This window comes from Pseudophryne corroboree, chromosome 6, assembly GCF_028390025.1.
Source record: "Pseudophryne corroboree isolate aPseCor3 chromosome 6, aPseCor3.hap2, whole genome shotgun sequence".
In the NCBI taxonomy this organism is placed as follows: Eukaryota; Metazoa; Chordata; class Amphibia; order Anura; family Myobatrachidae; genus Pseudophryne; species Pseudophryne corroboree.
The window spans coordinates 15,672,152-15,744,240 of NC_086449.1; the positions used below are offsets into that span (position 1 = coordinate 15,672,152).

Genomic DNA, 72,089 nt, shown 5'->3' on the forward strand with positions numbered 1-72,089 from the left:
AATGGAAGGGGGAGATAAAACAGAAGACATAAGGAGTGAGCCAATGTAAGCAGAGCTAAGGTTAGGAAGAAGGAGTGGGAAAATTGGAGGGTGAAGGAGGGTGAAGTAGACTATGTGGTAACATGGTTATGTGGTGTAGAGACACACTTTTGTGTACCGTTGAGTATTCAGGATGGCGGAGAGTGTATATGAAGATAAGGTTGGAGATGTAGGGAGTTGGAGAGGGCCTTGTACTTGATAATAAGGAATTTGCAGAAGATTCTGTAGGGGATAAGGACCCAGTGAGGGGCTAGGCAGTGAAGGGTGGCAGATGTGGAGCAGTTGGAAAGGAAGCTAAGTCTAGCTGCAGTGTAAGTACAGTTTAGAGAAGCGCAAGATGGGAGCTTTGGGGAGTATAGTGAGGAGTAGGTTACACTAGTCGAGTTGAGAGGCCATCAGTGGACAATGGTTTTGGTCGCATCCTGGGAGTTGAAGGGTATGATGGGAGTGATGTTGCAAAGCTAAACACCAAAAGGACAGTGTTATATCTTTACTGCTTACTCTGAGTAGAGGACCACTGCATTTGTAGCACACATTGTTGCACTCTCAGCTTACATACAGTATCACTACTATGTACTCCACAGCCATGATGAGTGGACAGCAGGATAAGAAGGCACATGCTCTAACTATGTGCACACCCTGCTGCAAGGTCCATAAGTTCCAGTTACTTCCATAAGTTCCAGTTACTTCCATAAGTTCCAGTTACTTAGTTGGAAGTCGGAGGTAGCGTGCACATTTTCAGAATATTACACAGAAAAGCTCCTGTGTACTGTATGCCATCCTGCTTTGATGCCATCACAGGAGTTGTGGTAATACCAGTGTAATCCCTGAGGATCCACAGTTTTGACAGCTGCTCTTACACTAAATTAACTAGGTGCATGCAAGATTGTAATTTACACATTGCTGCCTAATTCCTTTTCATTCACTTGATTGTCCAATGCCCAGACCAGTCTAATAACTGGCTTTCATATAGGTTATTCCTATGGACATGGACAAAGACATGAGTTATCACTGATGGCAACATGAAGTTGTGCATCCACATACTTTTACTGTACCTGCTATACTCTCTGTTCTTTCCACGCTTTCCTTGCTTCTCTCTTTTATGTGCTTGCTTTCTCTGTCATGCTCACTAGCTCTATCTATATACTGTTCATGTAGTCAAATATACACAGAGAGGAACAATCGATTATGCACTAACTCTTATTATGTCTATGCAAACTACAGCATGTTTGCACAGCAGGGTGGTCAACAGACATTTGAAGGCCTGGTACATTGAAGACATTGGGCTGTTTAAGTAGAAAAAAGTCCAGCATCATTGAAGCAGAGTAATAGGTGAGTGGGGCTGGGATGCTCAGGTTTACCACCTGACAGAGTCCATCATAGCTGCGCTGGTGACCATGTTCTTGAGTGTTTACTTACCTTTGGGATGTATCTTGATCAGACACATGCAGCATAGGGAAGCGTGACAGGCTGACTAGTAATAGATGATAAGACCCCGATGTGTGACATGAAGATTCATCATTTACAATTCTCTAGCATGGTGGTCCATACTTTTTCACTTTATGTCAGCCTTGACTAAGAGGATGACAACTTACTTCAACAGCTACTTAACATCTCATCTAGTAGAGCTCTTGTATGTTCACTTTATTGAAATATGCGTGTGACTTAGGGATAAGTGGGAATTAAATCCACAAACACAATGCTATAAATCTATTTTTTTGTCTTTGTAACAGTGGTAAGAAAATGGGTTTAAAACAAACAAACCAAATAATTGATTGTGGGGCTGGACAACAGATTTGGCTTTGCCCTGTAATTTTGGTCCATGGTAGGGAGGCATGGCTAAATTATGTAAACTTACATCATTTAGCCCCATCTCCTCAAGACAGCACTGCAATTCCCTGAATGATCTCCTCATCCTGCCCACTTCTCTAGGAAGTGGGCGGGATGTGGGGGATCTGACTACTCTTCCATGGTTGTGGTGGACTTCTCAAAAGATTGTGAGTCTCACAGTACTTGCGGGAAAGTAGGTAAGTATGATTTACATGTCATTATAAAGAGCCATACATATAGATCTGAAATGGAATGAGTGTAATGAAGGCTTATTTGACCATCTAAAGGACATTCAAGGTGGTATTTTCTAACTGAGACAGGGAGGGTTAGAAGAAAAGCTTCACATATTTTTGAAGAAATTATTTAACAACATCAGAGAGAGGTTTCCGACAATCACAGCAGATATAATTTAGAAAAGTAGAATATAGCAATCTAATAAAAGGTGCTGATCTTTTTACCCATCAGTTAAAAAATAAGTTTCTTCACTAAAGTAAAAATAAGTATGAGTATGGGTAGCAAATTACCAATATTGGCAAGTTCTTTCCAAGTCTCATAGTAAGCAGGCAACAATGGAACCAGGAAAAAGGGTAAATTAAAGTTAAACGTTTGGTTAATAAAGGAAATAACTTAATGCAAAGATATTGAAAAATTTAGCAAAACCACAAAGCATAATTTTAATTGCATCATTGTGATATCTGGCATCTGCAGTTGCTGCTGGGCTCTTGAACACTGTGGAAATTGGCCATTGTTTTAGGGAAGAAAATGGGAGGCAGGAGTACCCTAGCAGGAACCTTTGCTTCCGAGACCCACCAGGCAAATTTGCGGGCTTTGCAGTGGGTGTTGGGGAAAAGCTACTGAGAGCCTGAGAGGGTGCTGCAGGAGGCTTAAAAGGCAGGCAAGCTGATACTGACAGGTGTCATGTGGAGCTGACTAGTTTCTGCTCTGAGGGAGAACAGGGCCACCACTAAGCTTGGGAAACCCGACGGTGTAGGCAGAGAATCAAGATGCTGCTGATAACCAGAGTGCACAGCAACTAGAGAGTCATGATTACACAGAAATAGAGATGCCAATGAGTGGCTGCAGATAGGCTGGTGCTGAGCTAACAGAAGAATCTGGCACCAGAATCACACTGAATGGCAGATCAACATTTAATATGTCTGTGTATCTAACCCTCATGTGTATCCAGCGTGAACTGCCACTTTAAAAAAGTATACACTGAGCTAACAGCAAGGACACAGCTTAATTTATACCACTGTCCACTCTGTAGTCAAGGGACTGTTTAATATAGTGAAGACATTTATCCAGCCTTCTTTGTCTGTAGTAAAGTTGTCCCAGAGATCACTATGCTTTCAAGTTGTAAAACATGTTTAATCCCCTACAATGCCTCAAAGTGTGTTTAAAGTGCACCATAGTGCCTATTGCAGTCTGGGTGTGTGACAGAAGGTACAGTATCCTTGTATATTATTTCAACAAAACGTTGTGTTAAGATGTATGTCAGCAGTATTGACAACCTACAGAGTTGCACAATTCCTCGACCTGTATTCCATACTTTGCTGCTATTCTGGAGCTACTGGACTGCCTATTACATCTATGTATATAGACACTCAGTACATTCTAAACTACTTTAATACTCAATTAATTTAATACTCAATTACTGCCATATTATGTGCACCGACTTAGAGCTGGCCAGTGAAGAGTCACAGGTTAACCCATTTTTTGCCAGGGCTCATTGTACCAAGGATAGATAACCAACCACATTTAAGCTGTTTTATTATTGAACTTGAACTACTGCATTATTAAGTATTTTATGTGGTTACACATGTTCAAGTTTTATGTATATTATCGCCACAATATGTGTTGGTGTATTGCCTTTCAGTTATGTGATAATTATTAGAAGTGACCAGTATCAATATTATTTATTCCTCCTGAAGTATTTTCAGTTGAACAACTTAAACTGCATAGTTTAATCAAAGTTTGGCTCAGTCATGTTGTTTGCAGAAATGAAAAGAGCATTTCATATTGCACCTGTTACTGATCCCTTTACATTTGAGCAGATTCATAGTGACATACTGGGGTAAATTTACTAAGGTGGGAGATTTTTAGAACTGGTGATGTTGCCCATAGCAACCAATCAAATTATATCTACTATCTGCTAGAAGCAGCTAGATAAATGGTAAGTAGAATATGATTGGTTGCCATGGGCAACATCACCAGTTCTAAAAATCACCCACCTTAGTAAATTTACCCCACTGTTCTAAATTAATAAACCAAACATCACTTTACTTTTTGGTAGCTTCAATTGGGAATTTGGGGATTCTATGGTCCTCTGCTGTGCAGTGGCAGGAAGAAGAGCCTTCAGATACAAGGTATGATCCACATGAAACATGAACACTCAACACTAGGGGTGTCACATTACTCATATGGCATTTTGGACAGTGGCCCACAGAGTCTGCAGTCTAATGTTTCCAGCAACCAGGGTGGACATAAGCACTATGTCTGAATTTGGTGTGAATCTCATGAATGTAGCAGAACGGATTGATTTCAGAATTGCCCCTATGTGAGAAATTACTAGCTGAAAGCCCTCAATTACAGGGAGGTCACATGACAAAGTCAACCACAACGTAGCAGGATCTGTCAATTAGAGATGTGGAAAAAGATACCTTATGTGATAAGGTACTGTCATGTGGTGTCTCTAAAATGTGTATAATAAATCAAGTGCATCTCGTGATGAGTGTATGTTACAATGTGCTATGGCTTAGTCATAGCAAAATGACGTACATAAAAAAATACTTAGATGGTAGATTACATTTTTCTCTTAATTGCTGAAATGATAATATACAGCGACCAGGGTTAAAAATATCCTGAATTTTATTAATGCATTAGCATTGCTATTCAATCAACCAAACATTGTACACTGATGGAGGTAATTGTGGTATACCACATATAGGATCCCTATAGACATCCCCACACAATCCCCTGCCTCTAAACTCATTAACCTCACATCTTCACAAGGTCTCTCTATGTGTACCTCCTCACCCTCCCATGTGAATGGGAGCTCACTGGATCTGGTCTTCACTCACCGCTGTGATATTTCTGATTTTTCCAACTCCAAATTTCCCCTCTCAGACCATCACCTGCTCTCCTTTAACCTATCTCTCTTGGCTTCCCCATCTCTACCTCCCAAGGATACCAGCACTAAGCGAAACATTGAGGCTATTGACACCACATTCCTTTCCTCCCTGTTTGACTCACTTCTCTCTCCCATTCTCTTTGTCTCATGCCCTGAACAACCCACTTCCATATACAATGCATCCCTTACTTCTGATTTTGAATCTGTTGCTCCACCAACCACTATTCACCCTCACAAATGAACACCTTAACCCTGGCACACCAAATGTATTTATTTATTAACCGTTTCTTATATAGCGCAGCAAATTCTGTTGCGCTTTACAATTTGAAATAACAATAACAAACTGGATGATAACAAACAGTCACAGAGGTAGGAAGGCCCTGCTCACAAGCTTACAATCTATAGGGAAATAGGCATGTGTAAACAAGGAAAGGTTCTATCTATTGCATAGAATGAAAAGACATGTGAGGATATGTGTGCACTATACAGAGTGGCTGCAATTTGATAGGAAGGTTTATGAAAGTTATGTGGGCGGTTCTGGAATTTGATATGCTTGCCTAAAGAGGTGAGTTTTCAGGGAACACTTGAAGGATTGGAGACTAGAGGAGAGTCTTATTGTGCGTGGTAGGGCATTCCACATAGAGAGTGCAGCCCGATGAAACTCCTACAATCCTGAGTGGGAGCGAGTAATGAGTGTGGATGAGAGACGCAGGTTTCGTAAAGAGCGAAGAGGTCGGGTTGGGAGATGTTTGAGATAAATTAAGTGATGTACGTTGGTGTAGTTTGGTTAATGGCCTTGTGTGTGAGTTATAGTATTTATATTGAATGCGATAGAGTACAGGTAACCAATGGAGGGACTGACAGAGTGGATCTGCAGACAATAAACGTCTAGCGAAGAAGATAAGCCTCGCCGCTGCATTCAGAATGGATTGTAGTGGTGAGAGTCTCATTTTGGGAAGACCAGTTAGGAGACTATTGCAATAACCAATGCGGGAGATAATGAGAGCGTGGATATGAGTTTTAGCAGTGTCTTGTGTAAGGTGTGGTCATATTTTGGAAATGTTTTTTAGATGCATGTAACATGATCTTGAGACAGATTGAATGTGGGGAACAAAGGACAGATCAGAATCAAGGATGACACCTAGGGAGTGAGCTTACATCAGATATCTGCAAAAATGCTCACATACTACTGAGCGACACTGGAGGAAATAACGCTCTAAGGCAGACTTCCTCCATTTCAAACTTATGCTCTCATCCTTCAGTGCTGCCCTTTCTCTTGCTAAACAGTCATACTTCAAGAACCTCATCTCCTGCCAGTCTTCCAACCCCCAGTGCCTCATTGCCACTCTCAACTCACTCCTCTGCCCACCACCCACCCTCTTAGGTGACTATACTGCAATATGAAACATGAGGTAAGCCCTATTTAAAACAACAAACCTCACACTGCCTAACTAACTAGGAGAGAGGAAAAAAAGACAGGGCGGAAGGGGAGGGGAACAGTTATATACTCAAAGTGGGAGGATCCCAAAAGAAAAAAAATCCTGTCTACACTAGAGAAATTGGTCATTAACCCACAGTAGGGCAACCATGAAGTAGGATTTTATATATATATATATATATATATATATATATATATATATATATATATTTATATATATATATATATTACTGTACACAACTTTTTTACAGGTGTGGAAGAATGCTGCAAAGTTAGAAAGCTATAGACAGATAGATAGATAGATAGATAGATAGATAGATAGATAGATAGATAGATAGATAGATAGATACATACAAAAAACCTTTATCACATGCTTCAGAAGCAGCACCCCACAGTAAAACCCCTCTTAGCAGGAACCAGGAAACACCCACTACAGCCATTGAAGGAGCAGGAGTTCTGCTGATGTATATGCCCACATAAGGACCTTGATGTGCTCGATGATACTCTAAAGTAAGTGATTTATCAGTAGTTCCTACTAGTGATTACCCCATCATTACCTATTAATAGGTGCAATTTGTGTTATGGGACCTATTGATCCATCTAAGAATGTTTTTGGCTGGTGAAGTTTATTATTGCCCACCCTTCTTTTTAAAATTGTGATTTTACCCCTGGAGATGTCCTGTGCAAAGGACAAAACGCTTAGGGTATTAGGCGATTTGATCCCATTGTCTACATTGGTACTCCCACCATTGAGCTCACGCTCTAGGATGGTTGGTGGCACTCTATGACATCTGTTCCTATGTAGCATTGGTTCTATGTTTACACCTTATCTACAACATAAAAATAAAAAAGGGAATCTCATGTTTTGGGGGCACTCGTTAGAAAAAATATTTTGACTTTTTAAAATGTAACTTTTATTCCTAAAATTAAATGAATTGACAAAACAAGACAATAATATGAACATGTAGACATGCAGTACATAAACCACACCCACATTTCCGCATGGAAAAGAACGCTAATATATTTAGAGGTTATGCAGTTTACTAAATATCAGTCCAAACAATTGGAACCAGTGTAGATGATTATATGTGTTAAAAACTCCGCTCCATATGGAGTTTTGTGATAAATTATCTCAGTTTGAAGTATTGGAAAATTTTACAAACATATTCGGTTTAAAATAACATTTTTATTTCTAGTTAAGTTGAGTTGATATTCAGAATTTTCAAGTTAATAATACATACAAATTCTGCAATGAAACAAGTATCACGTTTCCCAGTTTAAACTCCAGAATATCACATTAAATGTAAGTTAAATAATTGTTTACAAATACAGTTGAGATATGTGTAACAATTACTATAGCTTGGCTCACCATAGCCTCTTTCACATCTCTAATGCCAGATCCCACCCGGGAATTGGAAACTGGTCCTTCCCGGGTGGGATCTGGCATTGGACCGACCGGGCAATTTGCTGGCTCGGATGCCATAGAGGCAGGGGGCATACGCGACGCTGGGAGATGAGCTACTTCCCGTGCCCCCTATCCCTATGTAGTAAACGGGTCCTGGGTCTCATCGACCCGGGAACCTGTTTCCACTGACCCGGTATTCAACCTGGGAATAACCCTTCTTATAACCCGGGTTGAATTACCAGGTCAGGGGACCCAGGAATTGGACCATGGCCCTTTAACACCACATGCTGACCCATGTGGATCCGGCATTATGCTGGGTCGATACTTGGTTAATTTTGCAATGTGAAAAGGGGTATTATCGGTGTATTTCCTTAAACTATATTATATGCAATGCAAAATGAAAGTACTAAAATGTATTACAGAATATACATTTACAAGCAAAACAATATAAGTAACATTAACTGTACCACTGAGACTTTTAGGACCGGTCCTCGTGTACTAGTTGTTCACATGGGGCAAAGTACTGAAGAGTTCCAGTCCGGATATTTTTCCAAAATCACTTTGTTTCTTCAAATAAAGGGGTAAATGTATGTGTTGACTTTAGGTTTGATTTGGGGAATAGTCTCAATCGGGAACAGTGCACGCGATTCAATGGGTATATAAACAGGCACTTAGTCAAGTGATCCTAACTGAAACAATTTGCAGACTCCTTATTATGAACCTTTGGAGTAGGTATTTTCCATTAAAATGGAGATACTATTCAATTTGCTTCAGATCAAATCTGTACTGGTCATAGTAGTTTGATAACTCTTGCATCCTCAGTCTATAAAAAATGATGCGTAAGAAGGGGATCCAGTCAGGATCCAGGATTTCAGTATCCCAGCAGTCAGAATCCCAATGCCGGAATCCTGACATGGTCTGAAATGCTGGCACCGGGATCCCGAATGCTGGAATCCTGATTAAGGTTTGCCGACACTCTGCACTGGTAAGCCATGGGGAACGGAGGTTAGGTTTAGGCGGCTGGGGGAGGATTAAGGTTAGTCTGCAGGGGGAATGGTTAGGGTTAGGCTGTGGGGAGAGAGGGTTAGGTTTAGGCTGCGAGGAGGGGTAGTTAGGGTTCGGCACCTCTGGGGAGAGTTCAGGTCAGGCTGTGGGGGGGGTGTTTGGGTCAGACTCCAGGTAAGGAGAGTTAGGGTTAGGGGGTTGGGGATAAGAGCTAGTCTACTTACTACCTTGGTGTCAGGATCCTGAGCGTTGGGATGCTGTTGTCAGTATTTTGACTGTTGGCATACCAAGTGCGGGGATCCTGATACCATCCCATAAGAAGAGTACTGTACTTTCTATGCAGCAATTCTGTGAACTATAGGATTTAATTAGCAGGTCTCCCTGCACTTAATTGCAGGTGTTTCATGTTGGTAAAATAGGGACTCACTATGGCAGCAGGGGAAGAGGAAGACAAACAGTTTGCAGACCTCTCTCTTTGAGCTGCAGGCATGAACAGCTGGCTAAAGCAGGATTCATTGCAGGAGAGGAGGCAAAGCTACACCCTGCTTCTTCCAAAGGCTGCTACATTGTCAGTTACACTGGAACCACCCTCCTGACATCACAGAGTCTTCCTCAGGATTTTGGAAGAAGCTCCGGAGGCTCCACTTATGGTCAGATGGACACAGCAACAGGTGGGTCACACAGTCGTTCTTCTTTTTGCAGGAATGATGGTAAAGGAATTGTAGCTGGTGGAGGCAGAATCCATTATACGTGGACAGGGGAGAGCAGTGCAAGATAGGTAAGGGTACTTCCTGTACAACACTTGATCCCTCTCATGGTAAAGCCTGTCCTTCCCAGTCCCAGCAGTTAATGTTCCAACTGTATGCTCTAAACATCTACCTTATGTAACCTCCACTGTCAGTTGGTATGTCCTCCTGGTCAGTGTTGGGGGACATTGAATGGACCCACGAGCGGGCCTCATGCACTTTGTCTAAGTTAGCTCCCCCAAATAATGTCCCTCATAGTATATGGCAGAGTCCAGTGTGGTGACTACGAACCATCCCATTTGCCCCCCCATTCACCACATTGTTGGCCATTACAAATATGTAAAGATAAGAGATGAGCAGGTTCGGGTCTCAGAGAACCGAACCTTACCGAACTTTACGCTCTGAACCCGGTTCCGAGCCCGGAGTGAATTTTCCCGCCTGACTTGGAAACCTGAATGAGGCAAAACATCATCATCCCGCTGTCGGATTCTCGCAGGATTTGGATTCCATGACCATTTTCGCTCCAGTCTCTGAGATTTTAGTGAGAGGACGTGTCTCCATCCTCAGTGTCTGTGTGGGGGCGGGAAGGTGGGGTGGCGAGTCTTGTGCTGTGTTGTGCTGTTCAGTCCAGTCCACTATAGTCAGTGTATAGTGCTGCATCAGTCCAGCCAGTCACAGAGTTGGTGTCCTCTGCTGCTATAAGTCCCCAGTGCAGCTGGATAATGTATAAGTCCCTTGCATTTTTGCTGTGTTGTCTTGCATCAGACCAGGGGTAGTGTCTTGTGCAGAATCAGTCCAGTGACCAGTCACAGTGGTGGTGTCCTCTGCTGCCATATATCCAGTGTAGCTTTAAAAGTCCCTTTCAGAGGTGCTATGTTGTCCTGTATCAGACCTGTGATAGTGTCCTGGACATAAGTCATTCCAGTGACCAGGCAGTCACAGTGGTATACGCTGCTGCTATATGTCTACTGCTACATTATAATAATAATAATAATAACAAACACAAGTCCCTCACAGTGTTGCTGTGTTGTGCTGCATCAGACCAGTGGTAGTGTCCTGGCAATCAGTCATTCCAGTGACCAGGCAGTCACAGTGGTATACGCTACTGATATATGTCCATTGCTGATGTATAATAATAATAATAATAATAACAATGACAACAAGTCCCTTTACAGTGTTGCTGTGTTGTGTTGCATCAGACCAGTGGTAGTGTCCTGGCAATCAGTCATTACAGTAACCAGGCAGTCACAGTGGTATACGCTGCTTCTATATGTCCACTGCTACAGTGTAATAATAATAATAATAATAATAACTAAACACAAGTCCCTCACAGTGTTGCTGTGTTGTGCTGCATCAGACCAGTGGTGGTGGCTCCTTCCACCATTTGCATGCCCCCTGCAAGTGCTGGAAGGTGCCCCCACAGTCCAGTTCCTGATATTCAAATTGAAGATGTCACTGTTGAAGTACATCAGGATGAGGATATGGGTGTTGCTGGCCCTGAGGAGGAAGTTGACGATGAGGATTCTGATGGTGATGTGGTTTGTTTAAGTTAGGCACTGGAGAAGACACCTGTTGTCCGTGGGATGAAGAAGCCCATTGTGATGCCTGGGCAAACTACCAAAAAAGCCACCTCTTCAGTGTAGAATTATTTCTCCACAAATCATGACAACAGGTGTCAAGCCATCTGTTGCCTCTGTCCATCTGTAATAAGTAGGGGTAAGGATGTTAAGCACCTAGGAACATCCTCCCTTATACGTCACCTGCTGCGCATTCATCAGAAGTCAGTGTCAAGTTGTGAAACTTTGGGTAAGAGCGTAAGCATTCCACTGAAACCTAAATCACTTCTTCCTCTTGAACCCCAGCTCCTGCAAGCCACACCACCAACTCCCTCAACGTCAACTTCCTCCTCAGTCAGGAATGTCAGTAGTACTGCAGGCCATGTCACTGTCAAGACTGAGAAGTCCTCTCCTAACCGGGATTCCTCCAGAGGATTCTTTAGTGGTACACCTGCTTTTGCTGCCGCTGCTGTTGCTGCTGGGAGTCGATCATCATCCCATATGGGAAGTCGGAAGACCACTTGTGCTACTTCCAGTAAGACATTGACTGTCCAACAGTCCTTTGTGAGGAAGAGGAAATATGACAGCAGTCATCCTCTTGCAAAGCAGATAACTGAGGCCTTGACACTTATGTTGGTGGTAGATGTGCGTCCGGTATATACCATTAGTTCAGTGGGACTTAGAAAATTGAAGGAGATAGTGTGTCCTCAGTGTCAAATCCCATATAGGTTCCACTTTTCTAGGCAGGCGATACCGAGAATGTACAAAGACGTTAGAAAAAGAGTCACCAGTGTCCTACAAAATGTGGTTGTATCCATTGTCCACTTAACCACGGACATGTGGACAAGTGGAACAGGGCAGACTAAGGACTATATGACTGTGACAGCCCACTGGTTAGATGTATGGCCTCCCGCAGCAACAACAGCAGCGGCACCAGTAGCAGCATCTCGCAAATACCAACTCGTTCCTAGGCAGGCTACGCTATGTATCACAGCTTTCTGTAAGAGGCAAACAGCTGACAACTTCTTACGGAAACTGAGGGGCATCATCGCAGAATGGCTTACCCAAATTGGACTCTCCTGGGGATTTGTGATATCGGACAATGCCACCAATATTGTGCGTGCATTACATCTGGGCAAATTCCAGCACGTCCCATGTTTTGCACATACAATTAATTTGGTGGTGCAGAATTTTTTTTTAAATGACAGGGGCATACAGGAGATGCTGTCGGTGGCCCAAAAAATTGCGGGACACTTTCAACATTCTTCCACCACGTGCAAAAAACTGGAGCGACAACAAACACTCCTGAAACTGCCCTGCCATCAACTGAAGCAAGAGGTGGTAGCGAGGTGGATTTCAACCCTGTATATGCTTGAGAGGATAGAGGACCAGCAAAAGGCCATTAAAGCCTATACATCTACCTACAATATAATCAAAGGAGGGGGAATGCACCTGACTCAAGCGCAGAGGAGAATGATTTCCGTCTTGTGCAAGATTCTCCAACCTTTCTAACTTGCTACACGTGAAGTCAGTTCAGACACTGCCAGCTTGAGTCAGGTCATTTCCCTCATCAAGCTTTTGCAGAAGCAACTGGATAAATTGAAGGAGGAGCTAAGATGGAGCAATACTGCAAAGTATGTGGGACTTGTGGATGGAGCCCTTCATTTGCTTTGCCAGGATTCACGGGTGGTCAATCTGTTGAAATCAGAGCACTACATTTTGGCCACCGTGCTCGATCCTAGGTTTAAAGCCTACGTTGTGTCTCTCTTTCTGGCAGACACAAGTTTGCAGAGGTGTAAAGACCTGTTGGTTAGTAAATTGTCAACTCAAGCGGAACGTGACCCAACAACAGCTACTCCTTCAATTTCTCCCACCACTGGGGCTGCAAGGAAAAGTATAACATTTCCTAGCCAACCCGTTGGCGATGATGCAGTGCAGTCAGAAGCGAAAGCTGATATCTGGTCTGGATTGAAGGACCTGCCCTTGCACAAACTGGCTTTATTTTACCTAAGTTGCCCCCCCTCTAGTGTGTACTCTGAAAGAGTGTTTAGTGCAGCCGGTAACCTTGTCAGCGATCGGCATAGGAGGTTACTTCCACAAAATGTGGAGAAGATGATGTTCCTCAAAATGAATTATAAATTCATCCTGGAAGACCTTTACCAGCAATTGCCTCCAGACAGTACAGAGGGACCTGTGATGGTGTATTCAAGTGGGGACAAATTAATACTCTGTGAGGAGGAGGAGAATGTTCACAGTGAAAGGGGTGAGGAATCAGAGGATGAGGTCGACATCTTGCCTCTGAAGTGCCAGTTTCTGCAAGGAGAGATTGATTGCTTCTTTTTTGTTGGTGGGATTAATTGCTTCTTTTTTTGTGGGGGCCCAAAAAAAACCAATTTCAGCCACAGTCGTGTGGCAGACCCTGTCACTGAAATTATTGATTTGTTAAAGTGTGCATGTCCTGTTTATACAACATAAGGGAGGGTGGGAGGGCCCAAGGACAATTCCATCTTATCATCATGTGCTGTTTGGGGACTATTGTTTTTAAAGTGCCATCCTGTCTGACACTTCTGTATATGTCCAGTTGTTTTGCCATTTAATTTCAGTGATTTGGACGTATAATTCAAGTGATTTTGCCATTTAATTTCCGTGATTTGGATGTATAATTCCAGTGATTTGGACGTATAATTCCAGTGATTTTGCCATTTTATTCCAGTGATTTGGACGTATAATTCCAGTGATTTTGCCATTTTATTCCAGTGATTTGGACGTATAATTCCAGTGATTTGGACGTATAATTCCATTGGGAATTGTTTGTGTCACTTTATTATTATTATCCAATTACAGAGTACATAAATAATCAAACAGGAAAACAGCAACTTACAGTTGACAGTATAGGACAAGTACAGGGTAAATAAACAGTTACATCAGCAGATGACACTGGAATAAGTATCAGGTGACAAAAGACTGCTGGATGTGGTACAGTTGAAGATTATTAAGGTAAGACAAAGGATAAGCACATGAGGGAAGAGGGCCCTGCTCGTGAGAGCTTACAATCTTTACAATCACTTGGCTTAGTCATACAGCTACCTCATTGCACCTCTTCAATATCTTTACATGAGATGCAGTGCCACTCCTAGATGGGCCAGGTGTTTGTGCCACACACTTGTGTTTTGCTTGGTCATACAGCCACCTTGGTGCAACTTTTAGGCCTAAAAACAATATTGTGAGGTGTTCAGAATAGACTGGAAATGAGTGGAAATGAATGTTATTGATAGTAATAATACCGTAGGAGCAAAATTACCCCCAAATTCTGTGATTTTAGCTGTTTTTATGTTTTTTTCAAAAATCATCCAGATCCAAAACCAAAACACGAAAGTGGAATTAGAACCAAAACCAAAACACAAAACACGAAAAGTGGCTGCCGCACATCTCTAGCAAAGATACATTTGTTTCATTTGTACCTTGGATATTTATCACCATTTCTTGCAGAAATTAAAGTGTTTTATTTTATCAAAGGCTTTCTTAAAATCTTTGTTTCTGAAAGTATATATTATAGGATTTAGCAAAGGAGTTATCACAGTGTAAAACAGAGCCAGGATCTTGCTGATTATCCAGAAGCGCTTTGTTGGATACACATAAACAATGATTAGTGTTCCATAAAATATGGAAACCACCATCAGGTGAGAGCTGCAGGTGGAGAAGGCTTTTTGTCTTCCAGTAAATGACGGTATCTTTAGAATAGTAAACACAATATACACATATGACATCACAATGATTATGAAGGGTCCCATAATTGCTAAAATAACCATCACCAAAGTCTCAATATGAATTATGGTGGTATCAGAGCAGGAAAGCTGCAATATGGGTTCAAAGTCACAGTAGAAATGGTCAATAACATTTGGTCCACAGAAGTGCAAACTGCACATAGACTGCAAATCAATTATTATCATTATAAAACTCGTCATCCAAATTATAGTCATAGATTTCACACAAAACCTGTGATTTATTATATTATTATAGTGCAAAGGGTGACAGATGGCCAGATACCGATCATAGGACATCACAGACAGAAGAAGACATTCTGAAGACTCTGATGTAGCAAAGAAATTAAACTGAATGATGCATCCTATAAGTGACATAGTGCAACCGTCATACAGCACAATGTTCAGAAGGTTTGGGAGAATATCTGTAGTCAGCATGATGTCAAACAATGATAGCTGTGTAATGAAGAAGTACATGGGGGTCTGAAGGTGTTTGCTCAGTAGAAATAAAATCATGATTAGGAGGTTTCCAGAGATGGTCACAGAGTAGATGATGAACAGAAGTAAGAACAGGGGGATATTAAAGTATTGAAGATTTGGAAAACCCACAAGTATGACTGAGGTGATATTGTTCTTGTATGTTACCTGAGGGAGGAACACAAAGCTCCACATTTATCAGTGTTGTAGAAGAACACTAAGAACAATATCCTATTAGCTTTGATAAATTTGCCTGGGGCTATTCAATTAACCCAGATGCCAGCACTTATCATGGATTTTATTTCACCTGCCTCAGGCATGCAAAACAAAAATTTGCGATAAGCTTACATTTTTTATCCATTCGCGGCCAAGGAAACACATAGATCCGTGAAATTTTGTGGATCCTACAGTATGTATTTTTTTGCCCAAAAAAGGAAAATTTGTCAGACAGAACAAATAGAGGCTAATTATTATGAGTCTCTGCTGTGGCTCATTCCTGTTTGTATTTCTGTCTGTCTCCTAGCAACTAGGAAGCTGGCTGCTACATGCAGCAGCACACCTATTTGGAATGCCTCGTTGCCAAACTCCGGCATGATGAATCCTGTGATTGGGCTGTCTCCCTTTCATTAGGGATTCTGTTCAGTTATGCCCTGCTGGTGATATTTTTTAGTTCCTGAACCTAGTGAGCTCATCACATGGTCACTGTACCCTGTACAGTTTCCAGTCTGTCTGTCTGTTTGTTCCTGATTCCTGGTTCCCTGCCTCTGTGTACCTGCATTCCTGTATGCTGCCTCAGTTCTCTATATGTTGACCTTGCTAGCCCTGCACCAGTGACCTTTTTATTCTGCCCTGTATCTGCCATCCTGTGTCCATACCTGCTCCATGTCATTGTCTTGCCATGGCCTTCCAGTTACTCTCATGTCTGGTCCTGACCCACGTCCAGGCTCCTGCCAAGTCTCTGTGTTTATATCCTGCCATCTCTGGTTCTGAGTATATCTACTCCAGCGGTCTCCAAAACATCTGAACCTGTATTCCAGACATAGTCCACCCACTGAGTTTGCATCATGTCTGTTATTGCAGAATGTGGCCTATTCACACTATCCAGTCAGTTAGTCTCTCTCTCTGCAACTAGGTTTATGTTGCCAGTACTCTGCTTTCAATCAGTACACTTTAAGCACCTGTCCATTTCCCATCAGTTAACTATTGTTTGGCTAGGGTTCATCTGCAAACAAATCTAATCCCTTTATTTTTCATTTTCCATAAACAGTGCATATTTGGTCATGCAGTCTTCAGTTACCATACCTTGTCAAGCCTGCCTGCAGTTATCATTCCTGTATCCAATCTACCTGCAATTAACCCTTGGCTTGCCAGCTGCTACACTCTAGGTTTAATTCCTTGTGTCCTCCAGCCTATTGTGTGAGCTCCTACTGCTAGAGGTTTAAGACCAGGTGACATCTCAAGTGCAGGTGAGCGCATACAGCTTTATGGGAACAGGAGAGGTTGGTATTAACAGAACACCCTCTCACCGGCTAACACATACTGTAGTGCTAGAGTTCACTAACACTAATTGCAACCCCAAAATAAAATCAGTGCAAAAAAAGAAATAGTGGGAAAAAAAACAACTTATTTGACACCTGAAAAAGTTCCGGAACTAAATGGATACTCCCTTAAAGAGCTTTCTGTGGAATTGCAAATGTGATTTAAACAGAATTTTAATCTGCACCATAGTCTTTACTACAGAACAAACTCTTTGTCACCAAAACAATCCAAAAACAAACGATTAAAACATTATTGTGTAGGTAGATACTGTAGATAGAAATAACACGTACAGTATATACACAACTGAAGTATTACAAATAGTTATTTCATAGATAAATGTGGTTGGTTTTAAACAGACAGAACTTTACGTTACTGTACAAGTCTGCTTTATTTTTGTTTCAATTTTTATTACATTGTGGACAAAATGTATTTTACACATAAATGTATTTATACAGATACCTGTAGGTTGTTGTGTTGTTGTTGGGTTTTTTTTTTTTTACAATTTTCCTTGTAGCTATATTGGTTTTTACAAAAAAAGGGAATCTGTAGTTCCTGCTATGTGATTGGAATCAGAAAGTTATATAAAGGTCTGCAGTCACATCTTACTGTATATGCTGCAAGATCACACTTTTAGAATTTTACACTATCAATTTATTGGTTTTAATTAAAAATAGATTTAGGGACTTCCGGCCGCGCTCGTATGCTGTGAGGACGTCTCCCTGCACAGCTCCGGTAGACGCGCTGCCTCCCCGCTTTTAAAAGCCGATCCGCGGCTTCCAATAAGGCTCCAAGGTGTACAGGGATTGTCCCGCTGTCGGATGGACATATTCTTAGCTTCGGGCGCCTCCACAAAGCCCTCTTCACTCCCCCAGCCGTCACGGCAAGAGAAGAGACGCGCTGAAACTAACATGGCGCCGGGTATCAATACGCCTCCAGCATCGCCTGCAGCAAAGAAAACGGCTGTTAACCCGAGCACTCAGGCTGTCTCTCACGCTGTTTCCCAGGTCAGTCACCCTCCTGATACCCCCATTACTTATTCTGATCTTGTGGCTGCAATAAATAGTACTATGGGCCCCCTCCTCACCAAAGCTGTGGCAGATATCACCCAGCAGATTCAACACCTGTCGCATAAAGTATCACTCCATGATAACCAAATTGGATCTCTTAGCCATGATATGGCTATTGCACAGGGATCTATTATACGTTTACAGAAAGAAAACCATCATTTGTGGAATCGTCTTGAAGACGCAGAAAATCGCTCACGCAGAAATAATATACGTCTGGTGGGCCTCCCTGAAATTATAAAAGGACCTGATCTAGTTAAGTTTGTACAGACCACTCTGCCATCTCTTCTGGGCATTGCGGATGCTTGCACAGATTTAGTGATTGAGAGAGTACACAGAGTGGGCCCCCCCCACGTACCCCTGATGGTCGCCCTCGTGTCGTCCTCTTTCGTTGCCTGAATTATTTACATAAATTGGCGTTCTGGACTGCTTCGCGCAAACAACGTTTTGTGTTATGGGAAAAATCACGTTTACTTATATTTCAGGATTTTTCTGTGGAGCTCACGAAAGCCAGAAAGGCTTTTAACCCGATATGTGCTAAATTAGTTCAATCCAAACGTAAGTTCACTCTTATGTACCCTGCTAAACTCCGCATTTATGGTGACGGTGATCCAGTGGATTTCACATCTCCGGATGATGCCATGTCCTATATTCAGGAATTTGATGCTGAAGCGGCTGAAGATATATCTGATGCTCATGCGGACTCGGGACCTGCCGCCCCCTCTGCTACGACTTAAGTCCATGCCTTTTTCTTTGCCTTCCCACCTATTTTACATCCTGTCTGGGATCTATTTCTCTATATGACGTAATGTTTTCTGCATTCTAATTTCTGACCACACAGTGTTTTTCGTCTCTCAATTCCCCTGTTAATGGGGAATCCAAAAATTCTAACACTTCATTACAAATCCTGTATTGCATGCCTCTCTAGATAGCCTTTATTTTTATTTTATTTTTATTTTACTTTTATTTAATTGTTTTTTTTTTTTTTTTGGTACTCCCATTTGGCAGTTGTATCTACCGGAGAGCTGCACCGTTATTTTGATTGGTTTATATATGTTAATAACCTCTTTTTATTCACCGGATTTCAGGCTGTTTTACATGGCCATGCTGAATATTTTGTCTTATGTTATTGTTTACCATTTTTCCTATGTCCCTCCCCTTCCTCTCCCCATTTCACTTACTTTTGCCTATAATACATTGATTGTTAATTTCCTGCTGAGTAGTGTTGTTCTATATCATAAGAATAATTTTCTATGACCGAACTTAAAATAGGCTCTCTTAATGTTGGGGGCATAAACTCCCCTGCCAAGAGGCGTAAAATTATTCAATACTTATCCAAACATGATATTGATATTGTTTTTATTCAAGAATCCCACTTAACCCAATCAGAGTCTCTTAAGCTTCAGATGCTTCAGTGGTTCTTATTAGCTGCTGCTCCCTACAATTCCAAGGCGCGAGGTGTCGTCATTTTGGCCAAAAGACATATTCCCATTACTGTTATTCGAACTGACGCTGACCCCTCTGGTAGGTTTCTTCTGGTTGAGATTACTCTGTATAATATTTAATTTATTCTTTGTAATATTTATGCTCCCAATGTATATAACAAAGCTTTTTTCCAGTTGTTGATTTATAAATTATCCCCACATCTTCAGGATAATTTAATAATATGTGGTGATTTCAATCTTATTACCTCACCTGCCCTAGACCGGTCTAATGCCCACAATGGTGCAGTTCACCTACCTAAATTAGGTATTCCTCATTTTTCTACGTCTCTACAGGTTATTGACGTTTGGAGGGCTTTACACCCCACCGACAGAGATTACACTTGCCTTTCTGCTGCCCATAATACGCTTTCACGCATTGATTACACCTTCTTGTCACACCATTTATTTCCTAAAGTAACAGAAGCAGATATTGAATCGATAGCTATTTCAGATCACGCTTTAATTTGGTTCTCTTTTTTAGTTAAACCCGATTGTAAACCCCCCCTGCATTGGCGTTTCCCTTCTCATCTAGTCCATTCCCTGAAATTTTGTGATATGTTACATTCAGCCTGGGATCAATATGTTTTTTCCAATAATTTTCACGCGATTGCTGATCCTTCCCTATTTTGGCAGGCGTCCAAGACAGTACTGCGAGGTGAGATCCTTTCTTATACGTTCGCACTGAAACGACAATATGCTCTCTCTTATCTTACTGTACAGCAGGCCCTCACCGAATCCTTTCAACTCTATAAGTCTATTCCTACCCCGGCTAATAAACATTCTTATCAAACTCAAAAATTACACTTCGATGAATTCTTAAATGCCATGGGTGATAAGTACAAATTTAAAGTAGATTTTCGTTTCCATAAATTCGGCAACAAGACAGGCAAGATGCTGACAAATCTCTTAAAAGGGTCTCGTTCTTCTATGTTGGTGCACCCACTAAAGTCGAAAGATGGATCTTTGATTGTTGATCCTCAGCAGATTTCAAATACTATGAGATCCTTTTATGAAAATTTGTATTCTGATCCCCCCCTTTCACTTTCCCCTATGCCTGTAGAATATCCCACTCCTTCTTCCTGGGAATATCCGGCGCTTCCGCAATTTCCTGTTGATACTTCCCCCAATCTAAACTCCCCGATCACTTGTGAGGAAGTACGTGCTGCAGTTTCTCGATTGAAACCTTCTAAAGCACCGGGTCCGGATGGTTTAACGGGGGAATTTTATAAATGTTTACTTCCAAAAATTGATACACACCTAACAGCCTTATATAATCATATCTTAGAGACTAATACACTTCCACTTCACTTCAATTCTGCTATTATTAGAGTTTTACCGAAACAAGGACGTGATCTCTCTGACCCTGCTTCTTACCGCCCCATATCCCTTTTAAATATCGACTACAAAATTTTGACTAAAATAATTGCTGATCGTCTTAAACCCTCCCTACCTCACGTGATCCATCCCGATCAAACGGGATTTATTTATGGCCGTCATTCCGTTATAAATGTTAGACGAGTTCTTTCCGTTATCGCATACTTAACCTCTTCTTCCAAGTCCGTCTCTTCTCATAATGTGGTACTGTCTTTGGATGCCGAAAAGGCCTTTGACCTTATTACCTGGCCCCATCTCTTCCTTTCCTTCGAAAAATTTGGTTACCCCCCTTCATTTATTGCCTTCTTAAAAACCCTTTATACCTTCCCTAGATCACAACTCTTATGTAATGGACATTTATCGGACCCGTTCACTATCCAAAAAGGGACACGTCAAGGTTGTCCCCTTTCCCCACTTCTGTTTGCTCTAGCGATTGAGCCTTTAGCTGTCAGAATTCGTAACTCCCCATTAATCGAAGGAATTCAGATAGGCAATGTTGTCTTAAAGACAGCTCTCTTTGCAGATGACATGCTGCTATTTCTTTCGAACCCGAGGTCGTCATTATCTCAAGTGATGACTTTAATACATTCTTTTGGTTCGGTAGCAGGCTTTCGGATAAATGTTACTAAATCTGAATTACTTACTATTACTGCCCCACCTTTGGCACCATTACTTTCCCATTTCTCTACCACTGACAATATAAAATATTTAGGTATTCATATTCCCGCTGATTTATCCTCTTTATATAAAAGAAATTTTTCCCCAATCCTTTCCAAAATTGCTACTTTATATGACTCATGGATGTCTTTACCTTTATCCCTCTTAGGCCGTTTAGCTGTTGTGAAAAGCATCATCTTTCCAAAAATATTTTACGCTCTCCAGATGTTGCCTATCGGTCTTTCTACTTCAGATTATGCCCGATTTGATCGTCTTACTTCCAAATTCTTATGGCAACTCAAACGCCCCAAAATAGCGCTCAACAAACTCCAATCCCCACGCATTAAAGGTGGTATGAATTCTCCTAATCTTCATAGATACTTCCTCTCTATACAATTTAGATATATCTCTGATTGGTTGCTGAATACCTCCACATATACTGATTTTGCTCTTGACTGTGCTATTTTTTCCCCTTTCGCTCCCAGTGCACTTCTTCATTCAAAGAAAGCTGATATCCCTCTTTCAATTAGACAACACCTCTTATTTCAAGACCTTTATTTGGCCTGGCGAACTATCAATAGGAAGCTAACCAGAAATTTTCTATCTTCTCCTTTCGTTCCTCTATGGGGCAACCCTTCTTTCCCTCCTTCTTTGACGAATGTAGAATTCAACAACTGGAAATCTAAAGGGCTGATGTTGATCTCTCAAGTTTTTGATCCAGGGGGTTCCTTATTGTCTTTCTCAGACCTAACACAAACCTACCAGATTTCGAATCGTTCATTTTACATGTACCTACAATCTAGACATTTTGCGCAGTCGCTTGACCCTTCCACTAGATTCATTTTATCTAAAGACTCACTCAACACTCTCCTCAATTCTTTAAAATCATCCCAATACCATACAAGATTATTATATTCCCTCTTGACTCCTGATAACATTTCACTGGCCTGGTCTACCCTCCTAGTAGCCTGGCAGGGAGATATTTCATCTAATACTCCGATTACTGATTTAACCAAATATTTTGATAGGTCGCTGAGACATCTGAAGTCTTCCTATCTTCAAGAGGTACATTTGAAAGCAATGCACAGGGCATACATCTCTCCGGTTCAGAGGAAGCATATGTCCCCGGACTGTGATGGATCCTGTTTGAAGTGTCACGCTTCCAATGCTAATTTCTTCCACTGCATGTGGAATTGTGGTAAGATCAAAAGATTCTGGAGTAAGCTATTAAATTATATTAATATCATTTTTGGATTACGCCTTTCTCTAGATCCCATTGCGTGTCTACTAACTGATTTCACCAACTGGTCCCTTGGCAATGAGAAATTGACTATCATACCATTACTAACAATTATACTTACAGTAGCCAAAAAGGTGATTTTAATTCACTGGATTTCTCCGTCCTCTCCATCTATACAAGAAGTTAAGCACAAACTTCTCCAATTACTGTATTTTGATAGACGAGATACGCTTTCGGATCTCAATAAACATGTAGATAAATTCCACGTTAAATGGAAACCTTTTATTTCCTCCCTAGATTCTTGCACACAAAATAATATTATGAAAATTTATGAAAACACGGATTGGAATCTTCGCCGCACCATTTCTTGACCCTTATATTATTCATAATTGCCTGTAGATCGTTGTCTTCCTTTCTTTTTAGTCATACTATTTTCGAACACTATTCAGCATATCTTTTTCAGGTTGAATCTGTTTCTAGGTTTATATAGGCCCCCCCTCCCCCCTTCCATCTCCCCTCCCTTCTTTGAATTATTTTTTGTGCGATGTATTTTATTAGTATTGAAGGTTGTCAAATTATTGCCTCAATAATTCTATGGTTACTAACTCCACCTGCTGATTTATGATGTGCCTGTCCGTTTTTTTAACTACACCTTAGCATTATTCGAGGCAGATGATTTTTCTTCTTATTATGTTTTTTTTTTTTTTTTCTGTGATGTGGTATACGCTCATATATTTGTGCCTGAATTTGGCTCTCATTATGTTTTCATGTTTTCGCTACATCTGATGACATTCATGTTCTCTATACTTCGTGTGCCTTTTGTTCTGTTGCACAAAATTAATAAAAATTGTTGATTAAAAAAAAAAAAATAGATTTAGATAGAAACATACTTTAGATAGAACACACACAGTATAGAAAATCAGCATTATTTAAATAATTCAAAGACTACTTTATTTTGTTTTACATATTATGGCAAATTATGCTGATACTTGATTGTAAACTGCAAGTTTGTCTGCAGTCACATTAAAATAATTACATATTGTAATTTTAAAACATATTTACTGTTTGCTGATGAATCACATTCTCCATGAAAACCTATAGAAATTAGTTTTTATTTTGCAAAAAAAGTATTTAGGCTAAGCGCTTAATAAATGTCTCTGCTTTGCTTTTTCAGTACTCATTTTCTAGTGCTAGCTCCCTGAGTAAACCAACAAAATAATTAGGTACTGTACATATTGAGTGCCTCTGGATTATAGAGAGACAGCAAACAGACAGGCCATGTAACATAGTTGAAATTGAACAACAGTGGCATAAATCTCGTACTTCAATCAACTTCCTCACATATAACACTATCTACTACTCTTATAGTAATGCCCTGGACTCTGCCAAACAAACATATTTCAAACTTTGCATCTCTGCTCAAGCCTCTAACCCCAAATGATTTTTTAACACATACACTATAAATAATTTATCCACCCTCCCTCACCCAACCCACCAGCGGCTATTAATGCACAAGATCTTGCTTTTTACTTCAAGGACAAGATTGATAAAATCCGAGAAAAAATGGTATGCTCTTCCACAGTCAGTGACATGCTCAATTCCCTACCTGAACCCTCTGGCAACTTCTTTTCATTTGATCCCACAAATGAAGATGACATGTTAACAATCTTCTCATCCACCTATTCTACAAACTCTCTTCTTGATTCTATACCCTCACAAATTAACCATAAACTAAAATCTGTAATCTCAAACTAAAATCTGTAATCTCTCTCTCTACTGGTGTATTTCCTTCACTGTTCAAGCATGCCGTGATTACCCCCATTCTGAAAAAAACAAAACAAAAATTTAACCCCAAATTTTTCTCTGTCGTCCATCTCTCAGCTCCCATGCTCCTCCAAGCTACTTGAGAGACTTGCCTACTATCAAGTCACACACTTTCTTAAATCACACAATTTATTGGACCACCAATGGTTTCATGCCCAACACGCCACAGACTGCACTGACTAAAGTAGTGAATGATCTAGTCACTGCTAAATCTAAAGGCCATTACTCATTCTTATTCTTCTAGATCTCTTCTAGATCTCTCTGCTGCTTTTGACACTGTGGACAACTGTCTTCTCAAACAAGCACTACAATCCCTAAATCTTCAGGACACAGCCCTTTTGTGGTTCTCCTGCTACCTATACAATCGCCCTTTCCAACAATCAATAGTAGTTACCAACCTGACATCTCTACCACAGTTGAGAACTCAACAATCAACACTAGCCCATAAGCTCGCTGCCTAGGTGTCATCCTTGACTATGAACTGTCCTTTGTTCCCCACACTCAATTGGTCTCAAAATCATGTTACTCCCATATAAAAAAAACATATCCAAAATACTGCTAGGATTTTATTATACATTTAGCTATATTACCATGTTTGTGCTGACATGTTTGATATTACAGTATGTAGGTATTTTCTTTGTCTGCTGTGCTGCATATTGTTAGCACCAAATCCTGTGATAATGATGTGCTTACCTCGGCTGGAGATCCAAGTACATTAATATTGGTATGTTCTCTAATCATTGTAGGCTAAAAGATATCACACAGCTTTCTCCAGTACTGTATGTGTAGCAGAGAGATCATGATCTGAACATAGATCATTTTATAAAGAAGCATGGAGAGTTTCAGATCTGATCATTACAGAGTTACAGATCTGGTGATCCCATGGAGAATTCACTGAGTCTCTAATTTGTGCTTGTGTGATTAGTGTAATAATTACAGTAACTAATTTAAAGTTTTTAAAAAGTGATACTTTTGTTATTAATATGAGTAACACCAGTTTGAAGTTAACTTTTCATAGGAAGACAGCATGTGAAATCTTTACATTTATATGATTGATGTCAGTAACAAATATACTGTACTTATAGTGTATGTTTAGTTATATGGTGTGACAAATGTTATGTGGCATTGTGGCATAAATCATAAACAAGTTGGGCAGAACATCAACTTCAAAGGAATTTAGGGGTAGAGGTCAAATATATTATTATTATTATTATTATTATTACTTTTTTTTATATCTGGCATTGCAAGTGATCCATAACACAGTAAAGAGGGAAAATCAATAAGACAATATAAGGTAAAACAGTACAGTATGATACGATACGATACGATACGATACAATACAATACAGACAATTAACAAATACAGATGGAGCTTCATTATCTTTGCTCCGTGTGTGACTAGGTGCGCCCGTCTGGATGTACTTAGTCACTGTGAGCATCTCCGTCTGGACGGGTACGTGCGCCTGGACGGATACGCGCACCATTCACTTGAATGGAGAGCGCCTCCGTCCGCATGCTCAGACAGATACGCTCTGTATGGGGGCGTCTCTGTGCATTCCTGGCGTGACTAGGTGGATGGATCGCCTAGTCATGCTGGGAGTGCACGCCTGCGACTTGGCAGGCAAAGATAACGGAGGCTCCATCTGTAGCTACAAGTCTTAACAGAGCCACTGATTTAAGGTGTACAATAGAAAGATAAATAATAATTTGAATGGTGTTCCTATTAGGGCAGGCAGATTACAGGTCTAAGTCATCTGAAGAAACAAAGAACAACAAAGTAGTGGAGTCCCTGAGCAGAGAGGCCAAGGAGGAGGTGCATAGTGTAGCTGGTGTGCAAGAGAAGTAGGTAATGAGAACAGGAGGGAGGAGTGCCTTTTTCATGGAGCTTGCAGTCTAAAGGGGAGGGGGGTAGACAAATGGAAGAAATAATGAGTGACCCAATGTAATTGGAGCTAAGGGTAGGAAGCAGGAGTGGAGAAATTGGAGGGTGCAAGAGGGTGAGGTAGACTATGTGGTAACATGGGTATGTGGTGCACAGACACACATTTTAATGAACAGGTGAGTTTTCAGCACCTTCTTGAAGTGATGAAGACTGGGGGATAATCTAATGTAACTAGGAAGATTGTTCCAAGGTCAAGGGGCAGCATGGCAGAAATTTTGGATTTTGTGATAATCTGTGGTAACCAGAAGGGAGAAAAGACATTAGCTGCCCAGGGAGGATGGTAGAGAGTGTATATGGAGAGGAGGTTAGAGATGTAGGGAGTTGGGGAGGGCCTTGTACTTGATGATGTTGAATTTGGAAAAGGTCAGTTTGGTGCCGCACAGGACCCTAAAAAATTTTTCTTTGTAATGGGCTCTTATGAAATTTGTCCCTTATGAACCAACAGTGCATATACATACGAAATGCCTGTATAGGTCTTTAAGGAATTACTGTTGTTGGTGGTGCACCCAGAGTCAATAGTACATATCAAAGTTACAAAGAAAAAAGAGAGACTCTGTGTTGGGGCACGCTTGAAAAACTAAAACGTAACTTTTAATTATAGTATGATAAAATTATGGTACACAATTGAACACACATATAATATATAGTATTTAGGGAGAAAAAATATAATGATTCTCACTTGCAAATTAATAATTTAGGAGTAGCAGTTCTCCAAGTAATATTGCTATTTAAGGTGACAGTGACACCTAAGATGAAAAATTTTTTATTCATTGACCTTATGGTTACCTAGCAACCAGCAAAACACAAACACTACACATAGTTTACTTTTTTTCTCTTATCTACAATTATGGTTGCACGTAGCCTTTCCTGTTCTTTTCAGAACAGGAAGAGATTTAGCTAGTGCTCCGACGCCACTTCCGGTCACATAGTTTCTATTTCATATGCGGTTCCCGTTATCAGTTGCACACAGCCTTTCCTGCTCTTTTCATAACAGGAAGTGATGTAGCTAGTGCTCCGACGCCACTTCCGGTCACGTAGCTTCTACCTCTTATGCGGCCCCATTATCAGGGCCATCTAAATATATAAATTCGTATTCCTCTACTCCTCCGCAGGCCCTACCAGCTATCTCCAGTCTAAAATTACTTCTTAATCAGCCGCACATAAAATTAAAAGTGACGGCCTTTTTTCACCACTTCCGGCCCTCGTGACCGGAAGTCATGCGTCCATGTCCCGGTGCGCGCCCACAGTAGTCTGATTACTATGAATCGGGACATGCAGACAGGAAGTGATGCAACTAAGCACTTCCTGTAAGATGGTACACTGACGCCATCTCCGGTCACGGAGTTTCTTTACTCCGATCGTGGCCACACCATCCGAACCAATATGTACTTCTCTACTCCCATTTATGCTCATCCGCAGTTATCCTCAGCCCTACGTGTTCTTTTTCACTCAGCCCCACATAAACCTAGAATTACGGTCACGCACGCCACTTCCGGTCTTTTCAACCGGAAATGACGCTACGCTATTCAGGGACGCGTCCCTGACAACTCCAGTGACCTATGAACCCCCGGCTACGTAGTTAATATTTTGATCTTGTCCACAATAATTAACTTTAAATGTTATCTTCCCTATTTACTCACTGCATCTTAAGCTATATTATAAGCCCTATCTAACCCTAGATACGACTCTATGCATAATTAGAATAACCTTAACTTCCGGATTTTGAAACCGGAAGTGATGCGCAGGATGTCTCATTGACTTCCTCCTTCCTGTGATTGGTCTGAATTTTGAGACCACCCCCCTTTTTGCCTTAAATAGACTCTCTTCCACCATCACCTCACACAGTGAACAAGCCACCTACAGGTGAAACGGCCGTCTGTGACTAGTGGTGCTGAACAGTGCACGGTTCAGCCCACTCACCTCCTGGTATCGTATATTTGACAAAAAATATTTTATCTTTAAATTGTTTAATTTTTTTGTTTAATCTGCTACCTATTATCCACAATGTAAAGAAATTGAACGCTCCTTTGATGTCTCTTTTCTCTCACATACCGTAATTAGTGAGATAGAATTTCATACTAATACGTGTGTTTTGAGATATCTCAAATAGCTGGCTTCGGCCTTCTTTTGCAATATTCTAGGGGCATCGCCAAATAGCGAAAATTTCTTGCCCACTACTATTAGGATTAAGAATATGTAATTGAATCATGCACTATCATAAGAAACCTTAAGATATCTGTGTAATTTCACACCATTATTCAATAGGCCCTGATAACTCGCCTCTCTCATCCACTGTCCGCTATATTAAATTATATGACAGTGGACAGCAGAAGACGGGCTCTGAACCTATAATTTTCCTATATCTTACTTTTTCATTACTCTCTCATCCTGACGCCAGTTATATAACTCCCCTGCAATGCTAAAAGTAACAGGGAAACTGTGCGCAATAATGGACAGCAGAAGTACTCTGTCTGGTATATGCCAATAACCATACACTCTCTCATTCACAATCTATGGGATATTACTGCCACATCTCACTGGCTACGCCCAATCTCGCCTGATCTTGGAAGCTAAGCAGTGAATAGCCTGATTTGTACCTGGATAGGAGACTTCCAGGGAATATTAGGTGCAGTAACAAACACCTCTGTATTCATGTGAAAAGCAGAAGTATTGGAGCAACCTTTGACCATTACCTTTTTCATATCAAATTTTCCTTCTTCTCATGAAATTCTCTTCTTGATTATATACTCGTCTAGAGCCCTTTCACATATTGCAATTATTGATTAGAAAATTTTGAAATAGCAGATTAATCATTACCAGGACATACCATTATAAATAGGCATTGGAAGAATTTTCTGGTATGCTGAAATTAAATTCTCAATATTTTCATCTTAGGTGTCACTGTCACCTTAAATAGCAATATTACTTGGAGAACTGCTACTCCTAAATTATTAATTTGCAAGTGAGAATCATTATATTTTTTCTCCCTAAATACTATATATTATATGTGTGTTCAATTGTGTACCATAATTTTATCATACTATAATTAAAAGTTAAGTTTTAGTTTTTCAAGCGTGCCCCAACACAGAGTCTCTCTTTTTTCTTTGTAACTTTGATATGTACTATTGACTCTGGGTGCACCACCAACAACAGTAATTCCTTAAAGACCTATACAGGCATTTCGTATGTATATGCACTGTTGGTTCATAAGGGACAAATTTCATAAGAGCCCATTACAAAGAAAAAATTTTTAGGGTCCTGTGCGGCACCAAACTGACCTTTTCCTGATCATGTATGCTGATTGAATCTTCAGCTTCAGGTTCCAGCACGGACAGGACATTTATGTCCCTCTAAGCCGAATTCTGGCATATTATTGTTACGGTACACCCATTTATCACACATACCCTTATAAGAACGCATATTATTTATAAATTTATTACAACATTCCATTCCAAAAAATCATTACTCCTCTCAGTTTAATCTTTTTGACATTAAGTCAGCTATCCACTAATAGTTCCAGCATGGCTTCTTTTAGCCTTCGCAACGAACTAAGCAGTAGACACGTCTCATTACAAAGTGTGGAAGATATTTTCAATAGTGGAACAGATTTATCCTCAGGCAACCTAGGGTGGGACTCAGAACTTAACAAATTAAGATCTTGTCTGCAGAAAAGAATGCGCTCCTCATGGGATGTTAAAACTTTGGAAAGTTATGTTAAAAATAAAATTACACCTAGAGGTTTAAGACCTAAGATCTTTCCGACCTTTCAACTAACTACGGATAGTCTAACAACAGAATGGGAAGCTGTACTTCTGAAATGCTCCCAAGACCTCATGGCTGTCCTAATCAAACACAATCACTTAGTACTTAATGCATGTGAAAAAGAAATAGAAGACTTAGGCAAAAGCCTTGAAGAATGGGAAACCAACACTAAATTCCAACAAACTTTGGAAAAGATCAAGAAAGAACTGGAACCCTACGAACAAAAAATTATTGATAGAAAGAAAAGCAAATTTGCAAGAGACATGAGGGATTTCAAGACGGGCAACATATTTCGCTGGAGCAAAACACCCACATACAGAGACCACACACAGTCGCAAGACAGATACACTTCATCCGAGGCAGAATCATCAGGGGGAGAAGAATATTTGGACCCTTGTAATTCGGAAGGAGAAACATACAATTATAGGGACGATTTCACAAACCATACATCGACTCATTTTTTAGGATCAGACAGGAGGGGAGGAAGTCCAAGATTTCGACAAAGAGGAAGACGAGGAGGGGGAGCAAGAAATCAACGAGAACAAGCCAATTGGGAACCCAGATACCCAGTCAGAAACAACAGGAGGAAGTAACACAGGAGACGAATTTCAGAATTATTAATCTTTCAGACAAAACCCTCACTGATGACCACATCACTCTCTTATCCAAAGGATTATCCTTCTCGCCCACACAACCATTGAATCGCTTCCTTTGGGAGAAGGATTTACACCTCTTTGGGCGGAAACTACTTCTTAAAAAATTCTTTGTAACACGTCAAGAATCCCATTTGGAAAACGACACAGAACATAATCCAATAGATGAACCACTTACCACAGAAGAAATAGAGGCCTTAGCAGCATTAGAGGAACTCCACACTGGAGAATTGGATACAACAGATACGCCTACGAGACCTAAATGTAAGAAAAAATCAACCTTCTTTCCTCCTGAACATATTTCACCGGAAACCAGAGTATTTCAAGAATTAGTAGCTCGTGACCTAGATAAGATCTATACCAAGTCCAAATCCAAACCATTTCATGGCGACAATCTGAGCAAAATGGAAAGAAGAACTCTGCGTGAAATACAGTCCTGGTCGGATATAGTAATCAAGCCCTCTGATAAGGGGGGCAACATTGTCCTCTGGCCTAAAACAATGTACATTATTGAGGCAATGAGACAACTGGGGGATATACAATGTTATAAACAAATAACATTCGATCCAACTGACAACTTTAGGATCGCCCTTAATAGGATCTTAGATCGGGCATACTCCCAAGGCACGTTGACCAAGGAGGAAACTGAGTATCTAACAACCACCAAACCCAAAACACCCACATTATATCTTCTACCCAAGGTTCATAAAAACATTACCATACCACCAGGACGACCTATTGTATCAGGACAGGGTGGAATTCTGGAAAAACCGAGTACTTTCTTGGATTTACACTTACGGCAACACGTGTTGAATCTTCCTTCATATCTACGGGATACAACGGACATACTCCAAAAGCTACATGATGTCCAACTCGATGACAACCACCTATTGGTAACATTAGATGTAGAATCACTCTACACCAGCATCAAACATCAGATCGGTATAAAAGCAGTCAGATACTTTCTTGACATGGCCGGCAATAATGAGTTTCATGACCTACTAATTGAATTATTGGAGTTCATACTAACGAGCAACTACTTCACCTTTAACGACAAGTTTTATCTTCAAACTCGCGGGACAGCGATGGGCGCGGCCTGCGCACCAACGTACGCGAACCTGTACTTAGGTTGGTGGGAGAGGGAAATTGTGATGCATCCCAATAATGAGAAATATACACGACATGTAGTTGCATGGTGGCGCTACATCGATGATATCATCCTGATTTGGGAAGGTGATAGAAGTTTGTTACTAACATTCATTGAGGAATTGAACACCAATGACAACAATCTCAAACTCATACACCACATCAGCAAGGACTCAGTATGCTTCCTCGACCTTGTGATTTCAAAAGCACCTAATGGCCAGATAGAAACCGAACTATATCGCAAAGAAACATCTACAAATAGCCTTTTATACCAAACAAGTGCACATTTCCCCCCAACAGTGGAAAATATCCCTAAGGGTGAATTCTTACGTCTGAAAAGAAATTGCTCAGATTCTTCGACCTTTTTAGAGAAAAGCATGGAACTAACAACAAGATTACGTGAACGTGGCTACAGCCATAGGTCTATTAAAAAAGCCAAATGGCACACCAGCCAGACACCGAGGGACAAGTTGATCTTTCCACAGACTAAAACGCATAAATCACTGGAACAAGATAACAAGCTCAGATTCGTGGGCACCTTTTGTAGAGAATTGAGGGAGATACAAGAATCTATTAACAGGCACTGGCCAATCTTACTTCTAGACAAGGACCTAGCAGCAACAATAGGACAAAAACCCTCCATGAGTTGGAGAAGGTCTAAAAATCTCAAAGATAAACTTACCAGTAGTCATTTCACCAAAAATCCCAAAAACAACCAACCATCAAGGGCTCCTTCCCATGTGGAAATTGTAAAGCATGCCCACATATGGTCAAAACATCTTCCATTATTGATCGGTATGGAGAGGAGAAATTAATTAACCAATTCATCAACTGCAATGCAGTTGGAGTTGTATACTGCATATCGTGTAGTTGTGACATGAAATATGTGGGTATCACCACAAGAGCCCTAAAACAACGTATCCTGGAACACATAGGCTCTGTAAGAAATGCATCATCCGATATTAAAAAAATGAAAAAACTAACGTCAGTGGCGCGCCACTTTTTTAACTATCATCAGGGCAATCCCAAAGAACTCAAAGCCTTTGGACTGGAAAGAATCAATTTAGGAATACGCGGAGGAGATTTGATGCAAGAATTGCTCAAACATGAATCCGAATGGACCTTCAAACTTAACTGCCTTGCGCCTAAGGGCATGAACGAATACATAAATTATGGAGTTTTTATCTGATGTTCCATATGATTCCCTAACCCAATTCTTCCCTCTCCTTTTTCTTCATCTGTCCCCATCTAATTCACTTCTCTAATCAACAACTCCACTTATTCTCTCACATTTACATTATTCACTTTCCTATTTCTTCATTTGTTTCTATCCAACAATTCCACTCATTCTCTCACATTTATACCTATTCACATTCACACCCATAAGGCACTCCCTACACACTCATTTTCATTGACTCACCCCTCCATTCACATTCAAACCAATCGCCACACACTCATGATGCACCAACACAATACCAATATCCACTCACAACACAATCACCCAGATATCACATCAAATAAAATATAATCTATTAACTTCTTCCGCTCTACTATAGAAGCTGTATCAATTTCAATTTTCTCCTTTTCTCTTCTTTCAACAAACATAGTCGCAACCTTGCCTAATTCGATATCACAATACGTTATAACTTGATCATTATTTTAAACGAGCAAAAAATCATTATTATTTTGTTATAATTTATTTATTTATAATTTCATTTATTTTATCCTATTATATTATCATATTATCATAACATTATATTATTATTTCATTTATTATTTATTATTATTTTTATTATTATTATTTTTAGCTTCTTTACTCTTTTCTTTTATCCCCCCCCTTTTTATTTTTATTTTTATATATATAATTTTTATTTTATTCATTTTTATTTATTTTTAATCTTTTCTTCTCTCTCTCTCCTCACCCTTAATCACTAATTCATAAACACAAATCACAAAGGCATACTTTTAAATTTAACAATTTTTATTCATTGACCTTATGGTTACCTAGCAACCAGCAAAACACAAACACTACACATAGTTTACTTTTTTTCTCTTATCTACAATTATGGTTGCACGCAGCCTTTCCTGTTCTTTTCAGAACAGGAAGAGATTTAGCTAGTGCTCCGACGCCACTTCCGGTCACATAGTTTCTATTTCATATGCGGTTCCCGTTATCAGTTGCACACAGCCTTTCCTGCTCTTTTCATAACAGGAAGTGATATAGCTAGTGCTCCGACGCCACTTCCGGTCACGTAGCTTCTACCTCTTATGCGGCCCCATTATCAGGGCCATCTAAATATATAAATTCGTATTCCTCTACTCCTCCGCAGGCCCTACCAGCTATCTCCAGTCTAAAATTACTTCTTAATCAGCCGCACATAAAATTAAAAGTGACGGCCTTTTTTCACCACTTCCGGCCCTCGTGACCGGAAGTCATGCGTCCATGTCCCGGTGCGCGCCCACAGTAGTCTGATTACTATGAATCGGGACATGCAGACAGGAAGTGATGCAACTAAGCACTTCCTGTAAGATTGTACACTGACGCCATATCCGGTCACGGTGTTTCTTTACTCCGATCGTGGCCACACCATCCGAACCAATATGTACTTCTCTACTCCCATTTATGCTCATCCGCAGTTATCCTCAGCCCTACGTGTTCTTTTTCACTCAGCCCCACATAAACCTAGAATTACGGTCACGCACGCCACTTCCGGTCTTTTCAACCGGAAATGACGCTACGCTATTCAGGGACGCGTCCCTGACAACTCCAGTGACCTATGAACCCCCGGCTACGAGTTAATATTTCGATCTTGTCCACAATAATTAACTTTAAATGTTATCTTCCCTATTTACTCACTGCATCTTAAGCTATATTATAAGCCCTATCTAACCCTAGATACGACTCTATGCATAATTAGAATAACCTTAACTTCCGGATTTTGAAACCGGAAGTGATGCGCAGGATGTCTCATTGACTTCCTCCTTCCTGTGATTGGTCTGAATTTTGAGACCACCCCCCTTTTTGCCTTAAATAGACTCTCTTCCACCATCACCTCACACAGTGAACAAGCCACCTACAGGTGAAACGGCCGTCTGTGACTAGTGGTGCTGAACAGTGCACGGTTCAGCCCACTCACCTCCTGGTATCGTATATTTGACAAAAAATATTTTATCTTTAAATTGTTTAATTTTTTTGTTTAATCTGCTACCTATTATCCACAATGTAAAGAAATTGAACGCTCCTTTGATGTCTCTTTTCTCTCACATACCGTAATTAGTGAGATAGAATTTCATACTAATACGTGTGTTTTGAGATATCTCAAATAGCTGGCTTCGGCCTTCTTTTGCAATATTCTAGGGGCATCGCCAAATAGCGAAAATTTCTTGCCCACTACTATTAGGATTAAGAATATGTAATTGAATCATGCACTATCATAAGAAACCTTAAGATATCTGTGTAATTTCACACCATTATTCAATAGGCCCAGATAACCCGCCTCTCTCATCCACTGTCCGCTATATTAAATTATATGACAGTGGACAGCAGAAGACGGGCTCTGAACCTATAATTTTCCTATATCTTACTTTTTCAGTACTCTCTCATCCTGACGCCAGTTATATAACTCCCCTGCAATGCTAAAAGTAACAGGGAAACTGTGCGCAATAATGGACAGCAGAAGTACTCTATCTGGTATATGCCAATAACCATACACTCTCTCATTCACAATCTATGGGATATTACTGCCACATCTCACTGGCTACGCCCAATCTCGCCTGATCTTGGAAGCTAAGCAGTGAATAGCCTGATTAGTACCTGGATAGGAGACTTCCAGGGAATATTAGGTGCAGTAACAAACACCTCTGTATTCATGTGAAAAGCAGAAGTATTGGAGCAACCTTTGACCATTACCTTTTTCATATCAAATTTTCCTTCTTCTCATGAAATTCTCTTCTTGATTATATACTCGTCTAGAGCCCTTTCACATATTGCAATTATTGATTAGAAAATTTTGAAATAGCAGATTAATCATTACCAGGACATACCATTATAAATAGGCATTGGAAGAATTTTCTGGTATGCTGAAATTAAATTCTCAATATTTTCATCTTAGGTGTCACTGTCACCTTAAATAGCAATATTACTTGGAGAACTGCTACTCCTAAATTATTAATTTGCAAGTGAGAATCATTATATTTTTTCTCCCTAAATACTATATATTATATGTGTGTTCAATTGTGTACCATAATTTTATCATACTATAATTAAAAGTTAAGTTTTAGTTTTTCAAGCGTGCCCCAACACAGAGTCTCTCTTTTTTCTTTGTAACTTTGATATGTACTATTGACTCTGGGTGCACCACCAACAACAGTAATTCCTTAAAGACCTATACAGGCATTTCGTATGTATATGCACTGTTGGTTCATAAGGGACAAATTTCATAAGAGCCCATTACAAAGAAAAAAATTTTAGGGTCCTGTGCGGCACCAAACTGACCTTTTCCTGATCATGTATGCTGATTGAATCTTCAGCTTCAGGTTCCAGCACGGACAGGACATTTATGTCCCTCTAAGCCGAATTCTGGCATATTATTGTTACGGTACACCCATTTATCACACATACCCTTATAAGAACGCATATTATTTATAAATTTATTACAACATTCCATTCCAAAAAATCATTACTCCTCTCAGTTTAATCTTTTTGACATTAAGTCAGCTATCCACTAATAGTTCCAGCATGGCTTCTTTTAGCCTTCGCAACGAACTAAGCAGTAGACACGTCTCATTACAAAGTGTGGAAGATATTTTCAATAGTGGAACAGATTTATCCTCAGGCAACCTAGGGTGGGACTCAGAACTTAACAAATTAAGATCTTGTCTGCAGAAAAGAATGCGCTCCTCATGGGATGTTAAAACTTTGGAAAGTTATGTTAAAAATAAAATTACACCTAGAGGTTTAAGACCTAAGATCTTTCCGACCTTTCAACTAACTACGGATAGTCTAACAACAGAATGGGAAGCTGTACTTCTGAAATGCTCCCAAGACCTCATGGCTGTCCTAATCAAACACAATCACTTAGTACTTAATGCATGTGAAAAAGAAATAGAAGACTTAGGCAAAAGCCTTGAAGAATGGGAAACCAACACTAAATTCCAACAAACTTTGGAAAAGATCAAGAAAGAACTGGAACCCTACGAACAAAAAATTATTGATAGAAAGAAAAGCAAATTTGCAAGAGACATGAGGGATTTCAAGACGGGCAACATATTTCGCTGGAGCAAAACACCCACATACAGAGACCACACACAGTCGCAAGACAGATACACTTCATCCGAGGCAGAATCATCAGGGGGAGAAGAATATTTGGACCCTTGTAATTCGGAAGGAGAAACATACAATTATAGGGACGATTTCACAAACCATACATCGACTCATTTTTTAGGATCAGACAGGAGGGGAGGAAGTCCAAGATTTCGACAAAGAGGAAGACGAGGAGGGGGAGCAAGAAATCAACGAGAACAAGCCAATTGGGAACCCAGATACCCAGTCAGAAACAACAGGAGGAAGTAACACAGGAGACGAATTTCAGAATTATTAATCTTTCAGACAAAACCCTCACTGATGACCACATCACTCTCTTATCCAAAGGATTATCCTTCTCGCCCACACAACCATTGAATCGCTTCCTTTGGGAGAAGGATTTACACCTCTTTGGGCGGAAACTACTTCTTAAAAAATTCTTTGTAACACGTCAAGAATCCCATTTGGAAAACGACACAGAACATAATCCAATAGATGAACCACTTACCACAGAAGAAATAGAGGCCTTAGCAGCATTAGAGGAACTCCACACTGGAGAATTGGATACAACAGATACGCCTACGAGACCTAAATGTAAGAAAAAATCAACCTTCTTTCCTCCTGAACATATTTCACCGGAAACCAGAGTATTTCAAGAATTAGTAGCTCGTGACCTAGATAAGATCTATACCAAGTCCAAATCCAAACCATTTCATGGCGACAATCTGAGCAAAATGGAAAGAAGAACTCTGCGTGAAATACAGTCCTGGTCGGATATAGTAATCAAGCCCTCTGATAAGGGGGGCAACATTGTCCTCTGGCCTAAAACAATGTACATTATTGAGGCAATGAGACAACTGGGGGATATACAATGTTATAAACAAATAACATTCGATCCAACTGACAACTTTAGGATCGCCCTTAATAGGATCTTAGATCGGGCATACTCCCAAGGCACGTTGACCAAGGAGGAAACTGAGTATCTAACAACCACCAAACCCAAAACACCCACATTATATCTTCTACCCAAGGTTCATAAAAACATTACCATACCACCAGGACGACCTATTGTATCAGGACAGGGTGGAATTCTGGAAAAACCGAGTACTTTCTTGGATTTACACTTACGGCAACACGTGTTGAATCTTCCTTCATATCTACGGGATACAACGGACATACTCCAAAAGCTACATGATGTCCAACTCGATGACAACCACCTATTGGTAACATTAGATGTAGAATCACTCTACACCAGCATCAAACATCAGATCGGTATAAAAGCAGTCAGATACTTTCTTGACATGGCCGGCAATAATGAGTTTCATGACCTACTAATTGAATTATTGGAGTTCATACTAACGAGCAACTACTTCACCTTTAACGACAAGTTTTATCTTCAAACTCGCGGGACAGCGATGGGCGCGGCCTGCGCACCAACGTACGCGAACCTGTACTTAGGTTGGTGGGAGAGGGAAATTGTGATGCATCCCAATAATGAGAAATATACACGACATGTAGTTGCATGGTGGCGCTACATCGATGATATCATCCTGATTTGGGAAGGTGATAGAAGTTTGTTACTAACATTCATTGAGGAATTGAACACCAATGACAACAATCTCAAACTCATACACCACATCAGCAAGGACTCAGTATGCTTCCTCGACCTTGTGATTTCAAAAGCACCTAATGGCCAGATAGAAACCGAACTATATCGCAAAGAAACATCTACAAATAGCCTTTTATACCAAACAAGTGCACATTTCCCCCCAACAGTGGAAAATATCCCTAAGGGTGAATTCTTACGTCTGAAAAGAAATTGCTCAGATTCTTCGACCTTTTTAGAGAAAAGCATGGAACTAACAACAAGATTACGTGAACGTGGCTACAGCCATAGGTCTATTAAAAAAGCCAAATGGCACACCAGCCAGACACCGAGGGACAAGTTGATCTTTCCACAGACTAAAACGCATAAATCACTGGAACAAGATAACAAGCTCAGATTCGTGGGCACCTTTTGTAGAGAATTGAGGGAGATACAAGAATCTATTAACAGGCACTGGCCAATCTTACTTCTAGACAAGGACCTAGCAGCAACAATAGGACAAAAACCCTCCATGAGTTGGAGAAGGTCTAAAAATCTCAAAGATAAACTTACCAGTAGTCATTTCACCAAAAATCCCAAAAACAACCAACCATCAAGGGCTCCTTCCCATGTGGAAATTGTAAAGCATGCCCACATATGGTCAAAACATCTTCCATTATTGATCGGTATGGAGAGGAGAAATTAATTAACCAATTCATCAACTGCAATGCAGTTGGAGTTGTATACTGCATATCGTGTAGTTGTGACATGAAATATGTGGGTATCACCACAAGAGCCCTAAAACAACGTATCCTGGAACACATAGGCTCTGTAAGAAATGCATCATCCGATATTAAAAAAATGAAAAAACTAACGTCAGTGGCGCGCCACTTTTTTAACTATCATCAGGGCAATCCCAAAGAACTCAAAGCCTTTGGACTGGAAAGAATCAATTTAGGAATACGCGGAGGAGATTTGATGCAAGAATTGCTCAAACATGAATCCGAATGGACCTTCAAACTTAACTGCCTTGCGCCTAAGGGCATGAACGAATACATAAATTATGGAGTTTTTATCTGATGTTCCATATGATTCCCTAACCCAATTCTTCCCTCTCCTTTTTCTTCATCTGTCCCCATCTAATTCACTTCTCTAATCAACAACTCCACTTATTCTCTCACATTTACATTATTCACTTTCCTATTTCTTCATTTGTTTCTATCCAACAATTCCACTCATTCTCTCACATTTATACCTATTCACATTCACACCCATAAGGCACTCCCTACACACTCATTTTCATTGACTCACCCCTCCATTCACATTCAAACCAATCGCCACACACTCATGATGCACCAACACAATACCAATATCCACTCACAACACAATCACCCAGATATCACATCAAATAAAATATAATCTATTAACTTCTTCCGCTCTACTATAGAAGCTGTATCAATTTCAATTTTCTCCTTTTCTCTTCTTTCAACAAACATAGTCGCAACCTTGCCTAATTCGATATCACAATACGTTATAACTTGATCATTATTTTAAACGAGCAAAAAATCATTATTATTTTGTTATAATTTATTTATTTATAATTTCATTTATTTTATCCTATTATATTATCATATTATCATAACATTATATTATTATTTCATTTATTATTTATTATTATTTTTATTATTATTATTTTTAGCTTCTTTACTCTTTTCTTTTATCCCCCCCCTTTTTATTTTTATTTTTATATATATAATTTTTATTTTATTCATTTTTATTTATTTTTAATCTTTTCTTCTCTCTCTCTCCTCACCCTTAATCACTAATTCATAAACACAAATCACAAAGGCATACTTTTAAATTTAACAATTTTTATTCATTGACCTTATGGTTACCTAGCAACCAGCAAAACACAAACACTACACATAGTTTACTTTTTTTCTCTTATCTACAATTATGGTTGCACGCAGCCTTTCCTGTTCTTTTCAGAACAGGAAGAGATTTAGCTAGTGCTCCGACGCCACTTCCGGTCACATAGTTTCTATTTCATATGCGGTTCCCGTTATCAGTTGCACACAGCCTTTCCTGCTCTTTTCATAACAGGAAGTGATATAGCTAGTGCTCCGACGCCACTTCCGGTCACGTAGCTTCTACCTCTTATGCGGCCCCATTATCAGGGCCATCTAAATATATAAATTCGTATTCCTCTACTCCTCCGCAGGCCCTACCAGCTATCTCCAGTCTAAAATTACTTCTTAATCAGCCGCACATAAAATTAAAAGTGACGGCCTTTTTTCACCACTTCCGGCCCTCGTGACCGGAAGTCATGCGTCCATGTCCCGGTGCGCGCCCACAGTAGTCTGATTACTATGAATCGGGACATGCAGACAGGAAGTGATGCAACTAAGCACTTCCTGTAAGATTGTACACTGACGCCATCTCCGGTCACGGTGTTTCTTTACTCCGATCGTGGCCACACCATCCGAACCAATATGTACTTCTCTACTCCCATTTATGCTCATCCGCAGTTATCCTCAGCCCTACGTGTTCTTTTTCACTCAGCCCCACATAAACCTAGAATTACGGTCACGCACGCCACTTCCGGTCTTTTCAACCGGAAATGACGCTACGCTATTCAGGGACGCGTCCCTGACAACTCCAGTGACCTATGAACCCCCGGCTACGAGTTAATATTTCGATCTTGTCCACAATAATTAACTTTAAATGTTATCTTCCCTATTTACTCACTGCATCTTAAGCTATATTATAAGCCCTATCTAACCCTAGATACGACTCTATGCATAATTAGAATAACCTTAACTTCCGGATTTTGAAACCGGAAGTGATGCGCAGGATGTCTCATTGACTTCCTCCTTCCTGTGATTGGTCTGAATTTTGAGACCACCCCCCTTTTTGCCTTAAATAGACTCTCTTCCACCATCACCTCACACAGTGAACAAGCCACCTACAGGTGAAACGGCCGTCTGTGACTAGTGGTGCTGAACAGTGCACGGTTCAGCCCACTCACCTCCTGGTATCGTATATTTGACAAAAAATATTTTATCTTTAAATTGTTTAATTTTTTTGTTTAATCTGCTACCTATTATCCACAATGTAAAGAAATTGAACGCTCCTTTGATGTCTCTTTTCTCTCACATACCGTAATTAGTGAGATAGAATTTCATACTAATACGTGTGTTTTGAGATATCTCAAATAGCTGGCTTCGGCCTTCTTTTGCAATATTCTAGGGGCATCGCCAAATAGCGAAAATTTCTTGCCCACTACTATTAGGATTAAGAATATGTAATTGAATCATGCACTATCATAAGAAACCTTAAGATATCTGTGTAATTTCACACCATTATTCAATAGGCCCAGATAACCCGCCTCTCTCATCCACTGTCCGCTATATTAAATTATATGACAGTGGACAGCAGAAGACGGGCTCTGAACCTATAATTTTCCTATATCTTACTTTTTCAGTACTCTCTCATCCTGACGCCAGTTATATAACTCCCCTGCAATGCTAAAAGTAACAGGGAAACTGTGCGCAATAATGGACAGCAGAAGTACTCTATCTGGTATATGCCAATAACCATACACTCTCTCATTCACAATCTATGGGATATTACTGCCACATCTCACTGGCTACGCCCAATCTCGCCTGATCTTGGAAGCTAAGCAGTGAATAGCCTGATTAGTACCTGGATAGGAGACTTCCAGGGAATATTAGGTGCAGTAACAAACACCTCTGTATTCATGTGAAAAGCAGAAGTATTGGAGCAACCTTTGACCATTACCTTTTTCATATCAAATTTTCCTTCTTCTCATGAAATTCTCTTCTTGATTATATACTCGTCTAGAGCCCTTTCACATATTGCAATTATTGATTAGAAAATTTTGAAATAGCAGATTAATCATTACCAGGACATACCATTATAAATAGGCATTGGAAGAATTTTCTGGTATGCTGAAATTAAATTCTCAATATTTTCATCTTAGGTGTCACTGTCAGCTTAAATAGCAATATTACTTGGAGAACTGCTACTCCTAAATTATTAATTTGCAAGTGAGAATCATTATATTTTTTCTCCCTAAATACTATATATTATATGTGTGTTCAATTGTGTACCATAATTTTATCATACTATAATTAAAAGTTAAGTTTTAGTTTTTCAAGCGTGCCCCAACACAGAGTCTCTCTTTTTTCTTTGTAACTTTGATATGTACTATTGACTCTGGGTGCACCACCAACAACAGTAATTCCTTAAAGACCTATACAGGCATTTCGTATGTATATGCACTGTTGGTTCATAAGGGACAAATTTCATAAGAGCCCATTACAAAGAAAAAAATTTTAGGGTCCTGTGCGGCACCAAACTGACCTTTTCCTGATCATGTATGCTGATTGAATCTTCAGCTTCAGGTTCCAGCACGGACAGGACATTTATGTCCCTCTAAGCCGAATTCTGGCATATTATTGTTACGGTACACCCATTTATCACACATACCCTTATAAGAACGCATATTATTTATAAATTTATTACAACATTCCATTCCAAAAAATCATTACTCCTCTCAGTTTAATCTTTTTGACATTAAGTCAGCTATCCACTAATAGTTCCAGCATGGCTTCTTTTAGCCTTCGCAACGAACTAAGCAGTAGACACGTCTCATTACAAAGTGTGGAAGATATTTTCAATAGTGGAACAGATTTATCCTCAGGCAACCTAGGGTGGGACTCAGAACTTAACAAATTAAGATCTTGTCTGCAGAAAAGAATGCGCTCCTCATGGGATGTTAAAACTTTGGAAAGTTATGTTAAAAATAAAATTACACCTAGAGGTTTAAGACCTAAGATCTTTCCGACCTTTCAACTAACTACGGATAGTCTAACAACAGAATGGGAAGCTGTACTTCTGAAATGCTCCCAAGACCTCATGGCTGTCCTAATCAAACACAATCACTTAGTACTTAATGCATGTGAAAAAGAAATAGAAGACTTAGGCAAAAGCCTTGAAGAATGGGAAACCAACACTAAATTCCAACAAACTTTTGAAAAGATCAAGAAAGAACTGGAACCCTACGAACAAAAAATTATTGATAGAAAGAAAAGCAAATTTGCAAGAGACATGAGGGATTTCAAGACGGGCAACATATTTCGCTGGAGCAAAACACCCACATACAGAGACCACACACAGTCGCAAGACAGATACACTTCATCCGAGGCAGAATCATCAGGGGGAGAAGAATATTCGGACCCTTGTAATTCGGAAGGAGAAACATACAATTATAGGGACGATTTCACAAACCATACATCGACTCATTTTTTAGGATCAGACAGGAGGGGAGGAAGACCAAGATTTCGACAAAGAGGAAGACGAGGAGGGGGAGCAAGAAATCAACGAGAACAAGCCAATTGGGAACCCAGATACCCAGTCAGAAACAACAGGAGGAAGTAACACAGGAGACGAATTTCAGAATTATTAATCTTTCAGACAAAACCCTCACTGATGACCACATCACTCTCTTATCCAAAGGATTATCCTTCTCGCCCACACAACCATTGAATCGCTTCCTTTGGGAGAAGGATTTACACCTCTTTGGGCGGAAACTACTTCTTAAAAAATTCTTTGTAACACGTCAAGAATCCCATTTGGAAAACGACACAGAACATAATCCAATAGATGAACCACTTACCACAGAAGAAATAGAGGCCTTAGCAGCATTAGAGGAACTCCACACTGGAGAATTGGATACAACAGATACGCCTACGAGACCTAAATGTAAGAAAAAATCAACCTTCTTTCCTCCTGAACATATTTCACCGGAAACCAGAGTATTTCAAGAATTAGTAGCTCGTGACCTAGATAAGATCTATACCAAGTCCAAATCCAAACCATTTCATGGCGACAATCTGAGCAAAATGGAAAGAAGAACTCTGCGTGAAATACAGTCCTGGTCGGATATAGTAATCAAGCCCTCTGATAAGGGGGGCAACATTGTCCTCTGGCCTAAAACAATGTACATTATTGAGGCAATGAGACAACTGGGGGATATACAATGTTATAAACAAATAACATTCGATCCAACTGACAACTTTAGGATCGCCCTTAATAGGATCTTAGATCGGGCATACTCCCAAGGCACGTTGACCAAGGAGGAAACTGAGTATCTAACAACCACCAAACCCAAAACACCCACATTATATCTTCTACCCAAGGTTCATAAAAACATTACCATACCACCAGGACGACCTATTGTATCAGGACAGGGTGGAATTCTGGAAAAACTGAGTACTTTCTTGGATTTACACTTACGGCAACACGTGTTGAATCTTCCTTCATATCTACGGGATACAACGGACATACTCCAAAAGCTACATGATGTCCAACTCGATGACAACCACCTATTGGTAACATTAGATGTAGAATCACTCTACACCAGCATCAAACATCAGATCGGTATAAAAGCAGTCAGATACTTTCTTGACATGGCCGGCAATAATGAGTTTCATGACCTACTAATTGAATTATTGGAGTTCATACTAACGAGGAACTACTTCACCTTTAACGACAAGTTTTATCTTCAAACTCGCGGGACAGCGATGGGCGCGGCCTGCGCACCAACGTACGCGAACCTGTACTTAGGTTGGTGGGAGAGGGAAATTGTGATGCATCCCAATAATGAGAAATATACACGACATGTAGTTGCATGGTGGCGCTACATCGATGATATCATCCTGATTTGGGAAGGTGATAGAAGTTTGTTACTAACATTCATTGAGGAATTGAACACCAATGACAACAATCTCAAACTCATACACCACATCAGCAAGGACTCAGTATGCTTCCTCGACCTTGTGATTTCAAAAGCACCTAATGGCCAGATAGAAACCGAACTATATCGCAAAGAAACATCTACAAACAGCCTTTTATACCAAACAAGTGCACATTTCCCCCCAACAGTGGAAAATATCCCTAAGGGTGAATTCTTACGTCTGAAAAGAAATTGCTCAGATTCTTCGACCTTTTTAGAGAAAAGCATGGAACTAACAACAAGATTACGTGAACGTGGCTACAGCCATAGGTCTATTAAAAAAGCCAAATGGCACACCAGCCAGACACCGAGGGACAAGTTGATCTTTCCACAGACTAAAACTCATAAATCACTGGAACAAGATAACAAGCTCAGATTCGTGGGCACCTTTTGTAGAGAATGGAGGGAGATACAAGAATCTATTAACAGGCACTGGCCAATCTTACTTCTAGACAAGGACCTAGCAGCAACAATAGGACAAAACCCTCCATGAGTTGGAGAAGGTCTAAAAATCTCAAAGATAAACTTACCAGTAGTCATTTCACCAAAAATCCCAAAAAACAACCAACCATCAAGGGCTCCTTCCCATGTGGAAATTGTAAAGCATGCCCACATATGGTCAAAACATCTTCCATTATTGATCGGTATGGAGAGGAGAAATTAATTAACCAATTCATCAACTGCAATGCAGTTGGAGTTGTATACTGCATATCGTGTAGTTGTGACATGAAATATGTGGGTATCACCACAAGAGCCCTAAAACAACGTATCCTGGAACACATAGGCTCTGTAAGAAATGCATCATCCGATATTAAAAAAATGAAAAAACTAACGTCAGTGGCGCGCCACTTTTTTAACTATCATCAGGGCAATCCCAAAGAACTCAAAGCCTTTGGACTGGAAAGAATCAACTTAGGAATACGCGGAGGAGATTTGATGCAAGAATTGCTCAAACATGAATCCGAATGGACCTTCAAACTTAACTGCCTTGCGCCTAAGGGCATGAACGAATACATAAATTATGGAGTTTTTATCTGATGTTCCATATGATTCCCTAACCCAATTCTTCCCTCTCCTTTTTCTTCATCTGTCCCCATCTAATTCACTTCTCTAATCAACAACTCCACTTATTCTCTCACATTTACATTATTCACTTTCCTATTTCTTCATTTGTTTCTATCCAACAATTCCACTCATTCTCTCACATTTATACCTATTCACATTCACACCCATAAGGCACTCCCTACACACTCATTTTCATTGACTCACCCCTCCATTCACATTCAAACCAATCGCCACACACTCATGATGCACCAACACAATACCAATATCCACTCACAACACAATCACCCAGATATCACATCAAATAAAATATAATCTATTAACTTCTTCCGCTCTACTATAGAAGCTGTATCAATTTCAATTTTCTCCTTTTCTCTTCTTTCAACAAACATAGTCGCAACCTTGCCTAATTCGATATCACAATACGTTATAACTTGATCATTATTTTAAACGAGCAAAAAATCATTATTATTTTGTTATAATTTATTTATTTATTTATTCATTTATTGTATCCTGTTATATTATCATATTATCATAACATTATATTATTATTTCATTTATTATTTATTATTATTTTTATTATTATTATTTTTTCCTTCTTTACTCTTTTCTTTTATCCCCCCCTTTTTTATTTTTATTTTTATATATATAATTTTTATTTTATTCATTTTTATTTATTTTTAATCTTTTCTTCTCTCTCTCTCCTCACCCTTAATCACTAATTCATAAACACAAATCACAAAGGCATACTTTTAAATTTAACAATTTTTATTCATTGACCTTATGGTTACCTAGCAACCAGCAAAACACAAACACTACACATAGTTTACTTTTTTTCTCTTATCTACAATTATGGTTGCACGCAGCCTTTCCTGTTCTTTTCAGAACAGGAAGAGATTTAGCTAGTGCTCCGACGCCACTTCCGGTCACATAGTTTCTATTTCATATGCGGTTCCCGTTATCAGTTGCACACAGCCTTTCCTGCTCTTTTCATAACAGGAAGTGATGTAGCTAGTGCTCCGACGCCACTTCCGGTCACGTAGCTTCTACCTCTTATGCGGCCCCATTATCAGGGCCATCTAAATATATAAATTCGTATTCCTCTACTCCTCCGCAGGCCCTACCAGCTATCTCCAGTCTAAAATTACTTCTTAATCAGCCGCACATAAAATTAAAAGTGACGGCCTTTTTTCACCACTTCCGGCCCTCGTGACCGGAAGTCATGCGTCCATGTCCCGGTGCGCGCCCACAGTAGTCTGATTACTATGAATCGGGACATGAAGACAGGAAGTGATGCAACTAAGCACTTCCTGTAAGATGGTACACTGACGCCATCTCCGGTCACGGAGTTTCTTTACTCCGATCGTGGCCACACCATCCGAACCAATATGTACTTCTCTACTCCCATTTATGCTCATCCGCAGTTATCCTCAGCCCTACGTGTTCTTTTTCACTCAGCCCCACATAAACCTAGAATTACGGTCACGCACGCCACTTCCGGTCTTTTCAACCGGAAATGACGCTACGCTATTCAGGGACGCGTCCCTGACAACTCCAGTGACCTATGAACCCCCGGCTACGTAGTTAATATTTCGATCTTGTCCACAATAATTAACTTTAAATGTTATCTTCCCTATTTACTCACTGCATCTTAAGCTATATTATAAGCCCTATCTAACCCTAGATACGACTCTATGCATAATTAGAATAACCTTAACTTCCGGATTTTGAAACCGGAAGTGATGCGCAGGATGTCTCATTGACTTCCTCCTTCCTGTGATTGGTCTGAATTTTGAGACCACCCCCCTTTTTGCCTTAAATAGACTCTCTTCCACCATCACCTCACACAGTGAACAAGCCACCTACAGGTGAAACGGCCGTCTGTGACTAGTGGTGCTGAACAGTGCACGGTTCAGCCCACTCACCTCCTGGTATCGTATATTTGACAAAAAATATTTTATCTTTAAATTGTTTAATTTTTTTGTTTAATCTGCTACCTATTATCCACAATGTAAAGAAATTGAACGCTCCTTTGATGTCTCTTTTCTCTCACATACCGTAATTAGTGAGATAGAATTTCATACTAATACGTGTGTTTTGAGATATCTCAAATAGCTGGCTTCGGCCTTCTTTTGCAATATTCTAGGGGCATCGCCAAATAGCGAAAATTTCTTGCCCACTACTATTAGGATTAAGAATATGTAATTGAATCATGCACTATCATAAGAAACCTTAAGATATCTGTGTAATTTCACACCATTATTCAATAGGCCCAGATAACCCGCCTCTCTCATCCACTGTCCGCTATATTAAATTATATGACAGTGGACAGCAGAAGACGGGCTCTGAACCTATAATTTTCCTATATCTTACTTTTTCAGTACTCTCTCATCCTGACGCCAGTTATATATCTCCCCTGCAATGCTAGAAGTAACAGGGAAACTGTGCGCAATAATGGACAGCAGAAGTACTCTATCTGGTATATGCCAATAACCATACACTCTCTCATTCACAATCTATGGGATATTACTGCCACATCTCACTGGCTACGCCCAATCTCGCCTGATCTTGGAAGCTAAGCAGTGAATAGCCTGATTAGTACCTGGATAGGAGACTTCCAGGGAATATTAGGTGCAGTAACAAACACCTCTGTATTCATGTGAAAAGCAGAAGTATTGGAGCAACCTTTGACCATTACCTTTTTCATATCAAATTTTCCTTCTTCTCATGAAATTCTCTTCTTGATTATATACTCGTCTAGAGCCCTTTCACATATTGCAATTATTGATTAGAAAATTTTGAAATAGCAGATTAATCATTACCAGGACATACCATTATAAATAGGCATTGGAAGAATTTTCTGGTATGCTGAAATTAAATTCTCAATATTTTCATCTTAGGTGTCACTGTCACCTTAAATAGCAATATTACTTGGAGAACTGCTACTCCTAAATTATTAATTTGCAAGTGAGAATCATTATATTTTTTCTCCCTAAATACTATATATTATATGTGTGTTCAATTGTGTACCATAATTTTATCATACTATAATTAAAAGTTAAGTTTTAGTTTTTCAAGCGTGCCCCAACACAGAGTCTCTCTTTTTTCTTTGTAACTTTGATGTTGAATTTGCACAGGATTCAATAGGGGTTGAGGATCCAGTGAAGGGATAGGCAGTGAAGGGAGGCAGATGTGGAGCAGTGGGAGAGGAAGATAAGTCTAGCTGCAGTTTATGTACAGATTGGAGAAGTGCAAGATGAGAGCTATGGGGAGTCCAGTGAGGAGTAGGTTACTCTAGTTGAGGTGAGAGGTCATCAGTGGACAATGGTTTTGGTTGAATCCTGGGAGAGGAAGGTTATGTGGGAGTGTTGTTGCAGAGCTAAACACCAAAAGGATAGGGCTAGAGAGCATTATCTCTTTACTATATATATACTGAGTAGAAGACCACTGCATTTGTAGCACACATTGCTGCACTCTCAGCTTACATACAGTATCACTAATACTGTATGTACTCCACAGTCACTGATGATGAGTGGTCTGCAGGATAAGAAGGGACATGCTCAAACTGTGTGCACACCCTTCTGCAAGGTCCATAAGTTCCAGTTACTTATTTGGAAGTCAGAGGTAGCGTGCACATTTTCAGAATATTACTCAGAAAATTTCCTATGTACTGTATGCCACCCTGCTATGATGCCATCACAGGAGTTGCGGTAAGGCCCTGAGGTTCCACAGTTTTGAAAGCTGCTCTTACACTAAATTAACTATGTGCGTGCAAGATTGTAATTTACACATTGCTGCCTAACCCCTTTTCATCCACTTGATTGTTCAATGCCCAGAGCAGTCTAACAACTGGCTTTCATATAGGTAATTCCTATGAACATGGACGGTATCCGGACTCCAGGTCGACAACAAAAAGGTCGACACACCTTAGGTCGATGCCAATTGGTCGACACCTTAGGTCGACATGGACAAAAGGTCGACATGGACAAAAGGTTGATAGGAACAATGTCGACATGGAAAAAGTTCGACATTAGTTTTTATGTTTTTTTTTTTTTTTTGGAACCTTTTCATACTTAACGATCCACGTGGACTACGATTGGAACGGTAATCTGTGCCGAGCGAAGCGAAGGCACCATGCCTGAAGCATGGCGAGCAAAGCGAGCCATGCGAGGGTACGCGGTGCACTAATTGGGGTGCCCGGTCACTCTACGAAGAAAACGACACCAAAAAAACATAAAAAACTCATGTCGAACTGTTTCCATGTCGACCTTGTTCCTGTCGACCTTTTGTCCACGTCGACCTTTTGTCCATGTCGACCTAAGGTGTGTCTACCAATTGGTGTCGACCTAAGGTGTGACGACCTTTTTGATGTCGACCCCAAGTCCCAGACCCACATGGACAAAGACATGAGTTATCACTGATGGCAACATGAAGTTGTGCATCCACATACTTTTACTGTACCTGCTATACTCTCTGTTCTCTCCATGCTTTCCTTGCTTCTCTCTTTTATGTGCTTGCTTTCTCTGTCATACTCACTAGCTCTATCTACATACATGTAGTATACATACATGTACATACATGTAGTCAAATATACACAGAGAGGAACAATTGATCATGCACTAACTCTTATTATTTATATGCAAATTACAGCATGCCTGCAAAGCAGGGTGGTCAACAGAATTTTGAAGGCCTGGTACATTGAAGACATTGCGCTGTTTAAGTAGAAAAAAGTCCAGCATCATTGGAGCAGAGTATCAGGTGAGTTGGGCTGGGATGCTCAGGTTTACCACCTGACAGAGTCCATCATAGCTGCACTGGCAACCATGTTTTTGAGAGTTTGCTTACCTTTGGGATGTATCTTGATCAGACACATGCAGCGTAGGGAAGCATGACAGGCTGACTAGTAATAGATGCTAAGACCCCAATGTGTGACACGAAGATTCTTTATTTACAATTGTCTAGCATGGTGTTCCAGACTTTTTCAATTTATATCAGCCTTGACTTAGAGGATGACAACTTACTGTACTTCAACAGCTACTTAACATCTCATCTGGTAGCACTGTCGTATGTTCACTTTTTTGAAATATGTGTGTGACTTAGGGATACTCGGGAAGTAAATCCACAAACACAGTAAAAAATTTTGTCTTTGTAACAGTGGTAAGAAAATGGGTTTAAATCAAACAGACCAAATAATTGGTGTCGGGCTGGACAACAGATCTGGTTCTGCCCTAAAAATTTTGTGATTTGTGGGTCCATGGTAGGAAGGCAAGGCTAAATTATGTAAACTCACATAATTTAGCCCCACCTCCTCAATTCAGCATTGCAATTCCCTGGATGATCTCCTCATCCTGCCCACTTCACTAGGAAGTGGGCATGATGTGGAAGATCTGGCCACTCTGGACAGTTTAAGAGAATTAGATGGAACAGCTCAGAGAGTATAGTGTTCAAAGAACAGTCAAATAACCTGGAGAAGAAATTTCAAGAGTGTGGATATGAAGTTGAGCATGTGAGGGAAGTAAAAGAACAAACTTTGGGTTTAAAAAGAGAACTCCTGAAGAATAGGGAACGGGCAAGGGACGAACATAATCATTTAGAATATAAATGGAGAAGAAATGGCTGCGCAGTGTTTTAGGGCAATATAAATGAGAGCTGACGCGTAGATAATAAATTTTTTTATTGTACTAATAACATTAAATTTAACACATTAAAAATCAATAATCCGACTGATAAAGGTATTATTATAAAACCAGAGTTTTGATGCAGAAGCACCTTGATATTGTAGATGTATATACTGGAGGTTATAACTTTTGGTATTAATAAAGAAACAAGTCCAATGTCATCTCCATATAAAGGTCCACAGTCAGGTAAGCGGCTGATCAATGAATGTCTAATGTTAAATGCCGTAATAGAGATCTCAGTGCGGCAATAGAGAATACTGCTGTATAAGTGATTATATACCTCTCCGAGGGCTGGTCCCGACCGAGCGTCCTCGGCCGTGTGTTCCTGCGATGCCCAGTGCTTATTTGTGCGATGGAGGGAGGAACATGCTATCACCGGATTGATGTATGGAGTTTAACAGCGGCGTGCTGGTAGAAGTCACCGGCGGCAAATGAAGAAGCCGGGATGGGAGCCGAGATGTGGGTGGCTCAGTCAGCAGCTTGCTACCTGTGAAAGTGGTAGAGTCAAGGTGTGCAAGGAGGCGGGGTCCTGACGCGTTTCGTCACAAACCATGTGACTTTATCAAAGGTGTATCCCAGCCTCTGAGTCTATCAGTATTTAAAGTCCAAATGCTATACAAAACATGTGTGAATATTTAACTAATCAATTAAGAACAGGTTACACGTCAGCTCATGGTGGAATTTAATCACTAATAATCCACATCTAAAAATAATTCATTAGTAAATATGTGCAACTAGGACAATAATACAGCAAGAAATAAATATATATTAAATAATAAATCATAATGATAAAAAGTAAGCAGTTTAGCTGTATATACACATTAAGGGTTACAACCCGATGGTAACGATATGCAAATTTTACCACATAATATACAATCGGAATAAATAAGAAATAAATGTGTTTAACAGCTCCAAAAAGGAGAATATATAATAATAATAATAAACCGAATCATAGATAGAGCATATATAAACATATTGAGAGAGTGAGAGGCAACAAAGTAAAATGATGTTATAAAAAGTAACATACTAAGAATCGAACCCACAGTCAGGCCGGGGAATATTAGAGTCCACAATGAGAAGTTGGTCGTCCTACCCGTTACACCACAGGACTTGCTAGTAGATTACATAAAGAGTAAGAGCATCTATGACTAACAGAGAACTCGTGTATATCATAGATTTATAATTAATAAGGAACTCATGCATGTAACGGATATGCCCCTAATGGGAGCTAACAAAGAGTCTACACAGCTCAAACAGACATATATATATATATTTATTCTTTAATATAGAATAAGTAATAGATGAACCTCTAGCTTAAATGTATATTAATATATGGAGTGAGTAAGTTAGAACTGTCAGGTGTAATATTGACATAAAATTAAAAAGAAAATATAAAAAGGAATGGCAGTACCATATATAATATATTAGATGGTATTTATGAAAATGGATGAAAAATTTGATAGAAATGAAATCGTTAATCTAATTACGAGAAAATATGATTCATCAATAGAATGAGGGTTCATTCAAAAAATCTAGGTGTCAGGATAAAAATGCAGAGAAGAAAAAAGCCAAAATATATAGATATGCAGAGAGGGAGAGACTACAGAAACAGACTGGGTGTTAACATAAATCCATTTCGATAGATTCATTCAATCCCTCAGGGACAAGGGTTTTAAGTTTATGGAACAAATAGTTTTCCCTTAGACATAACCTTCTATATCTATCCCCGCCACGAGCGGTGGGTAGTATAGCCTCAATACCAATAAGTTTAATTTCCTCAGGATTTTTATGATGTATTTCTGAAAAGTGTCTTTAAACACTATGAAAAAGGAACCCCTTGAGGATATTCCGTCTGTGCTTCAGAAATCTAATGCATTTACCTTTCTTATCTGCTTACTTTGATGTCGATATGTCTGATATGTATGCGGTTCTTTTTTTTTCCTTATTTCTGTACCATGTTTTGGAGGTATTTAATAAACATATTTGGAAAAAAAAAAAAGAAATCTAATGCATAATTTACGTGTCGTTCTGCCTACATAAATGAGGTTACAACTACAAATTAATAAATAAATTACATAAGTGCTATTACAGTTGATAAAAGAACGTATGTCAAATTGTTGATTATTGGATGAAGAAAAGACCTTGGAGTTATTTTGAATATAAGAACAAGAAATACATTGTTTAGAACTGCATTTAAAGCAACCTATGGTTTTAGGAAGCCATTGTGACGTTTTGTCTACAATTGCAGAAGGTATAGAGATTCTTTTATCTATAAAGAAGCTGGGGGCGAGATGTTGCTGAAGATTATTCGACTTTTTAAAGATGACTGACGGAGTGTCACTTAATTCAGTTCTCAGAACATGATCCGTGAGGAGAATGGAATAATTATTGTCAATAATTTTCCTAATCCTTGAGGAGGAACTATTATACTGTGACATAAAGTGTGGTTGGTCATAATCAAATCTTGAATGTTTTTTCTTATTCTAGGTTAACAGATCTTTTCTATCTAGAGCATCGACTTTATCTCAAGCTGTTTTAATTAGAGAAACACTGGATATCCTCTGTTCTGAAAAGATATAGATAATTAATCTGCCTGTAGTATATAGTTGTCTACATTACTACAATTACGTTTGATACGCCTTAGTTGACCATAAGGAATGTAATTTATCCACGGTTTGTAAGGTGAGCTATCATAATGTAAGAAATTTAGAGTATCGACATCTTAAATGAACAGTTAAAAAAACTGTTCCTGCATTGGACTGAACTTAACCATCTTCCTTTTTCTTCTCATCCTCAGGTATGTTCAAATCTCACCATGTAATCTGCCTATTGCTATCTGCACCTATGCCAATCATCTATATTCCAAATGTATGTTCAAATCTCACCATGTAATCTGCCTATTGCTATCTGCACCTCTGCCAATCATCTATATTCCAAATGTATGTTCAAATCTCACCATGTAATCTGCCTATTGCTATCTGCACCTATGCAAATCATCTATATTCCAAATGTATGTTCAAATCTCACCATGTAATCTGCCTATTGCTATCTTCCAAATGTATGTTCAAATCATTTGTTAGACAGTTTTGTGATTTATGCTTTTGTTTGTAATTTAAAATACCTGTGTTTCAAAGCTTGGTCAGTGCCGCATATTTAATTAAGGCTGACTGGGCTGGTGTTTGTTTAGTCAAAAACTGTGTAATGTAACACCTTTGATAAGTGGGACATTTGCCTCAGCTGTAGTTGGGTCAATTTCCCAGAGTATATGTGTAACTTCAACCATGCACAGCTGTGCATGTCAGCTGTGCGTTCCAATACTCAAAGCGTTCCTTTCTCTAAGCATTTTGAAAATGAACAGTTAAAAAAACAGTTGAACAAACATTGAACAGCATCAAGAAAGAAATCTGGAACATTATGTGGCCTCTCCTCACCTCTGCCATGAGAACACCAGGACCAATGCCTACTACTTCTCTGTCCAAGAACATCATGTCTGCTCCTGGGACTACCCCTCAAGCTGATCAGGGAACTGAGGGACGTGCGCATCAGGACCAGACTTTGCTGGGTCAGTTCCATTGGACTGTGTGCACCCCACATTCTCACACCCACCCGCACTGCTCTCATGAGACCAGGACATTTATCTTTTTCACAAAATAATGTTAGTACAGTTTTCCTGCAAATGTGTCTTTCTCTTCTCTTTCTTCTTACACGGTACTTCCACCCCACTGTGTGCTATTCCCGTAATGTGTACCTCCATTGGTTGCACACCCTGCCAGCAGTAACCTATGCAATGTGCCCCACATGGCTGCCTCGGATGGTTCCATCGTGGGCGGGGTGTGCTTCATTTGGATCTTTCCATGCAGGGTATAGCATACTCCTACACCGTGTCAGTTCTCCCATACATGCATTTGGCCCCTGTATGGCTCATCTCCCACTGTGTAACCTTTGTAGTGCGTCCAACATGGCTGCCTTATCTGGTGCGCTTGTGGATGGGATGAAAAATGCGTGGACCTGATGTTTTTATTGGAACCCTACTCTGAACTTAAGGACTCTGCAATCTCCCCATTTTGTGTTCTCTTCTAGGGGTGGACTATTCCACCCTGGGTAATCCTACGCAGTGCGCCTAAGATGGCTGCCGCACCTGGTGCCTTGTGAGGGTGGAATACACAACCCCTGGAGGTTATTACCCAAAATGCCTACACCAATCATGCATTATTCTTTCTGTGTCTTTGTCTGTGTGGTTTATCTTTTGATGTAATACTTAAATCTTCTGTATTATGTGCATTGTGTGAGTTCTAGTTGGCGCCGCGGATGGCTGCCTCGGTGCTGCTCTGCCAAGCAGCCTTAGTTTTTAGTCTTAAATGTATAATATGTCTACTGTACAGTTGCATATGTGCAGTATGAACTCATATGTGTAATGTTTGTAATGTATGCTACGTTTTTCCTCCTTCATGTTGCTGCTTGGCGATGCATTGTACCACAAAGAATTCCTAGTGTACGTGAGTACACCTGGCCAATAAAGCTGATTCTGATTCTGAGTCCTGAAGGTTTTGGTAGAAATTTGACCGTCAATTATGGTCAGGGAGATATCCAGGAAGGAAAATCGAGAGTTTATCCATGGTGCTCGTGAAACACAGATTGAAAGCATTGTCATTAAGTACATTGGCAAAATTGGAAAATTGTGAGATACCCCCATCAAAAATAAAAAAGAGATCATCTATGTAACGGCAATAGTAGACGAGGTCCGCGCCAAAGTCCCGCCCCCACACATGTGCTTCCTCAAAGGCACCCATGTATAGGTTGGTGAAACTCGGCGCGAACCTCGTCCCAATGGCCGTTCCAAGTATCTGTAAATAATACTGCTTATCAAAAATAAAATAATTATGAGATAATATAAAAGAAATAGAGTCAAGAATAAATTGCTGTAATTCCATATTCATGGACTCTGATTTTGCAAGATAATCAGCAACAACAAGGTTGCCCTTCTGATGGGGAATATTTGAGTAGAGCGCCTGAATATAACAAGAAAAAGGAATATTTCCATTTAATATTTGAGATCACATTTAAAAAAGAGGTAGTGTCTTTAATATGTGAACAGAGTGAAGATGCTATCGGTTGTAAAAAGTGATCAATGAAATGTGATAAATTGGAAGTGAGGGACCCAACACCAGAAATAATTGGTCTCCCAGGGGGTGTGGTGAGTGATTTGTGGATCTTGTGTAAATGATAATAAGTGGGAGTGATGGGGTGAGTGGGTGATAAATATCTCGATTCCTGTTTGGATATGATTCCCTTAACAAGAGCATCATTAACCATAGTGGTTAATAATTTATGAAATTCTTGAGAGGGATTAGTGGGCAGCTTAACATAGGTTCTATTATCGCCAAGCTGCCTATAGGCCTCGTTTAAATAATCCTCCGTATCTTGAATAATAATGCCCCCGCCCTTGTCAGCTGGCTTGATGACAAGGGCTGGGTCATTAGCCAGCCTCTGAAGAGCAAGTCTTTCCTGAACAGATAAATTATGTCTGTATTTAAATGTTTTGCTTTCTTTCTGACAAAGAGTATTGAGATCATTAAGTGTTTTTTTTATAGAAAATATCAATCGGAGGACTTTTATGATGTAATGGAAAAAATTGGGACTTGTTTTTGAATTTGGACAAATGTTCACTATTATGTTCATGGCTATATATTGGAATAGTAGAATTGACTGTATTATTTTCAATAGAGAGTGACTCAAGGATATCTAAACCGATCCTATCAAAGTCATCCAGAACAATTGGTATACCATCTAATTTTCGTTGGGCCAATTTTTTTGTTGCAAAATACAGTATCTTTTGCGAGCTAAGGTATGGACATATCTGTTGAGTTCTACGAAAAGATTTAAAAAAGCTGGTGGTTTAGAAGGAGCAAATTTAAGACCTTTAGATACAAGTTGCATATCTAATTTACTAATTTGGGCTGAAGACAAATTATAAATGTTAGTCAGGTTTAGGGTCTCTGGTCTCGTTTTTTTTCCCTGTAACCTGCGGCCTCCTCTACATCCTCTATGCTTTCTTCTCTTGCTCTCTTTGGAGAGTCTATTCTCAGGGGTTCGTAACGGTTTTGGGAATGATAGGGGGGCCTGGGTCTGTATGTCATCTGATCCTTCTCTAAAAAATGAGTGGTAGTTAAAGTGCTATTAATTTGAGACCCATTAGTAGAGTGAGAATTCCCATAGGGACGATGTTTAGGTCTTACTGATACATCTAAATGGGAATGTCTAGTTGGAGAAAACAGTCTAGTATCAGTGTTACATTTTTTGGGGAACTAAATCTGGTGGTCGGTTGAGCCCTTTGTTCCTGCTTGGGGTGGGGGTCTATTCTTAGAATTATTATAAGCTCTATTACGTCTCCAATTAGACGTACTACGAGATCTACCTCTATTGTGTTGGTTACCTCTCTTATTAAAGCTGCGGACTCTATTTGAATTGTAATCATCTGTGTCTCTGAGGAACTTTTTGTTTTTACCTTCTATAACCTCTCTCTCATATTGTTCCAGTTTAAGATTGAGTTTAGAATCATTAGATTTAAATTGTGGATGATCAGAAAAAAACATTTAAGCATTTCTTAGTATCTTCTATTGCATTTTTTAACTGAATTGTTTTCTCTCTCCGGTTATTGATAAGGAGCTCCATTAATGAAAAAGAACAATTATATCTAATAGGAGATCCCATTTCTCTTTTAATAAGGGATCGTCAATGAAGGCCAATGTTTTGAAGATTCTGAGACCTCTGGGGATTTTTTTGATTTTAATGTATTTTTGTAAGGTGACCATATCCCACCAATGGCGGGTTTCTGCTTTCATGAGGTCTTTTAATTTATAAAATAAATTATTAAACTCCCTCTCGTTATCATTTGGAGTTACTGAGAAGGGAATGGTCTCAGAATCCTCATCAAAATTGGCCTCATTTAGAATATGCCTTTGTAACAAACTATAGTCTACAACACAAATCACTGGAATACTCAATTAGAAAACATTGGAACATTTTGAAAAAAAACCCAATACTAATGGAGGTCCTACCAGATAGACCAGTGTTTATTTACAAGTAGGCTCCAAACTTAAAAAATGTGTTTGGTTAGGAGTGATCTTCCTATCCTAAAGAAGGAGGGGCAAATTAACACTAAAGGATTTCATCGGTGTGGGTCTTGTGTAGGGTGCAAAGCATTTAGAACAGATAGTGGGAAGAAGCTAGAAAAGCTAGAAATAAATGGGCAAATACATCAGATATGTAATTTCATAACGTGCAATGTTAACAATGTTGTTTATGCAATAGAATGTTCATGTCACATGTTCTATATAGGCAGGACATCAAGGCCTTTAAAAATACATATAGGTGAACATCTTAGAAACGTAAAAAAGGGCCTTGAAACACACGCATTGGCCAGCAACTTCAAAAAACTTCATAACTGTGATGTTAGTAAAATCTTGAGATTTGTAGGACTGAAAAGGGTGGAAGCAAACCATCGTCAAAAGAATACCCGTAAGTTATTAGCTAAAATGGAAATGCAACTTATAGGGGGTGATTCCGAGTTGTTCGCTCTCCAGCTGCTTTTAGCAGCATTGCACACGCTAAGCCGCTGCCCTCTGGGAGTGTATCTTAGCTTAGCAGAATTGCGAACGAAAGATTAGCAGAATTGCGAATAGAAATTTCTTAGCAGTTTCTGAGTAGCTCCAGACCTACTCACAAATCGCGATCAGTTCAGTCAGTTTCGTTCCTGGTTTGACGTCACACACACGCCCAGCGTTCACCCAGCCACTCCCCCATTTCTCCAGACACTCCCGCGTTTTTCCCTGAAACACCTGCGTTTTTCCGCACACTTCCAGAAAACGGCCAGTTTCCGCCCAGAAACACCCACTTCCTGTCAATCACACTCCAATCAGCAGAACGATGAAACAACTTCGTTAGGCCGTGAGAAAATTACCAAACTTTTGTGCTAATTTACTTGGTGCAGGCGCACTGCGTACATTGCGCATGCGCAGTTTGTGACTAATCGCTCCGTAGCGAAAAAAATAACGAGCGAACAACTCGGAATGACCCCCATATACAAGTATAACACACTTATCCCTGGGGGGCTTAATTCAGACTTTGAGGTCAAATTGTTCATATGAAAATTGATTTGGATTATTTTATTTATGTCCTATATACCATCTGGTAATTTTTAAGTGAGTTTCTGCTCAGTCTAATATATGTTTGACCCACCTGAGATTAAATATGGGGTTTGTTTATAAATTATTACTTTTTGATTATTAGGCTATTACATGGAATCCTCAAACAGAAAACACCTCTGTAAGAACACACTACTGTTAATATGGACTTCCATAAATTAAAAGGGTAGAAAGACTGTACATGAAAGGGAAACCGGTATCCTAGCAATATGTACCAACAAAAGACGATATTGAGGGCGGAAATGACATCTCACGCATGACAACGGATCCTGGCGATTGTTTAGCAACCAGAAGATGCCGGAAATGACGTTTCATGGATGACAACGGATTGCGGGGCTAAAGGACGGTCACCTAGCAACCAGACTTTAATGCACTAATTTCATTAGCCCGTTTGAATGAACTTTAGGATATTAGTACCATACGGGGGGTATAAATGATGCCACCTAATAGACCCGCATTGGATTTAAATTACCATCTCTTGAAAAATTATGAGAACAGGTTGTGTGATTCTTGAACGGAAGTGGTGGTCATGACAATGGATGTACATTTATGGAAGGGGCCATGTTTGTTACAGATGTATATAATTTATTGTGATTAATGCTGTGATTGGATGTCTTAGGAATAAAAGCAGGTAGGATTTTATGGGGAGCACATCTGCCTTGAAAAAGGGCCTAGAAAGGCCTGAAACGCGTCAGCACAACACAGGGTTTTTCTTTGCTGTCTTTGAAGTGAAGGTTACCGTAAAACCCAGGAGGCCATTTCCAGGAAGGCTTCCTGGTGATTGTTAACATGCTGATTTGAGGATTTTCAAGTCCTCCAACTTTCCGGTAATTGCAACCTCTATATTCAGCATATCTATCACCGTTTGTGTTGTATTTGCTCCGTTAAGTTTTATGGATAGTTTTTATCTTGAAGAATTTGTTTTTATCATTTTATGAAATTGCTATGGAGAAATAAAACATGATTACACAATATATTCCCCATTTCATTGTTTTTATGATGAAACCCATTGAGACTCTGCGGAGGATATCTTCCTATATATGAAGATTTCAGAGAATCCTTTACATGCCGGAATGAAAACCTAACTAAGGAACGTACGCAAACAAACACTCAAAAAGTTTATATTGTGTTGTTATATACAGACATCTGTTGCAATTGTTATTCATTTTCAATTTAATTACCGCACAGCACTGTTCCCACCTACTTTCTATTATTATTGTCTTTTGGGGAGTGGGTTACGCAACTATTTGGTGTTTCACTGTTCAGGCAGCTATTTATGCGCATTGGAGAGGTGCTCCATCCTCCTTTTCACAACTGTCATGTTGTGTCTCTAAAATGTGTATAATAAATGAAAAGCATCTCGTGATGAGCGTATGTTACAATGTGCTATAGCTTAGTCATAGCAAAATGACGTACATAAAAAATACTTAGATGGTAGATTACATTTTTCTCTCAATTGCTGAAATGATAATATACAGCGACCAGGGTTAAAAATATCCTGAATTTCATTAATGCATTGGCATTGCTATTCAGTCAACCAAACATTATACAGTGATGGTGGTAACTGTGGGATACCACATATAGGATCCCTATTGACATCCCCACACAATCCCCTGCCTCTAAACTCCTTAACCTCACCTCTTCACTTGGTCTCTCCCAGTGGACCTCCTCACCCTCCCATGTGAATGGGAGCTCACTGGATCTGGTCTTCACTCACCGTTGTGATATTTCTGATTTTTCCAACTCCCCATTTCCCATCTCTGACCACCACCTGCTCTCTTTTAACCTATTTCTCTCGGCTTCCCCTTCTATACCTCCCAAGGCTACCATCACTAAGCGTAACTTTGAGGCTATTGACACCACATTCTTTTCCTCCCTGTTTGACTCACTTCCCTCTCCTATTCTCTCTCATGCCCTGAACAAGCCACTTCCATATACAATGCATCCCTTACTTCTGCTCTTGACTCTGTTGCTCCATCAACCACTATTCACCCTCGCAAATTATCACCTCAACCCTGGCACACCAAATGCACCAGATATCTGCAAAAATGCTCACGTTCTGCTGAGCGACACTGGAGGAAATCATGCTCTAAGGCAGACTTCCTCCATTTTAAACTTATTCTCTCATCCTTCAGTGCTGCCCATTCTCTTGCTTAACAGTCATACTTCAAGAACCTCATCTCCGCCCAGTCTTCCATACCCCGGTGCCTCTTTGCCACTCTCAACTCACTCCTCTGCCCACCTCCACCTCGTCTCCCTTCCTCACTCTTTGTTCTTGACTTTGCCAATTACTTCACATCCAAAATTGATTCCGTACATCAGGACATCACACCATACCATCAGTAACCAGCCTCCTCCCATTCCTTACCACCCCTCCCCATCCCTCCCACCAACTCTGACATCTTTCTCTCATGCCTCTGGAGAGGAAGTCATGGACCTCATTCATTCTTGTCCTCTCACCACTTCCCCAATTGACCCTGTCCCCTCCTGCCTCCTCCGCTACCTCTCTCCTTCTGCCTGTTCCCATCTTTCCCACCTTCTCAATCTCTCCCTCTCATCTGGCACTGTCCCCTCTGCCTTCAAGCATACTCTTGTCTCCCCAATTCTTAAAAAACATACCCTTGATCCAAACACTCTCTTCAACTACCGACCCATCTCTCTCCTCCCTTTTGCCTCCAAACTCCTTGAGAGTATTGTCTACAACCGCCTTACTTTCTTCCTTTCCTTACACTCACTGCTTGACCCATTCCAGTCTGGCTTCTATCCACTCCATTCCACTGAAACTGCCCTTACAAAAGTATGAAATGACCTCCATGCTGCTAAATCTAAGGGGCACTACTCTCTACTTATTCTACTTGATCTCTCTGCTGCTTTTGACACTGTGGACCATCCTCTCCTACTGCAAATCCTTCACTCCATTAGTCTGCGTGATGCTGCCCTCTCTTGGCTGTATTCCTACCTCTCTGACTGTTCATTATCTGTCTCCTCTCATGACTTCACCTTCTCCTCACTTCCACTAACTATAGGTGTACCCCAAGGTTCTGTCCTTGGTCCTCTTATTTTTTCTCTCTTTATGTCCTCACTAGGTAAGCTCATTAGTTCTTTTGGTTTCCAATATCTTCTCTATGCTGATGACACTAGAGATGAGCGGGTTTGGTTCCTCGGAATCCGAACCCGCCCGAACTTCAGGGTTTTTTACACGGGTCCGAGCGACTCGGATCTTCCCGCCTTGCTCGGTTAACCCGAGCGCACCCGAACGTCATCATCCCGCTGTCGGATTCTCGCGAGGCTCGGATTCTATCGCGAGACTCGGATTCTATATAAGGAGCCGCGCGTCGCCGCCATTTTCACACGTGCATTGAGATTGATAGGGAGAGGACGTGGCTAACATCCTCTCCGTTTATAGAGAGTGAGACTAGAGTAGAGAGAGACACAGTATTATATTTACTTTAGTAATTTTGGGGAGCATTAGGAGGAGTACTACTACTTGCTGAAGTGATAGTGTGACTGTATATCTGACTTGTGGGGGAGACAGTGGGGAGCAGTTAGAGTCTGAGAGCAGGAGTACATATTTTAACGTACAGTGCACACTTTTGCTGGCACTCTGCTGCCAGAGTGCCACACTGCCATTGTGACCACACTGACCACCAGTATATATTGTGATTGTCTGCTTAGGAGTACTACTTGCAAGTTGCTGATAGTGTGACCAGTGACCTGACCACCAGTTTAATTAATCACCACCAGTTTAATATATATATATATATATATATATATAATTGTATATAATATATATATAATTAATTGTATATGTATACCACCTACCCGTGTTTTTTTTTTTTTCTTTCTTCTTGATACATACTACTATAGTGTTAGGGTCTCCTGCCCTGTGCTGCCACGTCGTCATGGCAACCGGGAGACAAGTGATAGTGGAGTAACCTGAGCGCAGCTGATACTCCGGTTCGGGTCTTTTGCTGTGCAGTGGTTATAGGCTCTGTGCACGGCAGGGGATCCGGTGCTGGTTTTTGTGCTCACAGTCTGTGAGGTCTAAGTGGGGCGTGGACAGCACCTGCTTTATAAGGCCTCTTTTCAGGGTAAGCAGATGCTGCTGAATCTCTGTTGGTTAGTCAGTTCATGAAAGTTAGCCAGTACTGTGTAGCTTTGTATTTGTTTGTTGCTTACTGCAAATAGGCCTGGGGATTTGGTATTACACTCTGCCAATCCAGACCTAGCAGTAAGACTGGAGTCAGTCGTTTAGCTTGCTGGGGTTCTGTTATTACTCTGTGAACTTAGCAAGTTTGCGGCTGTATTCTAACACTTGCCTGTCTAATCCTGTCTCACTGTGCTAGGTGTCAGGGGTCAGTTTAGTGGCAGTAAGCTTAAACCTGTGCACTGCAAGTGAGAATCAGGATTGTGGAGGCTCTCCTTGTGTCTATCATTCCATCTCTGACCAAGGAGTTTACTGCCACACCCGTTGGTAACCCTTTAGGGTTTTGCTGTTGCCCTTAGCAACAGCATTTCGGGTTCTCTACGTATTAAAACACAACATCTTGCTTTTTACATCTGAGCAGTTCTAATACAAGGGAGATACCCAGTTCCTTAGCCTCTGGGCTTCTCTGTTCACTGTGTGTGTATTTTGTTACCCTATCACCTTCTGTGTACGTTATGTCATATTCCCCAGTTTGTCTGTGAGTCCATTTGTTTTGCATAACAGTTCAAACACCAGTACATTCCTGCAGACACTGGAGTGCATAACAGTTCTGACACTAGTACTTTCCTGCAGGCACTGGTGTGCATAACATATTCAGCAGCCCAATACTCCTGTTGAAATTTTGTGGGAATATGGAGCATACCCCTCAAAATACGTTGCAACAGGTGGTCGATCAGGTGCAGGTCCTGACTCTGCAATTTAATGATTTGTCCATTAAAATGCACACCTCCCAGGCTGCTGGCGGAGCTCCCGCAGCAGCAGCACCTGCAGGGGTTAAGGAGCCGAAAGTAAATCTCCCGTCTCGTTTTTCTGGAGATCGCTCGCAGTTCTTTTGTTTCAAGGAGAGCTGCAAGCTATACTTCCGGCTTAGGCCTCAGTCTTCTGGGTCGGAGATTCAGCGGGTGGGCATAGTGATTTCCTTGCTACAAGGAGACCCACAGGTCTGGGCATATGGGTTGCAGCCTGACTGTCCGTCGCTTAAAAGTGTTGATGCTTTTTTTACGGCACTGGGCATGTTGTATGATGACCCTGACAAGACGGCCTCAGCCGAGGCTCAGATTTCGATCCTTAAGCAAGGGCGAAGGCCAGTTGAGGTTTACTGTACGGAGTTTCGGAGGTTGGCCCATGATACCCAGTGGAATGACCCAGCCCTGAGACACCAGTACCGAAGAGGTCTTTCTAACCAGATAAAGGACCAACTGGTACAATATCCCTTGCCTGATAGCTTGGATCAGCTCATGCAGTTATCCATCCGGGTGGATAGACGGCTGAGAGAGCGTAGGCTTGAAAGGGAGACTGAGATTTCCTTCCTTCCCAAGGGAACCTCAGACTCTGAGGAATTTTCTGAGGAGCCTATGCAGATTGGGGCTACCCGCCTCTCCTCGCGTGAGAAGACGCGGAGGAGACAGCAGGGGTTGTGTTTGTACTGTGGGAATAAAGGTCATGTGGTAGTATCATGCCCAGAAAAGCCGGAAAACTTCAGGGCCTGAGGGTGATGGGAAATATCCTGTCAGGCCAGAAGTCAGAATTTCCCAAGAAGACTTTTATCATTCCGGTGACCTTGAAGATCCTCGGTCAAACTGTCAAGACTGAGGCCTTTGTGGACAGTGGGGCCGACGGGGTTTTTATGGACCGCCAATTCGCCCTAAGACACTCTGTTCCCTTAGTACCCTTGGCATCGGAAATTGAGATTTGTGGGTTAAACGGGGAACCATTATCCCAAGGTAAAATCACCTCTTGCACTAGCCAGATTTCTTTGTTTATTGGAGCCACACACTCTGAAAAATTGTCCTTTTATGTGACTGTCTGTACTTTTGCCCCATTGGTGTTGGGGTTACCCTGGTTAAGGGCCCACAATCCTCAATTTGACTGGGTCTCTGGGGAGATTCTTAGTTGGGGTACTGATTGTTTCAGGAGTTGCTTGAGCCTTCCAGTCAGGCTCTCGCAGCTAAGTTTGCCAGGATTGCCAGGGTGTTATGCAGATTTTGCGGACGTGTTCTCCAAAAAAGTTGCAGAGGTACTACCTCCCCATCGCCCCTATGACTGTGCCATTGATTTGTTGCCAAATGCTAAGCTTCCCAAGAGCAGGTTGTACTCCCTGTCACGTCCTGAGACTCAGGCTATGGCAGAGTACATTCAGGAGAACTTGGCTAAGGGATTTATCAGACCTTCACAGTCTCCAGTTGGGTCGGGGTTCTTCTTCGTGGGTAAAAAGGACGGTTCGTTGCGACCCTGCATCGACTTCAGGGAATTGAACCGTATCACGATTAAAAACTCATACCCACTGCCTCTCATTTCGGTCTTGTTTGACCAGCTTCGTACTGCCACCATTTTTTCTAAGATTGACCTACGCGGTGCGTACAATCTAATCCGAATAAGAGAGGGGGATGAATGGAAGACTGCCTTTAATACCCACTCAGGGCATTATGAATATTTGGTGATGCCTTTTGGGCTCTGTAATGCCCCGGCAGTCTTCCAGGATTTCATGAATGATGTGCTCAGGGAATATTTGGATAGATTCTTAGTTGTATACTTAGATGACATCCTAATCTTCTCCCATTCCCTGGAGGAACATCGGAAGCATGTACGCTTAGTCCTCCAGAAACTCAGAGACCACCGGCTTGGGGCGAAGCTGGAGAAGTGCGAATTTGAAGTTCAGCAAATCGCATTTCTAGGATATATTATCTCCCCAGAAGGTTTCCAAATGGAGGGTTCCAAGGTACAGGCAGTCCTGGATTGGGTGCAGCCCACTAGTTTGAAGGCGCTTCAGCGTTTCCTGGGCTTTGCGAATTTTTATAGACGATTTATCGCTGGATTTTCGTCTATAGTGGCGCCCTTGGTGGCACTCACTAAGAAAGGGGCGGATGTTGCTCACTGGTCTTGTGAGGCTAAAGCGGCTTTTGCCCGTCTCAAAAGGGCATTTGTATCGGCCAAGGTGCTGCGACACCCAGATCCAGAGCGTCCTTTTGTGGTGGAGGTGGATGCCTCTGAGATGGGTATTGGGGCAGTGCTTTCTCAGATGGGAGTGTCTGATAATCGCCTTCATCCCTGTGCTTACTTTTCCCGTAAATTTTCGCCTGCCGAGATGAATTATGACGTGGGTAACCGGGAATTGTTGGCTATTAAGGATGCACTCGAGGAGTGGAGACACTGGCTTGAGGGGGCTAAGTTTGTGGTCTCAATTCTCACTGACCATAAGAATCTGGCATATGTAGAGTCAGCGAAGCGTCTCAATGCCAGGCAGGCACGATGGGCTTTGTTTTTTGCTCGCTTTAATTTTTTGATAACATATCGCCCTGGGTCAAAAAACATCAAGGCTGATGCGCTCTCGCGGAGTTTTGCTCCAATCCAGGAGACCACCGAGGAGCCGTTGCCCATTGTTTCCCCATCATGTATTAAAGTGGGCATTACCCAGGACCTCTTATCATTAGTCCTTAGAGCACAGGAGCAGGCTCCTCCAGACCTTCCGGTAGGTCTTTTGTTTGTGCCTCCTAGGTTAAGACAGCGAGTGTTCCTGGAATTCCATGCCAAGAAGTCGGCAGGTCACCCGGGTATTGCCAGAACTCGGGAGTTGCTATCTAGGGCGGTGTGGTGGCCCTCGGTGGCTAAGGATGTGGATCAGTGGGTTCGGGCATGTGACATCTGTGCCCGAAATAAGACTCCTAGAGGGGTTCCTGTTGGCCCATTACATCCACTCTCTATCCCATCTAAGCCATGGACCCACATTTCAATGGATTTTGTGGTGGACTTGCCCAAATCCTCGGGGATGACAGCCATCTGGGTTGTCGTTGACAGGTTTTCGAAGATGGCGCACTTCGTTCCACTGGTTGGGCTGCCATCAGCCAGACGCCTGTCTGAATTATTTATGCTGCATGTTGTGCGTCTCCACTGGTTGCCACTTGATGTGGTCTCTGACCGCGGATCCCAGTTTGTGGCCAAATTCTGGAGGGCATTTTGTTCCGATCTCCAGATTTCTGTCAGCTTGTCGTCAGGCTACCATCCGCAGTCTAATGGGCAGACTGAAAGGGTGAACCAGTCCTTGGAGCAGTTCCTCAGGTGTTATGTCTCCAAGTGTCAGACTGACTGGGTTGCTCATCTGTCCATGGCGGAGTTTGCCTATAACAACGCGGCTCACTCTGCTACAAGGATCTCTCCCTTCCTTTGTGTGTATGGGCATCATCCTAAGGCCAATTCTTTTGACCCCCTGGACTCCACGCCTGGTGGTTCCTCTGTGGTTTCGGTCCTTAGAGGTATTTGGCGGAAAGTGAAGAAAGCCCTTGTGTCTGTGTCATTAGTGACCAAAAGGGTTTTTGATAAGCGGAAAAGACCCTGCAGCTTCAAATTAGGAGACTTCGTCTGGTTGTCTACCAAGAATTTGAAGTTGAGACAGCCATCTCATAAGTTAGGGCCCCGGTTCATCGGCCCTTATAAGATCACCAGGGTTATCAATCCGGTGGCATTTCAGTTAGATCTGCCCCGTTCTTTGGGTATCAATAAAACATTTCATTGTTCCCTTTTAAAACGGGCGATTAGTAATCCTTCTTCCAGTGGAAGACCTTCCCCTCTTCTGATACGTGGCCAGAGGGAGTTTGTTGTTGAAAGGATTCTTGACTCCAAGGTGGTTCGGGGTCGGCTGTCATTTTTGGTGCACTGGAAGGGGTATGGCCCGGAGGAGCGGTCGTGGGTGCGCAGTTGTGATCTTCATGCCCCCAGACTGATACGCTCTTTCTTCTCGCAGTTCCCCGATAAACCCGGTGGTAGGGGTTCTTTGACCCCTCGTCAGAGGGGGGGTACTGTTAGGGTCTCCTGCCCTGTGCTGCCACGTCGTCATGGCAACCGGGAGACAAGTGCTAGTGGAGTAACCTGAGCGCAGCTGATACTCCGGTTCGGGTCTTTTGCTGTGCAGTGGTTATAGGCTCTGTGCACGGCAGGGGATCCGGTGCTGGTTTTTGTGCTCACAGTCTGTAATTCTAAGTGGGGCGTGGACAGCACCTGCTTTATAAGGCCTCTTTTCAGGGTAAGCAGATGCTGCTGAATCTCTGTTGGTTAGTCAGTTCATGAAAGTTAGCCAGTACTGTGTAGCTTTGTATTTGTTTGTTGCTTACTGCAAATAGGCCTGGGGATTTGGTATTACACTCTGCCAATCCAGACCTAGCAGTAAGACTGGAGTCAGTCGTTTAGCTTGCTGGGGTTCTGTTATTACTCTGTGAACTTAGCAAGTTTGCGGCTGTATTCTAACACTTGCCTGTCTAATCCTGTCTCACTGTGCTAGGTGTCAGGGGTCAGTTTAGTGGCAGTAAGCTTAAACCTGTGCACTGCAAGTGAGAATCAGGATTGTGGAGGCTCTCCTTGTGTCTATCATTCCATCTCTGACCAAGGAGTTTACTGCCACACCCGTTGGTAACCCTTTAGGGTTTTGCTGTTGCCCTTAGCAACAGCATTTCGGGTTCTCTACGTATTAAAACACAACATCTTGCTTTTTACATCTGAGCAGTTCTAATACAAGGGAGATACCCAGTTCCTTAGCCTCTGGGCTTCTCTGTTCACTGTGTGTGTATTTTGTTACCCTATCACCTTCTGTGTACGTTATGTCATATTCCCCAGTTTGTCTGTGAGTCCATTTGTTTTGCATAACAGTTCAAACACCAGTACATTCCTGCAGACACTGGAGTGCATAACAGTTCTGACACTAGTACTTTCCTGCAGGCACTGGTGTGCATAACATATAGTAGCTTACTGTAGCAGTCTGCGGTGCTGCTGAGCTGACAGTGTCCAGCAGGTCCGTCATCAGTCATTACATAATAAATATATATACCTGTCCGGCTGCAGTACTAGTGATATTATATATATATATATATATATATTAATTTCATCTCATATCATCCAGTCTATATTAGCAGCAGACACAGTACGGTAGTCCACGGCTGTAGCTACCTCTGTGTCGGCAGTCGCTGGTCCATCCATAATTGTATACCACCTACCCGTGGTTTTTTTTTTCTCTTTCTTCTTGATACATACTACTATAGTAGCTTACTGTAGCAGTCTGCGGTGCTGCTGAGCTGACAGTGTCCAGCAGGTCCGTCATCAGTCATTACATAATAAATATATATACCTGTCCGGCTGCAGTACTAGTGATATTATATATATATATATATATATTAATTTCATCTCATTATCATCCAGTCTATATTAGCAGCAGACACAGTACGGTAGTCCACGGCTGTAGCTACCTCTGTGTCGGCAGTCGCTGGTCCATCCATAATTGTATACCACCTACCCGTGGTTTTTTTTTTTCTCTTTCTTCTTGATACATACTACTATAGTAGCTTACTGTAGCAGTCTGCGGTGCTGCTGAGCTGACAGTGTCCAGCAGGTCCGTCATCAGTCATTACATAATAAATATATATACCTGTCCGGCTGCAGTACTAGTGATATTATATATATATATATATATATTAATTTCATCTCATTATCATCCAGTCTATATTAGCAGCAGACACAGTACGGTAGTCCACGGCTGTAGCTACCTCTGTGTCGGCAGTCGCTCGTCCATCCATAAGAATACTAGTATCCATCCATCTCCATTGTTTACCTGAGGTGCCTTTTAGTTGTGCCTATTAAAATATGGAGAACAAAAATGTTGAGGTTCCAAAATTAGGGAAAGATCAAGATCCACTTCCACCTCGTACTGAAGCTGCTGCCACTAGTCATGGCCGAGACGATGAAATGCCAGCAACGTCGTCTGCCAAGGCCGATGCCCAATGTCATAGTACAGAGCATGTAAAATCCAAAACACCAAATATCAGTAAAAAAAGGACTCCAAAATCTAAAATAAAATTGTCGGAGGAGAAGCGTAAACTTGCCAATATGCCATTTACCACACGGAGTGGCAAGGAACGGCTGAGGCCCTGGCCTATGTTCATGGCTAGTGGTTCAGCTTCACATGAGGATGGAGGCACTCAGCCTCTCGCTAGAAAAATGAAAAGACTAAAGCTGGCAAAATCACCGCAAAGAACTGTGCGTTCTTCGAAATCCCAAATCCACAAGGAGAGTCCAATTGTGTCGGTTGCGATGCCTGACCTTCCCAACACTGGACGTGAAGAGCATGCGCCTTCCACCATTTGCACGCCCCCTGCAAGTGCTGGAAGGAGCACCCGCAG

At 40.8% G+C, this 72,089-nt stretch overlaps 1 protein-coding gene and 4 pseudogenes across 1 annotated transcript; 4 read left to right on the forward strand and 1 right to left on the reverse strand.

Moving 5' to 3' along the window:
- Window positions 1-14,622: 14,622 nt before the first annotated feature.
- Window positions 14,623-16,307, reverse strand: LOC134934026 (olfactory receptor 11A1-like). The gene is made up of 2 exons (XM_063929546.1): window positions 16,263-16,307; window positions 14,623-15,555 (listed from the first exon to the last, which is right to left on the reverse strand). Exons 1-2 carry the CDS (start codon window positions 16,305-16,307, stop codon window positions 14,623-14,625), a joined length of 978 nt encoding a protein of 325 aa, XP_063785616.1.
- Window positions 16,308-29,029: 12,722 nt separating this feature from the next.
- On the forward strand, window positions 29,030-29,148 carry LOC134937185 (5S ribosomal RNA; annotated as a pseudogene).
- A 6,659-nt stretch (window positions 29,149-35,807) lies between these two features.
- Window positions 35,808-35,926, forward strand: LOC134936907 (5S ribosomal RNA; annotated as a pseudogene).
- A 6,659-nt stretch (window positions 35,927-42,585) lies between these two features.
- On the forward strand, window positions 42,586-42,704 carry LOC134936908 (5S ribosomal RNA; annotated as a pseudogene).
- A 6,660-nt stretch (window positions 42,705-49,364) lies between these two features.
- LOC134936909 (5S ribosomal RNA) lies at window positions 49,365-49,483 on the forward strand (annotated as a pseudogene).
- The last annotated feature ends 22,606 nt before the right edge of the window (window positions 49,484-72,089 follow it).

What these genes read in the sequence shown, in the direction of transcription:
- LOC134934026 (XM_063929546.1), bottom strand. Translation starts at nt 16,307, where the DNA reads ATGAGAGTAACTGGAAGGCCATGGCAAGACAATGACATGGAGCAG. An exon ending in AAGACAATGACATGGAGCAG is followed by an intron (nt 15,556 to 16,262) that starts GTATGGACACAG and finishes TTCCTCCCTCAG; the next exon opens with GTAACATACAAGAACAATAT.